A 60,948-nucleotide genomic window follows, 5' to 3' on the forward strand; every position below is an offset into this window, starting at 1 on the left:
TCTCCTGCGAATAGAGAGAGGACGTGGGCAGATTTCCCAGAAGAGAAAGTGGGGGATCTGGGGGGATGACATAAATAACAAAACTGAAAGAAAGTAAGAAAGAGGAGAAGAGGTGAGGACGAAGAGGAGGACACACACCCTTTGTAGTCACGCTTTCAGACATGGAGCTAATATTTCGCATAGCACCATCTGTGTGTGTGTGTGTGTGAGAGTGTGTGTGTGTGTGTGTGTGTGTGTGTGTGTGTGTGTGTGTGTGTGTGTGTGTGTGTGTTCAGAGCCCTCAAAGGAAAACAGGGCACCTCAGGCTGTCGTCTTCTCATATGTTGCAGTTTGTATTACAAACGTAAGTGCATGAGGGAGGTCCCCTTGTGTGTTACAGTAGTGTGTGGGTGCGTGTGTGTATGTGTGAGTGTGTGTGTGTGTGTGTGTGTGTGTGAGTGTGTGTGTGTGATGTGTTCTTCATCTGGGGGCTGATTCAGGCAGCTCTTTGTTCTGGTTGCCAGGGGAAACCAAGGCGGCGCTCTATATCATGGGATAATCAAGAAGAGTGGTGCCTTCTGGCCCTCGAGTCCCTCCAATCAGCTAATGGATCTCTCTTACTGTGCGTGTGTGTGTGTGTGTGTGTGTGTGTGTGTGTGTGTGTGTGTGTGTGTGTGTGTCTGCGTGGGTAAATTCTTGTGCACACCTGAGTGATGTGCATTTGAAGTGTGTTTGGAAATAAGCAGTAGAGGGAGTTGTCTACATGTTTGGATAAAAATAAAATGTGTGCTTGTGGCCTTATCTCCTCGTCTCTGTGTGTGTGTGTGTGTGTGTGTGTGTGTGTGTGTGTGTGTGTGTGTGTGTGTGTGTGTGTGTGTGTGTGTGTGTGTGCACTCTGCAGTCGCTCTAACATCATTGCATCAACCTGCAGCCAGTCACAGTCGTCCTCTCTAATAGCCGCTGCCATAAAAAGCTGATGTCATGCAGCCGTTAGAAAGGAAGGAAATCAAACCACTGCTGTGTATTGAGTGTGTGTGTGTGTGTGTGTGTGTGTGTGTGTGTGTGTGTGTGTGTGTGTGTGTGTGGTGCCTCTAGTGTCGTCTTCATGAACTGTTTGTGTTTTTCAAATATGCTCCAACATCAACTCATCAGGTTTCCCCATGTGATAATAGTTCATATGGTATTTTAAATATGTCCCCTTGCTCTTCCTCCTCCTCCTCCTCCTCCTCCTCCTCCTCCTTCGTCTTCACTTATATTTCTGGTGGCATAGTAAAAAGTATATATATTTAACATCAAAAATGAAATGAAATGAAATGATAAGAAACCTGAACCTTGTTTGGAGAGAGTTTGGCAGGAAATGGAGGACGGGTGTGGAGGAGCAGCCGGACACACAAACCGCTCAGCCATCGTTGTGGGATTAAGATTTGAACTTGAGGAGTTAACATCGTGTTGTTGTCCCTCATGTGGAAGCTTAATATAAACCAACTGAAGAAGCTCTGTGCTTGAATGTGTCTCTCTCTGTCTCTCTTCAGGGAAATGGTGGGACGGCTCCGACCTCCACAGAGGAAGGCGTTGAGGAATTTGTGGGAGGAACCTATGTGCGATTTGATGCCCCGAAAGCCAAGATAAGGACGAGCTGGCCTGGAGTCCGCGGTACTGTCTTGTTTTCAGCCCCCAGTTGCCAATAGTCCCCTTTCTGAACCACAGTTAAATTCACTAGAGATTCATTTCTAGGATAACTCAGAAATTCCAGTCCCCCAAATATGTCTTTTCATCAAGACCCATCAATTATTCACAGAGAAATCAAAGAAAATGTTGAAAAAAGTGGAAAAACTAAATCCCAACCCAGAGGTTGTCGTGAAGAGTTTCATGTTTTCCTGTGTTTGTGCGTCTCCTCCCTTCAGACATGATCGTGCACCGCTACGTGGTGTCCCGTGTGATCTGGGCCTACATGCTGTCGATCGCTGTGACCTACAGCATCACTCTGTGCCTGTTCCCCGGGCTGGAGTCCGAGATACGAAACCCCATGTTAGGGGAGTGGCTGCCCATCCTCATCATGGCCACCTTCAACATGTCCGACTTCGTTGGCAAGGTGACGGATTCAACTATCGCTGAATTCATTTTCATAAGTAGACGGCTGCTATGAAAGAAAAAACAATGATGGGCGTGGAGTTATATATGCAAACGAAATGTCTTTTACACTTATGAGCTCTATTTTAAGTTTATGCTAATGAGGTGTCAGTGTTTCTTAAAGCAGGATCGAAGGTGCATTGGTGTTTTCTAGAAATGGGCTCAATCTTCTCCTGCCTACACGGTGTCACATGCTGCACCACATAAAGCAGATACTAATTTTAGGAGATGAAGGTAGAATAGAATAATAGGACACACACACACAGAGGCAAGTTAAATGTGTCTAGTGCCCCCATGTGGCAAAAAAGGTTATTGAAGTTATTCCCAGTTTAAGCCAAAGTAAACTCAACCCAAACCAGTGTTATTTAGACGTTCATCACCACAGGTTTAAAATCACTTTGAAGTGAGTTGAGTTATTTTAGCTTTTGAATCCAGTGAGGTTTGTTTTATAAAGTTCATCATTTCTCTGGGAACCATTAAAAGTGATTTATGTCTGGTTATATTCATATATTCTCAAACAGTGTGGGAAAGATCCTTTTTCATTCCACACTTCCCAAGAGTCTGGGATTTAATTTGCACTACAGAGACAAAGACACTTTCACATTGTCTTTGTTGACACTGACAGCTTCACTGACGTCTCTCCTGCTCCTCAGATCTTGGCAGCGCTGCCGTACGACTGGTCTGGAGGCCGCCTGCTCTTCTTCTCCTGCCTCAGGGTGGTCTTCATCCCTCTCTTCGTCATGTGCGTGTACCCGGCCAGTGCGCCCATCCTGTCCCACCCGGCCTGGCCCTGTCTCTTCTCCCTCCTCATGGGAGTCACCAACGGATACTTTGGGTCTGTGCCCATGATCCAGGCTGCTGGCAAAGTGCCGCCCGAACAGAGGGAGCTGGCAGGTGAGTTGTTCACCTTGTTCAATCTTAGATGCACTGGAAAAACATCTTAGGAACACGTTTGACTCTTGGCTCTTTTACCCGAGGTCCTAAATTTCAAAACATGGAGTTTATCAGACTCACATCTAAACATTTCAGGTTCACTGTTTGTGATTTAGTGCAAAATTAACACACTATTGAGTTTGAGGCTGACGTTGAAGCTGAGAATGAGGTTAATGACAGTATCTGCTCCCCCCCGCTTCCCCCATCATGTTCTTTAAAAGCTATTCCTCTGTTCTCTCCCTGTATCCACCTCACTCTGCGTCTCTCTGCAGGAAACACCATGACAGTCTCTTACATGACCGGCCTGATGGTGGGCTCCGCGGTGGCGTACGCAGCTTACAGCTTCACCGCTCCGGGAGCAGGAACACACTTCTCCACGCTCAACGTGCACACGACTGCCAACGCTACAGGCTACTGAATGTCATAGTAACACATTAAGGCTGTAAACACACACATACATGTACACTCACTCACACACACACACACACACGCAGCCATTTACTCACATTAACCCTGGAGGGAGAAGCAGCACAGACTGACGGACCACGGACAGACGGATTCTCCTTTCATCCAAATCACGCTTGGATTCGGCTCATTGGCGAAATGAAGGCGGACGAAGGGACAAAGAGCGAAATGTAGCGTCGCAGGAAATGATGTTAACCAGTGAAATGTAGCAGATTAGTGAACTCGCTCACTCTCCAGCCCGGTGATCCAGTGACCTTACATGTCCCCCGGAGGTGAAGAACACGAGCTGTGCACATGTCAGCCCCTCGAAATGTCTCACAGCGTAATTATCATCTGCATGCGTCCGGTCAAGTGGTGTCTCCCAGCGAGGGGACGAGCGTCTCACAGGTTTCACGGGGACCTTGTGTCTTAGGTCACGTGTGTTTGCATTTTCATGAACTGAAGTCGTCAGATGAAAGTAAGACGGATGTTTTCTGATACTGTTTTCCATCCGTGGTGATTTGATTTGACTAATGGGATAAAAATCCTCGTACTTTACCATCTAAAAACAAACTTACTGCTCTGAGGTGGTTCGGCTCCACCAGCCAGACGGTTTCAGTCTCATATGAAATCACTGTGACCTTTGACCCCTGAAATCGAATCAGTTCATCTTTGAGTCCAAGTTGTAACTGGTTCAAATTCGAAGTCGTTCTCTAAAGGCAGAGACTTGATTTTATGTTCCAGAGGCCAAACAACAGGTTCTGTGAGCCCACTTCACCCTCGACCTTTGAAATCTGATCCCTAAGATAATAATAATGTTCACAAGGCAAAAATAGGTTTTTATGATGTCACAGTTACCTTGACCTTTGACCTTCGGCATTCTAGTCAGGTCATCTTAGAGTACAACTGAATGCGTGTCAAGGATGAAATGAAATTCCCTAAAGGTTAATCCTGATGTTTCACATTCACAAGAACATGAGGTCACTGTGACCCTGGGTGTACAGTTGACTCACACTGACGTATCACCACAAAACAGAAATGTGCTTAAATCCTCCATCTGCTTGTTTGTCTGATCTGAAATGAAAAAAGCTTCTGTTGTATTTATTTTCTTTCTCATTCTTTTCAGCCTTATGTTGTATATCTAAAAAAAAAAAAAAGAAAAGCTGTTAAAATGAATAACGGTAAAAGAAGAGGAAGCAGATTTCTGCCTCATCCTGAGTCGAGAACAAAACGTTGGTATAAATCTTTGTTTTTGTCTTTGTCCCTCTGAACTGTGTCTGTGTTTAACGTCCACGTGATGATTATTGGGGGGAAAAGACGATTAGTGCCAAAAAGGTTTGCCTGTTTCCTGATCAGTGTTCGTAGCCGAGTAAAGAGTGAATCTCAAGTTGTACATTTACAGAATAAAATGCACTGGAGGCAGCGGAGAGCTTTTATTTCACCCCCGTCTGTCTGTTTGTCAGTTTATTTGTTTGTTTTTTAACAGGATTCCTGAAAAAGTACTGAACAGATTGTCACGGAACTTGGTGGAAGGATGTCGTGTGGGTCTGGGAAGAAGCCATTAAAGTTTGGTGTGGATCCAGGATTTTTTATTCCACTTTCTTTAACATTTTCCTTGATTTCTCAGAAAATAATTTATGGATCTCGATAGAAAAAGGGTGACTGACATCCATGAGTGAGAAGCTTGAGGTATTCGCTTTACTGTCTTTCTAGAAATTATCCAAAAGCACCTAATTCCTTTTTTCCCTCCCGACACAGATGCAGGAACCTCCTCCACTTCTTAGTTCCTCCGTGTTTCCCGTTGGAGTCGATGAATCTTTCAGCGACAGGAGACTCGCTCTTTATGCATTATGAAGAAAACAGGCCTGTGTCTGTGGAACGCCACAAAGTGCACTACATTATGAAGGTGACGGCCTGAATGGAGCCGACAGCCTGCGCTGTTTGAAGAATGGTGAGGGTGGCGTCGGGGAGCTAACCTCATTCCTGGGTGTAGGCTCCCTGCTGTGCTGAGGGGGCCCCACTGCCCCGGGGCCCCTCCGCTCTCACTGAGCTGCTGGTTTCAAGGTGTTTTTTAGGTATTTTTGGTCCAGTGTCTCATTAAAGGACACGAAAAGTCTCCTCGCTCCCGTTTCTCCTCCGCCTGTGGAGAATTGAAGTGAACATAGATTTGCATCAACTGAAGTGACGGGTGTGGTTTTCTTTAGATTAGCGTAGTGGTTTGTGATAAAGACCAGTTTGACTTTGAACTGTTGAGTGGAAATAATGACACTTTGATTGTTTCACTTTAAAATCCTATTAATAACATCCTGTAACTGAACTGGGTGGATTTCCTTTTCATTGGTGATGAATAATTGATCATTTCAGGACATGTTTCTGACGTCAGTGACTTATCAAGAGTTTATCAACAAGCTTCAACCCCCCAAATAAAAACCAGAAGCCAACTGCACAGTGCAAAGGGCCGAGAGACGCCAAGTAGGTGATGCAGGTCTGGTTGTTTGAAAGATTAGGAAAACCAACTGAAGGGATTCACACGAAACTTGGGGGAAAGAGGTTGAATGGGTATAAAACAAAAACACATTAAATGTTGGTGCAGTTTCAGATCAGGGTCTGGATCCAGGAATATTTGAAATCTCTTTCTTTAACATTGTGACACAAGGCAGTGTTTTCTTAACCGTGGCAGAGGCGACTGGAGTCTGGAGGTTATTTCACTGCTGTGGGTGAACGACATTCACTCCACAGCTGCAGGTGACTGAGCTGTCTCATGCAAACACACGGGGGCCGGGTAGTCAAACTTATTATTCCGCTTTTTATCTCATCCCCAAGGTCGAATATTTGTCAGCTTGCCATGGCCGCCTATTTTTATCAGTGCGATAACGCCCAATGTTTCTCACCATTCACAGCAAAGAGTTTCTACAGTAACTGAGACACTGTGAAATATCAGTGTGGTGCAGCGAGAATGGTGTTGCATATCCAGAAGGTGCTATCACTGTAAATCAGATCATCAGATTATGTGATTATTCTTAGAGCTTCAGCTTCAGCTTCTCTGCCGGTGTCATTATTGCCTGGTGGTTGGGTGTTTGATTAGATTCTGATGAAAATCATATATATATAATTAAAGGATTGATTATTGCCCCGACTGGCTGCATTAAGTAGTGACAGGGAAATGATCCCATGAGGTGAACCAGGCCTGGATGTGGATTTAACTCTCAATATTTAAATCCAAACATTTCTGCCCTAAAAGAATATTTGTTTTGCTTAATCTTGAAACTTTCAGAGCAGGTGCAAAATTCTCCTTTAATTCTATTGTACATGAGCTTCATGAATTCACTTTAACACCCCAGAGTCTGTCTGTGCTCGACGTTTTACCATCAGCAGCTAAATAAACAGTTGTTAATATCTTTGTGTGCGTTGTTCCTTTTTCCTGCTGTTACGTATTTAGATGGAAGCAGAAGAGACCTTTTCACTCAGTGTGGTTCAGATCACAGCTTCTCTGTGTCTGTCAAAACAGGAAGCGACCGCATTTAGCCCGTGGGGATATTTTCCTCTTCTGTTTAAACAGCTGTGAGCAAAACAGGTCGTCACCACGAAACCACACAATATGTTTTTGTTATTTCAGAGAAGTGTCTGAGTTTGTGTGACAGGTTTCATCTGGACAAATTTGGTCTAAATTTGTCACCAGAGAGGGGAAACGCTGCTTGGTTGTCCTCAGATAAACATCTTACCTGCTGAAGTGCCCTTGAGCAAGACTCTGAGTTCTCCCTGGAGGGATCGATGGATGAAATGAAGCTGTAGGGCCTGAAAGAAATCTGTGTTTACTGCTTCTCTCCAGCAGGAAGCGCCGCTGTGCAGAGCATGGTCAGTGCAGTGCAGACAGATTCCAGAGGAGAGTTTGTTTCACAGATCAGAGGTTGTGTCTTTTTATTCGCATTTCATTCATATCTGTGTCGGAAGAATTCAAGAAAAAATCTTGCAAAGCGAAATTCTCCTATACTTTCTTGACCTTTGACCTTTTCGGTTGCAGAAGACACACAATCCGACTTGTGTTCATAGTGTTCAGAGGGCAAAGTGTTCTGGTTGACTCTTTAAAGTGTGTCTGACTTAGTGTGTGAACATGCATGCTCACATGAGTGTGTGTGTGTGTGTGTGTGTGTGTGTGTGTGTGTGTGTGCTAATTCTGGGTGTAGCTGCAGGGATAGAATGTCTCTGGCGTGAAACAGAGCAACTGATCATTAGTCATTCTGCTCCACATAGGAAGAGAGGAGCAGGAGCAGGAGCAGGAGGAGCAGGAGGAGAGGAACGATGGAGGAGAGAGAATAAGGTAGAAAGAGAGTTGAAGGGTAACGGAGGTCTGGTGCTCTGTTCTCCGCTCAGTGTTTTAAAGTTGTAACCGCCCTGCTCCCTCCCCCATGAGGATCATTACACACATCTTGTATCCGACCTGTTTCCTGCTCCTTGTTGTGCCGTTAATCAGCATCACTTTAGGCCATGAAATACAAAATGCAGAGTCAATCTTCTCTGCAATCAGCTTGTTTGTTTGAATGGATAATGGCAGTTTATTGATTTTGAGAAAGCTACAAGTGGAATTGCTGCTGTTTCTGTGGTTTGGATCGAACACAGTTAAAGTAAAGGAGACATTTCTGAAGAAAACATAATCACTTATGGGACATCCATCCATCCATCTGTCCAATCCCAGCTGATTTAGGGTGAGAGGTCGGTTTCACCAGGACGCCAGTGTTTCACTGGGCCAATCAGCCGCTCACATTCACATTCACACCTACGGACAATTTAGAGGACGAAGCAGAGAAATCCCACACAAACACAGGGAGAACATGCAAACTCCCACAGAAATACCCTGGTCAGGATGGGATTCGAACCTTCTTGCTGCGTTGCCACCACTGCTCCACCATGCCACCCTGCAGCTTGCACGGTTTTACACATTTAGAGATGCAGTGTTTTCTCATGTATTTTCTAGTTGCATTGAGAACGTGTGTTGTCTCGTATCCGTTTGTTCCAAATAAGAGTTAATTCTCAATCAGCTCCATATTGTAAATGTGTCACTTCTGTATATAACATCTGTGCACATCTGTCCCTCAGAGAAGAGGGGATTTTTTTCCTCCTGAGGTTTCTCGCTCTTCTTCTGTTTTCACGTTTCATAAATAAAACTTGACTCAACAGAGGAGCAAAGCCAAAAAGAACAAAGTGAGGGAGACAGAGGAAGATAAACACAGGTTATATTTGGAGTTCCAGAGGCGGAGGAGGGTGGAGATGGATGACAAGCAGCAGAGGAGCGACAGAGAGAGGAAACAAAGACAGAGAAAAAGGGGAATGTAACCAAGGTGAAGGAGGGCAGGAGAGAGAGGGAGGAGGATGAAGAAAAATGGCTGAAATATGAAGGGTTGGAGGGATGAGGGGAGAGAGGGAGCGAGCGGTGATGGATGAGAGAAGAGAGAGAGTCAGAGAAGAAGGGATTGGTTAGAAGGAGAGACAGAGGCGCCTTGATAAGTGACACGATGCACAGATACATCTCGTAAGTAGGACGGATAGAGGACAATAAAAACTCTGTGTCTGTGAAACAGGAAATAAAAATGAAAGACGACACTTAACTTCCTGGGCGGTGAGTGACGGCCTTCACCTACAGGGGGCAGCCTTGATCTCCCTCAGGTCATTTCATTCTCTGTCTTGTTAGATTTTATTTTAGATTTTACAACAATACAAATATTAGTAAATAATAATTATATATTTTTTATATAATTATTTTAATTTATCTATATAAATTATAATAAATTACACGGACCTCTGCAAAAAAGAGGGAATATGAGGAGTCAACAAATATTCTTTCAGCTCTCTTAACATTTATTAATAACATTAAAATTGATGAATGTGATGAATGAATTTACAATTTAAATCAAAAGGAATTCAAGCAAAACCACATCATGAATTTCCTCTTTAATCCAAAGCTAAGATGTAAGTTAGCATTTAGCTTCTACTCTGCTAAGCTAAGCTATTAGTGGATCTGTTTTATTTTCCATTACTGAATTTACCTGCCACACATTTATTTGGAATTAATGAATCTTAATTTATCTATCTATGAAGTTTATATATTTTCATAACAGAAAACATCCGTGGAGAAAAGTATATTGTTATAGTGATGCCTTTTAAATTATACATTTATAAAAACATGTCAAAATAGATATCAGCTTTGACTGAATATGTAATTACTGCATTTTCACAGTTTAATGCACCATAGATTTCTACAAAGCTGTGATCATTAAAGTGCTACTGCTCATACTCTGTAAATAAAGAAAATAACTACCTTAAAACCATTTTAGTGGTTTATTGGACTTGTACTGGACGTTTTAGTTTGTTCCACTTACATAGAGGAGGCTGGATTTATTACCTATGCCAGCCACCAGGGGGCAACCGAGACGGTTTTTGGCTTCACTTTTGAGTTTTTACAAATGAAGACAAACCGGATGAATCTCACATCAACTTTGTCATCAACTCTTCTCCTCTCTGGGTTTTTTGGCAGCTGGACAGTCGGAGGAAACAGTTTCCTTCCTCCTCAGAGCAAATGAAGTCCTTGCTCCTTCATTAGGACGAGATGCTGGATTCAGCCGTCAGGTATTCAGTGGGCATCGCCTCGTCTTCACAGTTACAATGAGATTTCATTCACACTGTCACTCCTGCCTGTGCCCACAACGGCAGCTGCCTCTCTCTGTGCGTGTGCGTGTGTGTGTGTGTGTGTGTGTGTGTGAGAGAGAGAGAGAAAGAGAGAGAGAAAGACAAGTAAACATGCCTGAAATACAAAGACTGTGATGTTTCATTCATTATGTTGTCAGCATGAATAATAGATAGCTAATTGATATGCAGTACATCACACATCATGCACACACACACACACACATCCATGTGGTATCGCGCTCTGAACTAATATTTGTGAGGCTCAGTTGTCATTTCACATTCAAATTGATCACAAGATGCAAAAGAACAAGAGACAGAGTGTAAAGAGATCAAAAGCCGCGGAAAACAAAGGACGCACACGCACACACACACACACACTGACACACTAACACATGCAATGCGTACATACAGTACATATACTAAAATGTAGAGGGTGCAAGATTATTCCTACGTCTGTAACCAAGAAGTTGTTTCTTATTGTAACTGTTTCTTCGACACTCAAAACATCAGCTCCAAAGATGAACTGCACAGGACCATTGTTTATGGTCCCAGTAGCACCAGAGCAATGTCACAATGTATGATGGGAAAAAGCCCTGTTCACAAAGGAGGCTTCAGGCGGTAAAGAGGGACGGAGCTGAGAAGGAAGGACAGACAGACAGAGGGAAGGAGGAGGAGGAAGAGTTTGAGTTGTAAATATAATAAAACTAAAAAAAACTTTCTTTCTTTGTGATAAAACAGACTTGAAGTTGTGAGTTAGTGAGCAGACTCTAGACTGAAATAACAATCCTTTCAAACTGTTCTGCGTTTTAACGCCTCCTCACTTAGAGACTTGTCTCCTGGGAAACTGGAAACTAACACACACAAACGTTTGTACAGCTATCTTAGTGAGGACACGCATCAGCAATATGCATTCCCTAGCCCCTTACCCTAACCCTCCAAACTAAATGCCTAACCCTTAACCTAACCTAAACCAACCCTAATCCTAACCCTAAAACCAAGTCTTAACCCCCAAACAGTCCATTAAAGGGGGGGTCACAAAGTGAGGACCGGCCAAAATGTCCTCACTCCGTAGGTTGAAGACTCAAACTGGTCCTCACAAAGACAGCTGTACAAGAGCACACACACACAAGCCTGATTCTAACCCTGCATACTAAAAACGGCCCTTTGATAAAGTGCAGGTTGGTTAAACCTCCTCACTCCGTAGGGTCTCTGCTCAAAAGGCTCCTCATCGAGATAAATGTACACATACACACGAAGGTGGGGGGGGATTCAACAGTAAAGAGGGCGCACACACACAGATAGGCTACCTATACACAACACACACACACACACACACACACACACACACACTTGGATCTTGGCTCCCTCTGCTCAAACTGTAATGAAAGCTCAGCCTATAGAAAACCTGTGTTCGTGTGGTGTCAGCCAATCAGAGCAGTGCATGCTCACACACCCACTGGAGGGTGTGTGAGCTGCTGAGGCAGGATGGAGTGTGTGTGAGTGTGTGAGTGTGTGTGTGTGTGTGTGTGTGTGTGTGTGAGTGTGTGTGTGTCGGAGGAAGCTCCCTGCAGCTTCTGATGTTGTGCTGATTTTGGTCCTTTGGGGGAAACGAGGCGGCCGAAGCTCAGACTGCTGCTCTCACCATGAAACAGGAACACGCTCAGTTCACGTCAGCAAAGATTTAATTACACGTGGACACACAGGAATCTAGAAAACACACACACACTTAGACACACACACACACACACACAGACAGACACACACCCTTGGCAGCTCTCAGAGTGCAGAGTCATGAACGGTCAGTGGTGGAAAATGTGTCTCCCGCGGTCAGCTCTGCAGAGGAAGCTGAACTTTCCTCCATTTTATTACAACCAGCAGCTTCATTACTGGGCTGCCAAAATGGAGGCCTGATGGAGTCCACTGTTGATTAAAGGGACAGACCTCGCAAACTGAAACAGGCACAAAAACATTAAAGTTCAGTGAGCCTAGCTTGGCATAAAGACAGGAAACAGGTGGAAACAGCTAGCCTAGCTCTGTCCAAAGCTGATGAAACCCCCCCCAATTAACATGTTCTGTCTTTTCTGTTTCATTCGTACATTACAATGCACAGTGGTTTAAGCTCCTGTAATATATCGTGTTCATTCATTAGCTTTGTCAGAGCCAGGCTAACCTCCGTTTCCTGACTTTATGCTAAGCTAAGCTAACTGGCAGCTGGTTGCAGCTTCATATTAGGCTTTATAAAGATGGACGACATGACAGCTCCGCAAAAATGAAGTAAAGGCATCTCGATCACCCCCTGGTGGCTGATTGCAGTATAGCTCATAAACTCCACCCCCTTTGTTAGTATCTCACGCCACCTTGTCACGATGTTGTGTCAGACAAAGTAAAAGTTAGGAGTTGAAAGTTCTTCGTGCAGTTTTATCACTGAGGGGAACAAGGCGAGTCAAAGAGGGGGATGAAAATGAAAAGTGCAGTTTAATAGGAACACAAACGTCTTTAAAAAGCATTGTTTTCCTGCCACAGACTCAGAGACACAGCCACAGTACAGTTCCATCTGTTTATTGATTAACTATAAAATACTGAGTTACTAAAACAATTTAAAAGAAACACTGATAAACATGGTTGCTGTCTGTAAAAAAAAAAAAAAGAAAAAAGAAATACATACACGTACAGTATAGAGCGACAGAATAGATCTGGTTTCAGATTCATCCCTAAAATGTTTTCTTTTTGCATTTTTACAAGATTCGACGTGTACAAAGTATATTCTGCTTTTTCTCCCCTCAACGCTGAAGAGTCATTTACAAAACTTAGATGATTTTTCTATTTTATTTTCAAAATAATCTTTATTTTTTTTTCTGTAACAGGACGATAACGATACCGAAGGAACAGCAGACGAAGAACCAGCCTCCAGTCCACCTCTCTCTCTCTCTCTCTCTCTCTCTCCCCCACTCTTCTTCTCTCTCTCTCTCTCTCTCTCTCTGTCTCTCTGTCTCTCTCTCTCTCTCCCATTCTTCTCTCCATCTCTCTCTCTCTCTCTAGCAGCTAGCTCCCGGTGCCTGTCAGCAGAATTTGCTGGAGCGGCCTGGACGATTGTTCAGAGAGGGGAAGCGAAAAAAAATGTTATAACCAAAAAGGAGATGAGAAAAATTAAATCAGACCAAGACCAAAAGTGAAACATATAAACGGTGATAGACAGAACATATACGACACCAAATGAAGGCTATGTGGGGAATATGTGTGTGTCTGTGTGTGTGTTGGACCCTGTTTGAAGGCCTAAGGCTGGACTTTGGATGGAGATCGTGGGTTTATAGACATCGGAAGGCAATAACTCACTTTAAGGGTTATAAAGACGTGTTGGGAGAATTTGGGTGATCGTTTGCACATTTTTACTTCTGCAACCTATTCCGATATTTAACTGAATTTGCTGATCTGGGATGTTTCACTTTCTAATCTGAGAAGTTGAAAAAGCCTGAATCTTAATACAGGCCAAAGTTCTGTATCAACACGTTTTAAAAAGCATCATGAAAGACTGATAAGGAAAGAATAGGAAAAAGGAAATTATTCATATAAACATGTAAGGAGTCATATGTTTTAATAAAGAACAAGCAGAGAACTTAAATAGTGATCCCACATTTTAAAATGTATATTTGATTAAATTGTTTATATACATTTTATAAAACGGGACAAAACACTTTTCCAACACTTTAATTCATTTACTTTGTTTATTTTTTATGTATTTTAAAGTGTCCTCGGGCAACTTGAAAGGTGACGTGAAATAAAATTCATTAATATTATTACTTGCTTGAATGGACGACGACACAATCTGATAACAAATAGGAACATTATCTTATTTATGACCGATTTTTAACTTTAAAATTACTTGTCACAGACGTCTGTGTCAAATCTGCAGTAAAACTGGTGTTGATTACATTTTGTTAGATCAGCACCCATTGTACCAGATCACCCAAATTCACCCTGTGAGTGTGAGTGAGTGATAATATAAGGGGATAAGAGTGTGATGTGTGTGTGTGTGTGTGTGTCTCTCTCACACACAGACAAAAAAAGTGCTTTAGCAGCTCCAGGGGTAAACAAAGATTCATAACTGGGCACTTTAACTCGTTCACTCTGCAAACACAGGTACGACGTGTCTACCGGGTTCACCCCCACAGCTGAGGAACCAGCCGGAGATCCACTGTCTGCAGGAACGTGGGTTTCAAACAGCCGACTCCTGTGTGCCCAACACGAGCAGCAGCTGGAGGAGCAGCTGGGGCTTTAGCGGATATGATTTTCTGGCATCGTGTAATGTCAGAAAACATAAAAAGCGACTCTGTACCTGCTCAACCACTTTCAGCTCTGAGAGTCAGCGGATCACCAACATTATTTTTACTGGGTCGCCATCGTGGCATGAAACGCTGGCGGACGTCATTTGTCATTTTATCTGCGAAAAATGTCCCATTAACGACATCAACATCTTGGGTCGTCCTCCAGACGTGTCAGCGTGAATAAAACTATGATATATCCTTAAAATAAAATCAGACAAATCCAGACAAAAACCAAAAAGATCTCGAGAGTAGAAAACATTAAACCTATTGAATATCAACAAGACAATCTTCAGTCTCTGCAGTGACGCAGAGAGACGGCAACGTGGTAAGAAACATACAAGAAAAATCAACATGATACCCACAGATATAAACCGTATATACAGCATTTACTGTATACTCATATATCTGATACACTCTATACACAATAGTGTAGCCAAGTGGGTTAAGAGTTCAGGAACGGAGGGTTGTTTCAACTCGAAATCATTCAGAACAACTGTGTTTCCCTACGTCAGCAGACTGGAGAAAATACCAGTCCGATTTCCCCCCCCCCCAGCTCCTCGAGGAGCCGAGGGTAACGGCGGGAGAACGGGGGGGGTGCCGAACCTACGAGGGGTTTGGTGACTCGTCATCACAAGGCCTGGGAGAGTGAAGGCCACCCAAACGCTCACAACCCTGAGCACAACATTCAACAGTCTCACCCTAAAAAACGGTTAAACTAGGCACGTAGAAAAAAATTCATAAGCAGCTGAGAGAGCCGAAAAAAGAACAAGGTGTAGGAAGGGATGTGGACGTGTGTGTGTGTGTCTGTCTGTGTGTGTGTGTGGAGGAAAAAGGGGAGATGTGGGGTTTTAGCAAATACTCTAGGAAGACGTATACAACACTCCTCTGCAGCAGAGCTAATTCAAAGTGCACTCATGTCAAATAGGAGCTTGGAGGGCGAAATGTGATCGTAAGAGGGTCGGATGGACGTCCATAAAACGGCAGAAGCAAAAGAAATATAAAACACATCCAACACGGGACACTTAGAGGTCGCAAACACCGCAGCCGCACTGAGCGCGTGAGGCCGAACTGCGAGAGGATGAGCGGTAAAAAAAATTTAATTGTGTTGATCAAATCAGTGCTGGCAGCTTTACACTGAACATCAGAGCCACGACCTTGATGCATCTTGGGAAAGGCTGCGAGTGTTTACGACCCTGAAAACACCTTAAAGAAAAAGGAAAAATCCACCTCGGGGACTCGTACACTGTTAATGCACCAGCTCGTCTCGTTCCGTACATTCGTGGAGTTACTTTGCAAGTGTTGAAGTTTACCCCATTTTTCTTCTTCCTCTAAATAATTTTTGTTCCTACGCCCCAGAAGCAGAAAACTGGCGCCTCCTCTAAAAGATCCACTTTTCCCTTTGTTGTTGTTCAACCTCGGTGCAAAAGAGGCGAGACAAGGAGTAAAAAATAGTGTTTAAATTATTCCCGGGTGGATTTTTCCTTTAACGTAAGGAACTCAAAAGATTAAAATGAGAAGTGCTTTTTCACGGCACAAGGTTCCTTCCTCTCTCTTCAGCCTGAGTCTCTGAGGGAGTCAGAAGTTCTAGTCTCGCCAGGACCGATTTTCCTGCTCGGGTTTCAGGATTGTCACGGGGGGGAATCGAAGGGGGTTAAATTAACGGAGGGTAGATTTTAAGTGTTTTTAATAAGGGCTCTCTTTTGGATTGCAACTCTACCTCTCTACCTCTCTCTCTTTCTGTGCATCTCTCTCCTTTTTTTTGCATCTGTCCGTCGCTCCTGCTGTTCTGTAGATACATTTATATGACTGTAACATGACTGTAACATCACCACGGCAACATCAGAATCACAACGTCACACCACCGGCATGTGTGTGCGTCCGTCCTCCCGTCTGTCTGTCCTGCCGGGACGGAGGAAGACAGTCGGGCGGACTGACGGACGGACACCTCTCTCCTGTATCACCATTCACAGTTCATTAAAGCTTCTCGACGGTTTACCTCTTATAGAAAAAAGTACTCTGACATAAATCTGTTACATGAAAATAAAACACTCATATTCTCCTCTATATAACTTTGTGTGTGTGTGTGTTACATGAGGTGAGTATTTACACGTGTCTGTGCATGTGGGCGTAAGTGTGTTTTATGCAGAGTATATTTACACGTAGAAGGTGACTGAAGTGCTCGCGCGTGTTCTGAAACGTTCCCGCGAACACGACAACGAGTGAAAACAGTTTGTGACGATGGAGTCTGTGTGTGCAAATGTTTCAGGAGACTTGTTCCTTTTTAATACTGTCTGTAGTGTCTCCCGTGTCTGTGGTGGTGGTGGTGGTGGCTGTTCGTGACAGTCAGGTTGAAGCGCGTCATGGTACATGGAGTGGTGGCGCTCGTCGAGTCACTGCAGCCAAAACCTCAATCGTGAGATCAGTGATTAGACCGTGGGTCGGGCTTGCGAGGTCCAAGGTCGGTAGGTCGGGTCACAATTAGTTTTTTTCAGCAGATGACCGGGACTCCGTCAGTGTTGAAGATCATGCCAGTGGTGGGTTCGTAGGTGCCGGCCAGGTAGTAGAGGTCCTCGCTGTCGGCGTAGCGGCGCGTGTGGGTCATCTGCTCGTACTCGTCCACACTCACCACCAGGCACTTGTGGCTGACCGTCTGCACGTCGTTCTCGTCGCTGTGAGACGACTGGTACAGGGCGCGCTGCGGAGGAGACACACGCTTTTATTCTATCGTGTATATAACACTCAACTGGACAATTTACTGCACTCTGTGGTTTACGGGGACAAAATGTATGAATAAAATGATCTTATCAGACAAGTCAGAAATATAACTGAAACCTGGAATCTAGAAAACGTTTTGGATCATGTGCCAGGTGAGAAATGTTGTGCCATGTTTGAGTCCGGTGACCACGGTGTGCAACCAGCGATGATTTACAGGGAATCTTGTATCTTCCAAATAAAACAAGGTTAAAGGAAAGTATAAAGCTTCATGTTTCCTTTTACAATTCAATCTAATCACTTAGGTATTCACTTGGTCAGAGTTTGTCTTTCACATATGAGGAACGCAGCAGGAGATTTTTCCGGGTCAATGGCAGTTTCCATATTAAGAACCATTCGTCTATTCCATGATTTGATGGGTTTTAAAAGCTGAGGAGTTGGTGCAATAACAATTTTTTTCCTCTCACCTCCATGAAGTCTTTCCTCTGGATAGAAGAGTGCAGCGCTGCCGGTAAAGACTGACCACACATATGATCCCAGTTCTGGAGAAGAAACAAGATTTATAGTCAGGAAAAAGCTTCAAACTAAAGAAACATATTCAGTCAGGTGAGTGTTTCTTTTATGAACCAAACTTAAAAAGTGTTATAATTCACTCTGCTAATAAATGTTTTTTTTAGTTTAGTCCGACTTTAAGAGGCGTTAAGAGGTCAAACTGATCCATGGTTCGGTTTGTTTGCAGAGTGAAAACACGTAGTATTCACAAATTGCTAAATAAAAGTGAAATTAAAACTCTACCTTCTTGTCGATGAGTTTCTTCCCAGGATTCGTCTCCTCTGGATGATAGAACCAGTTGACCCTGACCACCATGTTGCTGCCCCACGACTCCCACATGCTCTGGATGCGGCCGATGAAGGGCAGGTTGGGCCGGCCCGCCGACAGGAACACGGCGCAGTCGCCGATGCGGATCATCTCTCGACCGCGAACGATGGCCTTGTAGAAGAGCTTCTTCGCCTTGCCCTTCATGCCGCGTCTCTGCAGGAGATCGTGAGAGGACAAACCGGTCACAGAGGGAAAAATCTGAGGATGTTACTTTACAGTTACAATTAGCGATGCCTCTCCTCACCTGAGTTGGTTTCCCGAACCACTTCCACAGTTGTCTGGCTGGAAGAAAAGCAGAGATTTTGGGCCTGTTCTCCACACTGGGAAGCCTCTGACGTTTTGCCAGCTCCTTGGTGGTGGGGAGGTGGACCCCCTCTCTCCGCTTTGGTCTCCCCACTTTCCCCTCTCCTCCACTGGGCTTCGGTTTCGGAGGACGACCCCTTTGGCCGGAGCCCTTCCCGGTGGCTGGTTTACCAGGTTTAGAGGGAGCGTGGGCAGGAGTCGGAGAGGTTGACGGGGAGGGAGATTCTGAGGGAGGTGATAGTTCCTCCTCTTCCTCCATTTTTATCTCTGCCTCCTCCTTCACCTCCTCTTCCTCTTCTTTTTTAGTCTCCTCTTTTGACTTGTCCTGTGCCGGAGGTGTGGAGACGGGGCCTGGTGGAGGTGAAGCCGTCCTCTCTTCATCGGAGCTGCAGGACGTGTCATCAGTGGAGGAAGAGGACGATGAGGACGAAGACGATGAAGAAGATGAGGAGGAACCAGAGCAGGATGAAGATGAGGACGAGCAGCTTGAGGTGCATTTCTTCTTTTTCTTCATCTTCCTTTTGTCACCTTCTTCTTCTGACTCTGAGCTGCTGCTACTCTGAGACACCTCTTTCATCTTTCTCTCCTTTCTTTTCTCCACCTCCTTTCTTTCCTCTTTTTTAACTTTCTCCTCTCTGGTGTCTATCTCCTGTCCTCTTCCACCACCTCCCCGACTGTCCGTCTTCTCCTTCACCAGCATCGGTGCTTTGTAGCTGGAGTCTTTCTCTGGCAGACCCGTGTCTCTATCTGGAGCTCTTGGCTTTGCTTTTATCACTTTTGGATTGGCTGAGGCCGTTGGGATGGGGGCGTGATCTCGTCTGATGCCTCGACCCTCGAGCAACATCAGAGCCTTGGTCTTCTTGGTCTTGGGCGAGGTGACACCTTCGTGGTCCAGCTTCACAAGGGGCTCCACAGACAGGGACTTTCGCCTCACTGCCGAGCCTCCGCCGTCACTTTGCCCTGCGCTGGGCTTGGGCCTGGAGATGGAGCTGGGTCTGGAGCTGGAGGACAGCTGGTCTGACGGTATCTTTAGTTTGGGTCTTGGGATGGATGAAGAAGACAATGAGGATGATGAAGGTCTAGGGGCCAGAGAAGAGCCAGGTTTGGATGTTGATAGCCTGGAGATGGGGCTGGGAAGGAGTCCAGAGTTGAGGCTAGGTCTGGAGCCGCCGTGATGGTCCGAGGAGGGTTTGGTTTTGGCTGTGGAGGCAGAGGTGGGTCTGGCCGCGGATGAGGAACTGGGCTTGGTCCCAGTAGACGTGCCCATGGGTCTGGACATGGGTCTGTTGGTGGTGGGACTGACACTGCTGGTATTTTCTCTATCTCTGCGCTGGTTGTTGTAGGAGCTGAGGTTGGGCTCGCTGTACAGGTCCACAGTCAGCACTTTTCCGTAAGTGGACGGGTAGAGGGAGGGAGGAAGAGCCCGAGCTGGTTTAGAAGCAGGCGTCAAGCTGCTCTTCCTGGACACCGGGCTGGGGAGGGTCGGGCTACTTGTGGGGGACGTGGTGGAGCTTTTGCGGGCTGGTTTTGCCTGCGTCCCCATTGTCGGCCGGGATGCAGGGCGCGGCTTCTCTTGACCTGTCTTCTGAACCGAGGAGGTCCTGTCCTGGGCAGGTTTAGCTGGAGCCTGGGGTCTCTCTGCGGGCTGGGGTCTCTCTGCGGGCTGGGGTCTCTCTGCAGGTTGGGAGGAGGAAGGAGGAGGATCGGTTTTCTCTCGGCCGTCCGGGGTCATGGAGGTTTCTGAGGAAAAAAAAGAAAACACAAGGAAAAGTTCAAACAAATCTATTTTTTGGCCCAACTACACTGGATGTGCTGACGTTTGCATTGTGTGGCCTCATGATTTTTGTGGTCTGCAGCCTCGCATGCTGAGAACAATATCAGCAAGGAAACAATTCTGCAATGAAAACACTACATTTAAGAACTGCTTAGCCAGTCGAAACAGAGCCAGAGTCAGCAAATCAGACATGCAACATGCCGTGTGTTACAGCCAGAGCTAACACACTCGGAGCTCCACGGAACGACAAAGACGCTGTTTTGAGCAAATGTATTAAACCGATGCAGGAGATGACAGCCATGGTCAAATATGACATGTGTGATGAAAGACGTTTCTGAGCTTTGAGCTATTTTTGTTGCTTCTGCCGTTTTAAAAAAGACTCATCAAAAACACGAGCGTGACAAAAGTACTTTTGCTCTTTAATGGTCCCTACGATAAATACGTTGAAGTAAAGGACGGCAACAAACCACATGTAATAACAATAAAAGACAGATGAAGTAAATTTCAAACTGCCTTAAATGGATAAGTAAAGCACTTGGGAGAGAGGCACGATGAAATCTATCTTTTTATGACAGATGTGGCTGCAGACGTCCTTTACTGGTCCCATGGAATCACTCAGAGAAGAGAAAAAGGCAAATAAAAGGCAGAAGTGATGGCAGCACTTAACGCAGGGTGGATTAGTTTTACTTTAAGCACCACCTCCATTATTTTTACCTCCTGCGGGAAACATTAACATTTCTCAGCCAATAATTCTAAGGGAAATGACACTTCAGTCATTTCTGTGAAACTTGCTTCCTCTACCAACTCACTAAGTGCACCCAGTCTTTTTTTAAATGGCGGCTGTGAACTATTTCTGTTAGTTTTTCTAAATCTGTACATTAGCTTTTTAAAGTGAGATGCAAAAACGAAGATTTGCCTCGTTATTCTAGAAGCTATTTCGGCAACAATTCACAATTCCATGATCATCAAACTAGACTAAGAGCTAAGAATCCTCATCTGCTTTTGTATAAAACATCTCAAGGTCAGTTTTCTATTAAATATAAATAAATAAATATATATATACACATATGTATATATAGGCCTAGTTTTCTCTTTTATACTAGTATATAACCTGTATTAAAGATGAATGTTTGTATGTTCTGTATCTTTTTTCCCCCCCATATAAATCATTACTGGTTTCTACCACGCATGTATTTTTAATCTGCCTTTAAAGAGCCTAGATTCCCATCACTACTCAAACTAGACTAGTGGGCCCACTCCAACAACGTTAATTGACCCACATGGTGACATATCATTGACATGATGTACTAATGAGTAATAGAAAACTAGCAGGCTGCCTCCCTGGTCAGCTGCTGCCCACGTCGTCCATATCTAAATCTGTCTCCAGTTCTCAACTCACCTGGTTTGGGTTTGGGTTTGCGACCAGGTTTCCCTTTGATCTTTGGAGCCGTCTCCTCTGGCTTTGTTCCGGCTTCTTTTCCCTCTTTGCTGCACTTGCGGACTCTCCTCCTGGAGCAGCTGGACACGAGCAGCGCGGGGGACGGCTCAGCACCTGGACCGAGGCACAGAGCCGGCAGCTTTTATAGTTTAACTCGAGAATCTTACGTACACGTTTAGAGACTGAGGAATTTCAAGTTTGTTAACAAGGACAGCGAAAGGCGAGAGGTTACTGGCTGACACCGTTACGTCTGTTTGACTGTGCAGAGCTCGTTTCCTCTTAAAGATTCAACGTCTTCTGGAAGCACCTTCGTTCCATTTGAGGAAACTTTATCAACTTGTATTGTGCAGAAATCAACAACAGAAAGTAAAACTAGAGTAACACAGCGAGGCGTTTTGAACTCAATACATATTTTTACTGTAGTGAGTAAAGAGCTTCGTGTCGTTTCTCTACTTTTGGAAACGCTGTTTGCCTCAGTGTGTTGAAATGGACAATCGTGAAGTCTGAACGAGGTTCTAGTTCTGGTAAACATCTACACATCCACTTAGGAAGCAGTCTAGACAGACACACAAACACACCCACACACCAAGGTAATGCACAAGAATAGCTGCATGTTAGTAGCACTCTACTGGGAAATCACTTGTGCTAAAACCATCAATACACAGACACACACACACACGCTCACAGTGCACATGATTTAAAACCCAGCAGTGATGGTAAAATGAAATCTATAAAACGTATGATGGGGCGTGTGCTCACAGTGGATCTTGTAGTTGGGCGGCAGCAGTCTGATGTGGGAGAGCGGGATGCGGCCGGTGTCGCCATCGTCAAACTCCACCGTGATCAGATCGTCGTTCTCGTCAATATCTGAACTTCCTGTTTTTGGGTGGAAAAAGAAAATGAGCAGTCGAGCAGTGAACGTTTGATTTCGACACACTAGGCAAATGTGTTTAGACTTTTCACACCCGGTTCCTCCCTTTTCACTGCAGCAGAGCTCACTCAACTCAAAGTGTTCAATAAGAGCAGTTAGGTTTCCATTAGCATGTGACTCTTCAAAATAAGAGCCTCTGCTGCATCACACACAGATAAGATCTTATTCCTTTGTCTGGGCTGCCAGCTACAATCAAATTGTCCATGTAAGTGGATTATGAATCATATCATGAAAGTCGTGGGTGTGTTTGTTTTTGTGTGATGATGTTGTTGTACCATTGACAACGGTCCCCGGGTACAGGCAGCGGTATTGCTGGCTCCAGTACGCAGCGATGCGAGTGCCCTCAGGGAGATAGCGCACGGACGGAGGCTTCACATCGATGATCTGCACGCAAGGAATGAAGAGCTCGCTAATGTCAACAAAACACGGCATCGAACACTCGCGCGCACAACATTTTTCTATCTCCTCGAAGTGTTTGAGCAGAAACAAAGACAGATGAGGAGGATTGAGAAGAATGAAATGTGAGAGACGTGCAGTTTACTCACGGCTTCCTGCAGCAGTTGTTCCAAGCAGTAGATGTGTGGTCGGTTTCCTCTCTCTCCCTCCACCACCACGCTGTATCTGCAGGGGGGAAACATCCGAGAGGAGTAAGGGCCAAACGTCGGGGGTCAGTGTGAAAGGGCTCATGCTTCTTATGACAGAATCCAGAGTCACTTCTGGTTTCTGTGACGTCTAAGTGGTCTCAGCAGTTAGTTCTTATCTTGATTCTGACTGATTTGATGTGTGGCAGGATGGGGACTGTGTTGTCTTTTACACAAATAATGACTTTAGCAGCTTGGCTCCAGCTAGAAGGTTGTGTGGCAGAGCTACAGCAAACAGCCACGTCCCACTGGAATATGAATCCTCTGCAAACAGAGCTGTAATTTGTTTTTATTATTTTCACCTTTGTCCGTTTGTCTGTGGAGTTTTTCCTCTGACTGCATCTTTCCCATTAAATTCAATCAAGCTGGAACAAATTTCCCACGCTCAGATATAATTCCACTAAATGTGCCTGAATTCTTTCATCAAGATTCATGAATGTTTCCTGGGAAAATAATGAAAATGATGGAAAATCGTTCTGCTAAGCTAACCAACTGCTGGATGTAGCTTTATATTTTGCTTTGAGACATGAGATTGTTTCAATCTACTCATCTCATTTTCAAGAAAAAGAAGAACAAGACTATTACGCCAAATATCAAACTATCCCACAGAGTAACTATAGGTTCCCCACATGTACGACCTGTACAGTGACCAGTTGAAATCCTTATTGATGAGTACAAGTGAAAAACTGAACAGGACTTTGTAACAAACCAGTCTTTGTTTTTTTTATCTGCAAAAATGCACCTGGCTACTTCACAAATCGAGGACAGCAAACTTTGCAGGACGCAGAACTGGAGCAGGCTGATTGATTTGCAGCTTTTAATAGAGTAAACAGATGTGAGTTTCCTCTATTAAAGGCTGCAAATCAATCACCGTGCTCCGTTATAAGGATTCAGCGTCTGTACTCACATGTCAGGGGAGTGCACCGTGTTCACGTGTCCGGCGTACAGCAGCTGGTCGTCCATGGGGATCAGAACTCTGAGTCCGTCCACCAGAGAGTCCTTATCCAACACACACTGCACCGGAGCTGCACACAACAACACGTGTGTTAAGAACGCACAAAATAACTTCAGTGTGTGTGAGCACAGGCAGTGTGTGTCTGTGTGTGTGTGTACTGACCAGGTGTGGAGGACCTCTCTGATACACTGTGGCTGCGCGGAGGGACAAGTTCGTCTTCGCTGAAGCTGCTGTCCTGGTTGGGCTCGAAGTCCTCGTCTGCGGCCATGCTCTCCATCAGCCGGCTCACCGCTCCTCTGGAGGGCTGCAGAAAAACAAACAGGGGCTTGAATTTCACTCAACTACGACTCCATATAAAGGCAGGAAAAATAAATCTGATTTATATTAGTTTATCTTTAAAAAGCAAAAATGGCCCGTAAGTGAAATCTGTCACCCGCCTGAGGACTGAACCTGACTTTCTGCAAACTGATATCGCTACTTCGGTTTCATTTGTGGCAGCGCACCAAGCTGCCAGGTCGACACGCCGCGTATCGACTTCTCAAAGGGAAACAGCGACATATTACAACACTTACGCTGTCGCATTACACACGTTTTTTTTTCTCCTGCTGTTTCACCACCACAAAGAGCCGTGCACACACTTCAGCTGTTTTCAAAACAAACTGGAGTTCTGGCCGGTGGCAGATGGAGAGCAATACGACACTTTGGCAGAAATCACACAATACAAGAGGTTTGACAATAAAACAGAAGAGCGTCGATCACAGGAGTCAGTTCATCTCTCCAGACTATTTTATTTCTTCCTGTCTTTAGTGTGTGTGCACATTTTTTAGGTCTAGTAACTAAAATGCTCTGGTGTTTCGTCCTTCCCAGGATAATTAAGTTCACACCCGTAATGACTCTGCAGCTGATCCATCATCACACTGACCTCTCTGGCCTTGATCTTGGTTTTTGGTTGGCTCTTCCTCGTCGGGCTGAGGCTCAGCGTTACGGGGACGTCGGTGATTGGACTGCACAGGACGGACGGGCTCACAGGCAGAGGAGAGTCCTTCAGTTTCTTCTTCTGCTTTTCAAAAAGTCACAAAACGTGCATATTAATTAATGGGGACATTAAAGATGTGCAAGACAGATTTACATCCACACACGCACACACACACGCGCACACGCACACACACTGAGGGTGGGATGTTGCCAGGCTGCCTGCAGTTGTCCTTCCTTGTCAGCTACACGACACAGACAGCAGGGGAGTGCTGCAATGACTGAAGTACTGGGAAGCCCTGCTGGCACTTTGACACAAACACTTAAACATTCTCTATCTGTCTCTCTCTCTCACACACTCAGACACACACACGCTCAGACACACACACGCTCATACACACTTACACACACACACACGCTCATACACACTCACACACAGAGGAGAAAAAGGAAAACGATGGAACCAGAGTTTAAAGGAGAAGTGAGAGCACAGGGAGATTGGAAAGATTTGACTCACTTGCTGAACAACAATTAACGATTAATTAATTAATTATTGACATACCTTCACCAGGTCTTTCCCCTCTTTGCTGGGCGGAGGGGGTTTGGGTCTGGGGGCGGGGGCGGGGGCGGGCTTCGGGGTCAGAGGTGGGCCTGAGCTGGAGGACGAGGAGGAGGAGCTCTGACTGATGGAGCCAAGGCCTGACACAGACAACTGAGTCGCTGAGGTGGTGGCGTCATGGAGGAAAATCCTCTCGCTGCGTCGCCGGCTCCAGGCCTCGTCCTCGCTGAAGCCTCCGAACCCGTGGCTGCTGCCGAGGTCGAAGCTAAATCGTCGGGGCGATCTAGGCGAGGGGCGGGGTTTGGGCAGGGGCTTGCGTTTGACCGGCGCTTCATCTCGCTTGGTGGGGCTGGTCTGGTCGCTGCGCCGGGTTGCAGGGGGCAACAGGGGCAGCTCTGGGGCGGAGCGTTTTCCGTGGAGCAGAGAGGGGAACTTCCTCAGTCGCAAGTCTGAGCCTGAGTCTGACCACTCGCACTCTGATGAACCTGAGGAGAGAAGAGGAGGGTCACTGGAGTCCTGATTCCACAGGGTCTATAACACAAACTGGTCCTCACAAAGAGGGCACGCACACGCAGACGCACAAATGCACACATACAAACGCACACACACAAACGCACACACACAAACATGGGGAGATCCTAGAGATAAAACCCAGCTGCTCCCATAAACATGCAGCCAGTAATAAACTGAGGTGTTAGATTTTCTCAAATCAATAACACAGTAAATAGGACTATTGATCAAATTGAAACTAATACATAATTCAAGGCTGAATCATTACATGCACCCTGATGTGACAATTACAAATTAATGAATATTTAACCATGAATCAATAACATAATCTTGAACAAATGCTCAGATGGTGAACCCGCTGAACCAAAATGAAAAAATATTATATTGTGCAAACCCCGCACACAACTCATTTGTGTCCGTTGTGCTTTTACCCAGAGTGCTCAGCCTGCTGCGGTGTTTGCCCTCATGGAGGAGGCTCAAGGGGGTCGAGCTGACGGGGATGGCGTTAGCCGCAAACCTGGCCAGCATACCCAGCCCGCTCTCCTCGCAGCCGCCATCGTCTGAATCGAACTCCTCCTCGTCATCTTCGTCCTCGGAGGTTTCTGTTTCAAAGAGAAGATTCGGGTCAAAGGTCAAATCGTATCCCGTTGCTTCTACTGAGTGTTCGACCCAAAGAGGAGATACAGCAACGAAAGAATCACAGCCAAGATGAAACCTCTCCTCAGACAAAGACTGGGTTAATCCCTGTGTGGAAAGGGAACAGCCCTCTGGGTCTTACAGTCACACACACACACACACACACACACACACACACACACACACACACACACACACACACACACACACACACACACACACACACACACACACACACACACACACACACACACACACACACACACACACACACACACACACACACACACCTCGACGTGTCAGCTGATCAGAAATAACAGTGGAGTGAGAGAGAGGATAGACTGTCCAAACCACTGCAGCCGACCTTCAGTTACGCTGTGTAAGCAAGTTACAGCAGGAAAATGTGATTTATCACATGCATGCGAGCACGCACACACACACACACACACACGGAGAACCACGTGAGGAAACTGACTCAGATATAATTCATTATTAAAAAACCCTTGAGAGAAGGTGACAGAGTGAGAGGTGAAAAACTGAAAGATTCTTCCACTGACGGGCCAGTAGAGCACAAACACACACACACACACACACACGCACACACGGGTGAAAAATTAAAACCCTGAGTAAATGAATGGAGAGGTATCTGGACTGCAGATGCCTCAGCTGCTTCATTGCACGGTACAATGAAGCAGCTGACATCCAGTTACGCTCTGTGGCAGGTAGCAACACACCGATCAGGCCCAGTCGATCCTGATTTTATATAAAGACGACAGGAGGGAAAGATCTAAGTGACTTTGAAAGAGGGTCCAGTCAGAAACACTGCTCATCTGGCTGATGTTTCAATGGGAGCACTGAAATCTGCATCTATTGGAAAGTCGTCGGAGTGTCAGTGCATCAACAGTTGCACAGAGAGGGATATTATAAGTACAGAGGCAGTGTATAAACCCCTCATTACAAACGTTTGGGAGTGCAGACGGATGAGTCATCCTACACCATGGTCTCAACAAGTGGGAAAGTGCACGTGTGATGTGCACAAAGAGCTGGTCGTCGGCTCTGTGGGGACATTTCGATGCCACTTGTCCACTTGGGGGGTCACCGCTGATCAATAGAAAGTTGTTCTGAGTGATGCGAGGGGTCATTGATGCTTGGGTGAATATTAAAATGGATTTAATTTGGCTTCGCAATCACCAGACTTCAACCCAATTCAACACCTAAGGGACATTTAGGGCGGACGTGTTAAAACACTAAATGGGGGAATAAGTTCTGAGACACTTTGGAAACGTTCTGACTCGACACCTTTCTAAGTACTGGTTTTAATTTGTCACCCGTCGGTACAGACACACTAGCGTTCTGCTGGTTAGCTGTGTATCACGTTAGCAGTTAGGTCCACGGCAACAGATGAACAGGAGGAGCGTCTCCTCGGGGGTTAGAGTGTTAACATTGAGGCTGGATGCACAGTACAAGATGTTTGAAATCATAACAGACGACATACGTCTCATTGACATTAAAGTATGAAGTTATGAGACTAATAAAATAAGACATTACTGGTGTTTAACTTAACTAATAACTGTTTTTCTGGCTCAAAGTTTAACTTGATGAGTACACAACTGAAGTTAAACCCCTGGAAATCAGCAAAAACTAAGTTTTCTCGGGAGGTTAACTTGCTCTTTGATCAACACTTTGTTTGAATATTGAAAGTGGCTCATTTGAACATTTGCTGTGATTTCAGACGATTGAAATACATTTTAAAGAATCATTTTGAGCTGCAGTTAATTAGTTTTAAATCAAAATCTGGATGCATGTGTTGTACTGTGAATCCACCATGTGTTAACAGTAGCAGGCAGACACACAACAAGCAGGCACTGAGAGGACAGCCCTGTGAGGCCCCTTGGTATAATCGTCATATGAAGTTTGAGTAACCATGGTAACCTTTGCAAGCCGTCAAGTGGAGGTAACCATGGTACTCGTTAAAGAGCTTTAATTTGTGAGAACAAAAAAAAAAAAAAGGAAAAAGTTAATGTTCTGTATGTGGAGTTCAATTTCAGCATAGTCCATGTTAGCGGTGAACAAAAATGGAGGGGCACTTCCTACTTACAGAGCAGGTGACAGGGGTGTGGCCTCAGGCAGGGCAGCGCGGCGGTGGCGGCGAGAGCGCAGCCTCGCCGTAGCGTAGCCTGGCCTTAGCTAAGTCTAGCTCAAGCAAAGCTTTCGCCACAGTAGACTAGCCGCAGCGAGGGTAGCGTGGGCTCGGGGCTGCGCTAGTCCTCGCCCAAGCTTCTGTAATGTCGCAGTGGCAGCAGCACAAGCACATGGAACAGGCTGAGAGACACTCAAAGCATCATGGGTAGGACGGGGGAGAGGGGGTGAGAGGTGAGGAGGGAAAGGCGAGAGGACAGAGCAAGGTGTCTGAGAGAGCAACGTAAAGGGAGAAGGGTTATTTGAAGGTTTAGTAGACAGACAGGAGCTCTATTGTCCAAATATCCCCAACATCTAATTCAATCACCCTTTGGTGCATTAACTTCCCCCACAACATCAAACACCAGGCCACATCATCAATACAACATTTAGTCTGATAGAAATGGAGCTAACCTCTACACGAAACTACAAAAAAAACAAGCAACCCATCATTAAATTTCTCTTTATTTATGCTGACCAGGAAGAATAATCTCTGTCCAATCAGATTCAGCTCTGTGTGCGAGATAAACAGTGTTGTCTGACCCTGTCCGGGAAATCTAGAGGGATATTTGACGAAGAGAGCACTGGAGGATGTGTAAGGTTCAGTGGCAGCTGGACAGACGGACAGAGACGGACAGACAGACAGATGAAGCAGACACAAGGACCACAGCGCTTCGCTTTCTGTACCAATCAAATCAACACCTTTAATAGAGCTTATGCGTACCAAAACTGCAATACAACAAAATCTCACAAATTCACACAAGTTTTCAAATGTACAAATGCTACAAAAACGGTTTTGCAATCCAGGCAATAAAAAAAACACCATAGAAATAGTTTTAAACTCTTTTTTCAAAAAGGCAACTTTGCAGAGAAGCCAGCAGCGAGAGAGGTAGGGGGTTCGTCGAGCTAAAGCACAGTCTGAAAAACGGCCGTCTGAGCGACAAGCACACAAAGACTCGAGCTGCGACGGGATCAAAGACACAGTATCGCCTGACTCAACAGCAAGGGTGCGGGGGGGCTGTAAGATTTGGTCAGTAACCTTGGTCGAAGGAGTCGTCTGAGGAGCTGAGGCCCGCTTCCTCCAGCAGCAGGGATAAGTGCTTGTGTTTCTTCTTCTGAGACTTCTGACTGGACAGCAGGGACGTCGGCGACGATGCAGGCCGCCTCTTCCTGGTCAGGTTGCCATGGGAATGCGTCCCAGAGAGAGGGGGCCAGCCCCCTCGGGCAGAATTGTGCTCCTCTGAATCGGAGTCTGGTGCGGAGAGAGTGCGGTTAATGATTCATGAGGTCATGGAGGTCACAAGGACAAAAACAAGGAGTCAGAGATGATTTCTGTTTGACCTCAAATTTACTCAAACTAAACCTGAAATAATCGTGACTCGACTAAACGCAGCTGCATGAGCTGATGGGTTCGACCACGTTAAACAACCGACCTATGATAACGTTTCTACCACGACCATGCAACTGTTGAACAAGAGCAGGTGTCAAGAAGAAAGGGCGAATTGGAAAGGATTGACATGAGAAGAAATATCCTTGATCGATAAAATGAGCAAATGAAATGAGTTGGTTTTGAAATAATACGTCTGGTTGTTCAAATCCCATGAAAATGCTTCACCTGCAGAAACTACCCTCACACACACTCTGCTGTCTATAAAACTCACTGTTTTGATGATGGCATGTAAAAACATTACTTGGACTCTATCGGATCATGTGTCCGTCCTCAGGTACTCACTGTTGGAGCAGCTGCTGAGCTCTGATCTCATGGGAGAGAACAAAGACGTCTTCTTCTGACCTTTCACCTTCTGGACGCTCTCTGAAGTGGAAGCCTTGGCAGCCATCTTGTGTTTCCCTCCTTTGGCAGCGGAGTGGACGCCGTGCTCTTTCATCCGGCCGTCAGCGGACTTGCCCTTCGACTTGTCTAATTTCGCGGTGGAGGCGAGTTTGCGGGACGCGCCGAGCGAGCTGAGCTGCGAGAGCGAGAGCGCTCTGTCGAGGTCGGACGCCAGCTGCTCCTGCTCAAACTCATGGCTGCGCTTTGCCTTCAACACCTGAGAGCGACACACAAAAAGCCGCTACATTAATTGAACAGAACAATTGCATCAAGTTGTTGCTGAAATCAAAACATGCACTTCGGGTGCGTTACCTCCAGAGCGTGACTGGTGGATGGCTCCTGGTCCGTCCAGCTCTTCTTCTTTTTCTTCTTTTTCACCTTCACTCCTCCACTTCCTGCCTCCGTCTCTTCCTCTTCCCTGGACACTCGGAACCTCTTCCTCTGTCCATCCCCAGCTTCAGAGTCCTCAGAGTATTGCACTGTCCTTCCCACCCTGAGATGAGAGAAAGTTTGCTCAGTATGAAGCCAAAACCTGAACATACTAATTAAAAGAAAAGAATGATTTTGGCTGCAGATCATCTGTTGACTCACTTTCCAGGCCTGCTGTCCAGTTTGGGAGGTGTGGCCAAAAGTTTTCTCTTCCTGGGTCGCCCTCTGCCCCGTCTGGTGAGACTCCGCCTCTCATCCTCCTGCTGCAGCCGCTCTCTGAGGTAAACATAAAAAGAGTCATGCGTGTTCAGTGTGATTCAGTCATTTTCAACATGCTCCGACCCGTGTGACCCGTGTGCAACAGCACTCACTGCTTGTCTCTGCGTCTCTGCAGCTTGCTCATCTCTCGCTGCTGCTCCTTGTACGTCTTCTGCAGCTCAGCCAGGCGGACACGGTACTCCACTTCCACTGCGTCCATCATGTCCACAGACATCTTACTGTACAGCTGCGGGGAAGAGAGGAAAAAGATTAGTGAAGAAACTGATAAGACTTTCATCAGTGGGTGACCATGAAATGTTTTCATCATTTTACCGGCTCCTCCTTCCTCTGCCTCCAGCTGTACTTCTTGTTGGGGTCCAGAGTTCTGGGCAGATCGATGTGGGACTGTTTCTCTATGGCCTCCAACAGGATCTGTCTGCTGGCCTCAAGAAGACAATCCAGACCCTCTAATGTCAGACCTGGAGTGGATGTAAAGAGAGAGTATGAGACTCTATTTGTATCTTATTATCATTTACATCTTCCTTCACTTTCTTATACACTCACTTTGGCCCTGGTTGATTTGCTCCATCTCTCTCTGGGCCATTTGGCTGAGCAGGGCCATCCCCTCAAGGGCCACCATCTCCAGAGGCCCCGCGCCGCTGCAGTCAGCGCCCACAGGAAGGAGCTCTATCTGCGGTAGGAGTATTGGGGCGGGTGGAGTGTCGGGGCGGGTGTAGTTGGCCATCTCGCTGGCTGCCAGCAGGGCGAGCATCCCTGCCATGGGATCCTCAGGGCCGAACACCAGTGGGAGAGGAGAGTTAGAAGTGGAAGGTGGATAAACAGGGGTCTCTGGAACAAGTTCTTTCTGATTGGGAGTGTGGGAGTCAACTGGAGTGTCTGGTTGTTCTTGTTCACACACAGCGCTGGCGGTTTGCTCCAGAAGAACACTCTTCTGAGCCGATTCCTGACAGTCTGAATCTGCAGTGATGCACGGTGGGTATCGTGTTTGCTCTGGATCCTTGATGGCCTTGGGTTTGGGCTCAGCTTCTGTGAGTGGAGGGGGTGGAGGATACGCTGCCTGGCATGAGTAAGATAAAACCTCCATCTTGATTTGTTCCTTCTCTTCCTCCCTGACTTCTTCCAGCCTTTCACCTCGTTGTGGTGGAGGACTGGGGACGTACAGAGGTAGCGGCTGAGGCTTTGATACTTCCCCATCCGTCTCTCTGTCTTGGCTGGCTCGCACAGGGCCGCAGCGAAGGGGACCCAGAGGTTCTGGCGCCACGCCCAGCAGAGGCCGCTCCACACCGGGTTCCTGTTTGAGGAAAGACCCCGTCTTTGATGGATCTAGTTTCTGTGGCTTAATGTCTGTGTCCAGGAGCCTTGAATGGATGTGTGCTGAGGGCAAAGGGGCAGCTGACGGTGGAGAGCGGGAGCGGTGGGCTGGGACTAGCTCTGTGTTTGTCCCTGTAGGTGCTGGGATGTGATAAGCGGGGAAAGGGGAGCCAAATGGGGCAGTGACAGACTGGTACGGGTAACCTGGAGGGACATCTGGAAAGCAAAAGACAGGTTTTAATCAATATGAAACCTTCATCTTATCTACAGAGCTTTACATTAGTGCTGTGAAGCTGATGAAAAACTCACCAGGGTAGATGCCCTGAAAGGGGGCAGAGCCCGGTTTCTGTCTGTCCCTCTGCTCCCTCCGTCCCACCTCCTCCTCAGCCACCTCCTGTTTAGGCCGCCGTGGCGAAGACGGGGGCGGCGAGGCAGAGCGGGGGGAAGGTGGGTGCGGCAGGGGGGTCGGCGAGTGCACCAACACTCTCTGCCCCGCTTCCTCTGACTTGAGCGTGGTCACAGGCGAGCGGAGCGGAGGCAGCGGGGTGAGGGAGGAGGTGGAGGGTGTTGGCGAGCGAGAGGGGCGGGGAGGTTTGCGAGGATGCAGGACGGGTGAAGGCGATGGGGAGCATATTGAGGAGGGTCTGGGTTTGGGCTCTGTGTTCCGCTTGTCTGCCTTGTCTTCCATGTCTGACCGGTGCTCGCTGGCCTTTAAACGCTCCTGAAACACAAGAGAGGACAGAGTAGAGTGTGTGTGTGCAGTGCACGTATGATGCAAGACTGTGCTTCAGGGTAAAAATAGCAGTTTGCGTTTGCACTGTTCAGATCTCCATGACAGTTATTCTCCTGCTGCACCACAGCACTGAATATGTATTTTACCCACAACTGGAAATTGCATGTAATTCATGCTCCAATTACTCCTGTTAAATGCAGCTGTTGGAAGAGACTACCGACCTCTTTTTGAAAATAAAGACTTCCAGCTTTACTGTGGACCAATGGGCTCAGGACAGGGAGGGTAAAGAATTGACAGACGGCCAAACATGCCGTTTTGTTTTTGTTGAAGGCAACTGAAAACACAGAATCTGCCCTGTCCTTAATGTGACTCCGCATCACGTCACAGAGAATGTGGGTTTACGTTTGCATGTAATAATCTGTCTGGCTAACTTTTCCACTGGATCCTTCAGGAAAAGACAACCTGAGCTAGTGAAGAAGAGAAACTACGATCTTCATGGCTAACGCGGCGCCGGACGGCCACCAAGATGCCCTCATTATCGTCATGCTACATAAATGTGACCTAAGGACATTTTAAATCGGACACACTCACAACAGGGTGGTGTCTGTATTTGTTTTATTTGTTGACATATTCCATTAGGGGGTTAATTGATGTCCACTTACAACGAACTGCGCGCTCCTCTGCAGCTCCAGGACCTGAGCTGTGTGCTGCTGGATCATGAGCAGCTCCTGTTGCCGTAGCATCTGGTGCTGGGAGAGGAGCTGGAGCTGGGCCGCGTGCTGCAGCGAGCTGCCCGTACCGTACACCCCCGACCACACCGGGCCTCCACGCTCCATGACATCGCCTCCTGCTGAGCAGTGAAGGGAGGCGTGAGGAAGACGGCAAACTGAGGTGTCCGAAATCACTCACCGATCACTAACCCTATTTAGCATCAATATGTTGCACAGAGCTTTATATACCATCATGCATTGTGCTTCAAAAGTTAAAAAAATAAACACATACACGTGGTTCACAATACCATACGGACTCTGGCAATGTTCTTATTTGTTTGCTAATTACCAAAAAATACCAAATCTGTCTCAAAATGAACATTCATTTATTTTGCTAAAATGCAAACAATTTAAAAATCAGTGATTTGATTTGTAGCACTTGCATACAAACAAACAGAGAGCGGCCTTCATACCGTAGTGTTGCAGGTGCTCAGTAGGGATGACTATTAGCTGCCCAGACTGTGGGTCCCTGGCAAACTGGTAAGATGGAGGTAAGGAGCCTTGCAGAGAGGGTTGGTAACCTGGAGGGAGGGTCTGGTGGAGTGAGGAGGGACCGAGGCCTGAGGAGGGAAAAGAAAAGGATGAAGTGAATCGTTCTTCATCCAGTTTTAAAACCCACACAGATGGAGTTACATATGAGAGCATACAGTGAATTTAGCTGCTTTTGATTTGTGTCTACACAGAGCGGACACGTCGGGAGCTCTGTGTGCATGTGAGTGTGTGTGTCTCCATGTTTTCAGATGTAGAAGTACGTGTGTCCTGATGCTGTTATTTCTGGACAGGGAGCGACAAAGGACGAGGTGGAGGAGGAGGTCTGGAATGTCCTGCAAAGATCAGGAATGTATGTTGCGCTTGACCCTTGGAGGCTGTTGCTGGACGGCCACTCGACAGACACCTCCCTGTTCAGCTGCGCCAATCAGAAGAGGGCTCCGAGAGACGCAAGCATGTCATGTGCTGGTGTTGGGTTGATTTACACTCTGTCTTTAGCACGAGGACGATGACACTGACACCTTCTGAAGAGGCCATATTGAAACTTCTGTACTGCTAATGCTTTGCTTTGGTACCTGACCACATCAGACAGTTTACCTTCAAGAAGAGAAACCTCTGCATAATGTCAATCATGTGGAAAAGCACTTGTTTTATTCCCTGGTCCACGTTGATATCAATATTTTTGTGGGCCTCTCGTCCAAACGACATTTTAAGCAACTAAAACGGAGATTTTTACAAATGCCTTCCAAGGTGCTAATTTTGAGAACATCTACACACACGTGCTTGTAGCAGTTGGCAAGTGTCCTCAGTCACGTGCATGTCATATACATACTGTATGGGCTGCTGGAGAGCCAGACTGGGGGGCCTCCTGGCCGAGGCATCCACGGGTGGGAGGTCAGAGTGGCGTGCTCTGGAGGCCAACGCCCGGCCCCTCCTGTCACCATAAGGTTGGGGTTCATGAGGCTGGGGGTCATCATACTGGGCGTCAGGCCGCCAGACAGAGGAGGAGGGTGCATTTGAGTGAACTCCGCCAGCTCTTTGGACTCTCTGGAGGTAAACGTGACACATTATTATTAATGTGTTCAGAAGTAGATTTATGACAAGAGAAATAGTTTGATGACGTCATAAGTCACAGCCGCTCACCTGAGCACTTTCTCCTGCTCACGCTCCAGTCGGCCGACCAGCATTCGGTCTTCATGGTGGCGAGCGCGCTCCTCCCCTCGCTCCTCATCTACGACGGGTTCAGGCACAGGGGAAGCGAGACGGATTAGACAGGGTTGTTTAGTGCCTGTTTGAGAGATTCCTATATTAACTGTGTGACTTACACTTATTACACTGGGTGACTTTATGAACCTAAGTTTGCTGACGCTGCCAGTGGGGAAGGTTAGCTGCTGAGAATTTTCCTCCCCACATAAAACCCTGTTATTTGTTATTCTCCTTATTTGTTATCGGCACATAACACTCCTTATTTGTTATCTGTGGTGGCCAAGGCCAGACTGAGATGGACCATGGGAAGATTGTGTTTGAGTAACTCTTCAGTGTGTGAGAAGCTGGACTATAAATGGCTTCACTCTCTCACCTCAGCGTGTCACCTGACACAGATTGATATGCAAACGTAACGTAGAATAAATGTTGTGGGAGTGATTTAGACAAATATTGGCCCAGTTCAGACTGGGTACAAACATCCGTCCTGAATGTGTCTCCTGTGAGCGCTTGTGATCGGGCCTTACTTCCGCTCTATATGCAAATAATAATTTACATCAATTTCTTTTGTTTTTACACATTTTTTTCGAAACTATCACCTAGAATGGCAGGTGTGGCGATGACAAATTAAATTCTCCCGCCCTTGTTGTGGGTGTGTTAGCTTTATATCTTGGAGAATCCGGTACGGGTGGTTACTTTATCCAGGTTCATGCACTCCCTTCCTGTTGGGTGTGCTTGAAGAAAACGACAACACCGTCATGGCGCAAGAGTCTAAAAGATCCCATGTCAACATGGAGCACCAAATGAAGGATCACAAGTTATTAACGTTATGGTTTAATTCGCCATCACCACACCAGGCGTTTCATACATGCACAGGAGCCGCGGGAGGAGCAGAGCTAAAGCTGGGTTGCAAGAAATGTAAGCACAAGCAGGCTGTGTTTGAGTGCGAGTGCAGGGTTTTAAATGAGAGCATTAAAAAAAAATCTGAACACGAGATCAATAAGCTCTCAAGCTGAAAGACCAGGCTACTACTCAGCAACACTGAGATTCTCCACATGTATTATATTATACACATGCTGTGTCCGTAATGGTGAAACAACACGTAGAAAACAAGAGGTTAAAAATCAGATGTTGGGGCTGCAGCCTGGACACAAACACCATGTGCAATCTGCACACACACACACACACACACACACACACACACACACACACACACACACACACACACACACACACACACACACACACACACACACACACACACACACACACACACACACACACACACACACACACACACACACACACCACTCCGAGTGTCAGATCTCATCAGTTACTAGCCTCCTCTGCTGCCTTGATATACACACACAGTCTTAAACCCATGCTGCTTTACTACGAGGGGCCAGCGGCAGAAGGCTGAGACGGAGAGAGGAGAGAGAAAAGAGAAAGAAGGAAAGCAGCAGCAGCGGCGGCAGCACTCAACCAAGCCACCCAGAATAAACATGAGGATCTCCTCCTCGCACTTTCCATTTAACCCTCTTCCATCTCATCAATGCTGACTGAAGGTCCCTGAGCAGCAGAAAGGTTTTATACAAGTGAGCAGAATCCTTCAGTTCTGCTCTAGAAGTGTGTGTGTGTGTGTGTGTGTCTGTAGCCTGCAAAAGGGACAAGAGACTTTGACAATCCCTGACATGCTCCGCAGGAAAGGTTTCAAGACTGTTACCAAGGTTACGGGGAGCCTGTCCCACATGCTATCCTCCCTGCATCAGAAAACCAGCGATTAGCGCTGCACGCCCCCTCTTTCTCTCCACTCCTCCATCGCTGCTCCTCTCTTCATCTCACACTCTCTTAACTTCTTTACTTCCCGACATTCCTCTCTCTTCCCGTCCATCAACCTATCGACCACCGTCCGTCTGTTCACATCTTATCGTTAGCCTCTCCCTCCTCTGCCTTCTGCCTCCCTCCCTCCATCTGTCACTCATCCATCCATCCACCCTTCTATTTGGATTTTCACTGTAAATCCTTCAGCGTTTATTTAGAGCACTTCATTCTTAACACAGGGGAATGACGCTATTAAACCAATCACTCGGCTCAAGCAAGGAAATGAATAAACCCCCAACAGGGATGCATGTGCACGCACACGCGCAGATACATAAACATTTTCACTGTAATGCAAACAATTCCTCATGTACACTCTCACACTCACACACACACAGCCGTCACTCTCAAGACTAATCCATTGCTTAGCAACGCTATCATGGTCTTATTGTAATTCAAGACTTGTTTGTAGCTTTTAGCTTCACTCTGTAATGAAATGTTTAATGCAGAGAGGGTGGAGGTGGGGTTGAAGAAAAGAGGAAGAGAAAGGGGCCTGAGGTGGGACCAGGAGGGACGGCCCCTGCAAAGACCTTCTCAGAGAGAGAGAGAGAGAGAGAGGCTGAACTGTGGATGCATGGAGCTGAGAGAGAAACAGAAACCAGGGGAGATGGAGTGGGAGCACTGTCGCTGAATGACCTTGATGTCCAAGAATAGAGAGCACTATGGCAGGAATTGCTATGCAGCACGGAGAGCTGACTCGCCAAGAGGAGCCTTTCAACAAAATGCATCCCATGACACGATTAGCGAAAAGTTCTTTTGACTATTATGGTCACGTTACACGCATGAACACCTCAAAGTCAAACAGGGGCGGAGGAAATATGACTTTAATCTGAAAGAAAATGAATCCTCTATTATTCATGGGAAACCAAAATGAGGAATCACATGTTCTTGGTTCATTTAACTAAACGGATCCATGTTCCCTGCAGGCCCACAGTCCAGAGCAGAAGCAGGAGAGAGTACATTGGAAAATGTTTCAAATATATTAAATACACTTGGTTTAACTTGTCAGAAAGAAATATAAAGATCAGCCGAGTGACCCTCACCACTTGTTTGTGTCGAAGTGCTTTTAACTATTTAATTATTCAGGTGTATGCTTTTATTCACATGCAAAACACAGACAACAAAGTTTTTCTTGAGTTGTTAGCAGAATGTGCACCTGAGTCAAATCATCTTACCTTTAATAGCTGTTTGCAGAAGGGGTCTCTGTGTGTCTGAGGGTCCACTGGTTGGTTTGCTGCTGCTCCCACAGTCCCTCTGTCGGGCCACAGCGACAGCGATGCCGACCGGAGGGTGCCGCACCTCGCCCTCCCCCTCCCGGCCAAATGAGCGAGCGCTGTCCGGCCGCTCCTGCTCCCTCTTCAGCTGGGGAGGAACCCTCAACGCCCCTGAACAACCAGATCCGACTGATAGCCTTTCCCTCTCCCTTTCTCTTTCCCTCTCTCTCTCTTTTTCCCGGTCCCTCTCTCTTTCACCATCCATGCCAATGTTACCCAGACCCCCAAAGGGCCCTCGGCCGTCTGCGGCGAGTCTGGCCGACCCAGGACCTTCAGCAGCAAAGTTTCCACTGTATTTGATCAGACTCTGCATGGCTGAAACCTCCTGGGGGTCCGATTCGGCCCCCCCAGCTCGCTCGCCCCCACTGGACCCTGCCACCAGTGACCCCCCGGGTCGGTAGAGAGCTGATGGGTCCAGGTAGCGTCTCTGACTCCCCTCCTCACCTGAACGCCCATGTCCATGTTGGGAGGTGTGAGTCTGGGGAGAATGGCTGTGGGAGTGTGGGTTGTTGTTGGGCCGGTGACTTGTGTGTGGGGACAGTTGTGTTTGTGTAGGTTGGCTGTGGGGTGAGGAGAGTGTGTGTCCGTGTTGAGCTGCCAGAGCAGCCATGTGAGTCGTGGCATAATTAGCCAATGGGCTGATGTTATTCCACTTAGGCTCCCCCCCTGCACGCTCCATACCCAATCGGATTGAGTGTTTAGAGGTGTCCCTGGTTTCTGGGCTGAACCTTGATTGACTGGAGGAGTACGATGGGTCCTGTACCCGTTTACCAATGGAACCATTGGAACAAATGACTGAACCTTCCTCTCTTTGATTGCTTGAATCGCCAGACTGGGAGAGTCGAGGATGATCCATCAGGCTCCTCTCAGGAAGCCTGTAGCTCTCCCGTTCACGCTCCCGCTCCCTGTCTCTCTCCCGTTCACGCTCCCTTTCTCTCTCCCGCTCACGCTCTCTGTCTCTCTCCCGCTCACGCTCTCTGTGTTTGTCACGGGCCTGTGAGGCGATCTGGATCGGCCCAGCCCGCTCGTCGTAAACCTCCACAGAAGGCACATATGTCGGTGCAGTGACTCGCTGTTCTCTGTTAGGGTCTCTGGGCGTGGAGGGGTGGGGCAGACCAGCTAGCGCAGGCGGAAGGGCGTAGGAGATTTGGAGATTCGCAGCCGACGTGGCCGCAGAATCGCTCCGCCTCAGTCTGTCTGGTTGAGAGTTTGAGTTATTTGAGTTATGGTTGTGATGGGGTCGAGAGCCGCCCTCTTCATCCCGACTCCTCCTGTCCATTTCTGGTACCTGGAACCTGCCCGCACCCCCAGGTGAAGGGAAGGTGGGCTGTAGAGGAGAAGGCCTGGATCTGGCCTCCACTGTTGAGGGATGAGAGTGTGATTTCTGCTGGTGGAGGTGAGGATGAAAAGACCAACCATCTCTGTCTCTCTCCGTGTCCCGGTCCCTTTCTTTCTCGCGCTCCCGGTCCCCACTCCTCGCCCGGCGCTCCTCCTCGCTCCGCCCTTCTTGTGTCAGGTCCACCACACTGTGAGGCCGCTGCTCCTCTCTTGACCGCTGCTCCTCTCTTGACCGCAGCTCCTCTCTTGCCCGCTGCTCCTCTCTTGACCGCTGCTCCTCTCTTGACCGCAGCTCCTCTCTTGACCGCAGCTCCTCTCTTGACCGCTCCCTGTCCCTCTCTCTCTCCCTCTCCGCCCGGTAGAGCCGGTCCCTACCGCAGTCCCGGGACGTCCTCTGAGGGGGCGTGGAGCTGGACAGGGCGGCCGGGGGCGCAGCCGGAGGATGGAGAGGAGACTGGCTCAAGGAGGCCGGCAGGTAGAAACCCTCTGCAAGAAAAAAAAACATTAAAAACAAATGAGTCTAAAAACTAACAGATGATAAAGATTCATGCAGACTGCAGCACAGAGGTGAACTTAATCTGTCAACTTGCTTAGAAAAAGAAAAGAAAATAAATCCTGAGTTCCATCTGCCAGCCGAACGACTCTGGCTGCAGGTCTGCTCACTAAAAAGACTTAACCCTAATCCTGCTGCTACTGATGTATGGCAGGATATGAGAGGATATGAACTCTAAACTCAGCCGTTTGTCTCCACGAGGGTCTTTGGTGACAGTGACTGACCTTTATGTGAGTCGTAGAGAGGGTGCTGCGACAGCGAGGGAGGTTCAAGGTGCCCCAGGGACAGGTAGGGGCTGGAGTACAGGCTGCTGGGCAGCGGGGAGTAGCCTGAAGACACACACACACAGAACATGTCACACACTTAGTCACATTTCTGATATATCATTGATGTAATGTCTTGGCCTCCTTGAGGTTTTAAGCCTTTGGGAGGATTAGGACGACCCCTGGAGGATGTGGATAGAAGCATCTTCTGTTGTCAGCTAACAAATATAGATTAATAGTGCATTCATGTCATGTTGGACAAATGGGATGAATTTGTTCCTGACGGGGAAAACATGAACGCCTCCTCAAAGTCAGTACGACAGAGAATTATGGCAAATTAACGGGTAGAAAACTCATTTATTTTTAATTAAGTTTGGAAATTATGAGAATTAAGTCGGACTTTTAGGTAATGTGCCATTTTCCAGAAGCAATAGGAGAAGATAAGACCATTGCCTACGTTAAAATGAGGAACATGGAGTTTCTTGTTCAACTTTAGTATTTAGGTTTAACAAACACTTGATCTTCAGAGTATCGGGACTTGGGAAGATTGTGAGAGAAACTGAGTCTATTCCGAAGAAAGAACCACACAGACTTACAGGAAGTTCCCTCTTTTGTGGAGGAGGAAATGTTTGGTAGCGGGAGTTTCTCAGTTTCTCAAGAAACAATGAACTCGTTATGTGGAACTCCAGCGAAACAGGTTCTCCACGCTACTCATATCCTAAAAAATATTAGACATTAAATTATGACAAGCTATATCAAATTCTCCCCATATCTTTCTTCAATATGCCCGTGATTCTCCATCGTGAGTCAAAGCAGCTTGAACAGTCTCTTAAAAGACATAAAAATCAGTCTCCTTTCTGTTTTTGTTTGTTAACATTTGTTTTGTACTGTGGTGTTAGGTTGTGACCATTAGCCGCTGTCCACATAGTGACCTGCATTGGTAGGAAGGTTATTTATAACCAGTTAGTAACATCTAATCTAATCTAATATATCTTCTTTGTAAAGCATGTTTACACATCCAAACTTTAAAGCACAGGAATACAAAGTCAGAAGCATCTACTTTGATATTTTAGTCATAGTTTCAGTCTTTTTCTGAGAATTTGCTGCTTTTATACTGTAAACATCTGAAATTATCTCCTTGAATTCTGAGAAACAGTTTAGCCATTTTTCATTTCTGTTTGCCTATTTATACACAGTCATCACATTGGTAAGATTATTTTTCCGTTAACACTTTAATCATGTTAATCGTTCTACACTGACTCGGTAGTTTAACCTCTTGTCACCTACAACAATTCATTTTGTCCATGAGTGTTGGGCAAGAGTCTGCCCGTCAGCCAGCTGCTGCTCTCAGAGACCAGGTCTTAATATAGACAAAGCCTTGCACTCTGGTGTAATGCTCTGGATGTCAGGGCAGAGCTGGCTGCTACTCGGACGCTGGCTGATGACACCGAGTTAAGCCACAAGTAAAAAAAAAAAACGACCACCACCCAGAATGAGTGAGACATTCCCTGTTCCCACACTCCGGCCATTCCCAGAAGTATCAAAGCGCCGCTTAGTGTTCCAGCACTAAGTGTCGGGGAGCAAAGCTGAAGTATAAATCTGTCCGCTGTCCGTTTTGAGACGGGCAGAAATGGAGACGGCCCGGGGAGGCGGGTGGTTGGGGGCGTCAGCGGTGAGAGGAAGGCACACAGAGACAGAAATATAAGAGGAATGATGTGACGAGAGTAGAGGAATGCAGGATAGGTTTCTTGCAAAGCTCCCTTTAACCACAGTTAACAGCTAACCTTGATCTCTGACAGGTTAGATACAGGCGTTCCTGTGACGCTACGGTGCATCGCAGGCATATCCAAAGTAACTGCTGCCTGGAAAAAAAAACGTCTCCAGCTTTTAGAAACTTTAGCTGCTATTAAAGCCCCTCACCAGGTATTAAGAGTCTCTTTGAGCCAGTGAAGGATTCTATTCATATCAGAGCAAGTCAAGCCTGCACGGCTGCTTATGTCTGCAGGAGGTTTCAGCTTCTTTAGCTCTATATACTCAAGCTTCAGCTCAGGCTCAACTTTAAGTCAAGCGTCTAAAGTCCATCGCTCTTCATCCCTCCCTTCTCTGGCTTCATGGGAAGTCATGCAGGGTGCGTCTTGGCAGGAAACAAGTGGCTGACCTGAGCTTCATTAAAAGTCACCCTCCTCCTGTTTGCGGCCTACAGGAGAGTTTAGGTTAAGCCCCTTTTCCACTGGTCAAAAAAAACCACTAACACCCAATAACATTTCGTCTGCAATGGGAACAGATACAATCGGAATTCACTCCCAGGCCAAATGAGGGGATTCAATCGTCTCCGGTGATGGAAACATTACACCTGGGTGAACTTGCTAATTTGGCAAGACAGCAAGGTGAGAGAGCTCCTCCGTTTACAGTGTGGGATATCGAACATGATGCACCGGGGGGAAAACCAGTGAGGTAAACTCCTCCACTGGCAATGGGAAACGTGTCAATAACCTTTAAGCAGGTTTACTAACCGTTATAAAACAGTGTAAAATAGGAATAATATTTACTCCCGGGTCACGGTACTCTTCGTCTTCCTCTTCTTCAAGAAGCTGCAACATTATAACATGCATTGAACTGCCGGGCGTGCTTATTGGTTTTTAAACCTTGTGAACAACGTGTGACTTGTTCTGTGTATTGTGCAAGATGCAACACTGGCAAGACAGCGAGGTGAGAGAGCTTCTCAGTTTCTGTTGCATTTCTGACGTCAACCACACCACACTTTTTTAGGATTTTAGATTCAGGTTTACCCATGTATGAAAAAAAGTGCATATACCTGCTAATGTTGGTGTTAAAGAGGTGTTAGATTTGCCTGGTTCAGCACAAAGAAACAAAAAAGGGTTATGAATATTTCCTGGCTCTGAATTAACTTCAGTTGTAATCCCGTGCCTGCGCCGCCCCCTTGAAGTGACCCTGAATAGCAGAAAGTAAACTCAAGACAAAAATCTCAAGGAAAACAAAAAAACAAACTAATCACATATAATCTGATTTGCTGTGTTTGGAAAAGCACCGAACAAGATCTGTCGCGCAGGTGATGCAATCCGCTTTAAAAATGGAATCCATTCGTCCTTCTCGCTTTACCGTGCCAAAACGCACTGCGAAATGTGTCTCCTCCTATCTGACCTTCTACTCCAGAGAGATTTGATAAGGAGACACAGAAGGACATGAGGGAACGAGGAGGGAACAGAGATTCAATCGCACACTGAGCAGGCCAGAGGAGGAGCACGAGGAGAGAGGGGAAGGACTGAGAGGACAAAACACATGAAAGATACTCCCAGTCCTTCAGGGGTATATATGAACATCAGTGTCTAAAAGCGTGCTCATAAGCTAGGTCAGGAAAGACGTGTCGGAAAGTGGGGCAGGAGCGATAGAGACGGAGACAAAGTACTTACTGGACAGGAAGTTCAAAAAAAGAACAAGTGAGAGAAAGATAGATTACAGTAACGCATGACAGGCGAAAGTAAGAGACCAGTTGTGGACATGGGGAGCGAGACGCATTTAGGACAGAGCCAGGAGAAGAGCTACCAGCAGAGACAGAAATGGAACAGGATCCCACTGGAGTAAGCAATGAGGAGCAGAAGAGGAACAAGCCTCCTGGGCATTGGACGGAGCAGACTGTGATGTCATGTGTCTTCTAGCATTTCAATTATGTACGGAGACGGAAAGGAGGTCAACAGCAAAGAGAGGGAGAGACAGAGAGACATAAATGTTTGTGGAGGCGAATTTACCTTCATGAGGGTGTGATGCCCAGAGCTGAGCCATCTGCAGGCTGCTGGGATTGGCCGATCTGTACGCAGGGTCAGAGGTCAGGGGGGAGGGGCCTGGATAACCAGACAGGAAGTGACCGGAGCCTGTCGGGAAGGCATCGCCTAGGAAAAAGAGAGAGAAAACTGTCAGTCAGCCTCGTACCACAAGAACCAAACTAATAACAGACGAAGACGATCGATTGTTACTATACATTCTATCACTTTCCCCATTGTGTGTGTGTGTGCGCGCGCAATCAATACACGCTGATGTGTCTATGCCGAGGCAGTCTGTTGTAATCACATTATTACCGAGCCACCGCGCACTCCATTTCAACAAGAGAGACCACAGACAGACTGCAGTCCGAAGAAGACGACAGTTAATGTAACCACCGACTCAAACCACAGTCGTCACAACAGCACTGGACTCATCGTGTGGTGTTGAGGCTTCTTCAACTGGGAGGAAGCAGTGATGTGACGGGGGCATTAAGGGCATCACATCCGCCTTGTTGATCCCACACTCTCTTTCTCTGGAGTTTCTCTAACCAGCCCTCGGGTGTAAAGTCCACAGAAAGTCAGAAGGAGCTGATGTGTGAACACAGCAGGACGTTTTACGCAGGATCCACCGCGAGCGACTGGGCTTGTTGACACTAACTTTAATACGTTTTTTAAAAAACACATTACTTCTACAGCAAATATCAATCCGACAAAAAAAGACCTATTTAATGTGAACAAATGATCTACTCTGCTCAAAGTGAGGTGTGTGTACAAAACACATTGACGTCACACACCTCACCATTAAAACCAGATCCATCACTCTCACCCACAGAGTGAATTCTCATAAAACATTTCATATCTCAACATGATAACAGCTATCGATTGTTTTTATTACACTTGTTTTTATTAGAGCCCCCCCCCCAGCCCATGTGTGTGTGTGTGCGCACCATTGACTACTAGTAAACTTTGAACCTTTGAACCTTTACTGCCTCTTTCAATCACAACCTTCTCTGGAAACGGTTTCATGTTTAGCTGAGGTTTCCCCTCCACCCCGCCCATTACCGAACGCACCGCACAGCCATTACCCTGATAAAACTAACCATGTGTGTAGGGGAAAGGGTGCTGTCTGTACGAGGGGGAGGGGGCTGAGTGGGTGTGGGTGTGTGTGTGTGTGAGTGATTCTGTATTAGTCCTGTGGGAATCTGAGAGACATGCTGTGCTTGCTGAGTTTTCCCCTGCATCTAAATCAGTACATTAAAACCACAGTCCGTCAGCGCCTGTGCACTCACACACACACACACACACACACACACACACACACACACACCTTAAATCAATAGCAAATGCTGCTTTCCAATTAATCACAAACAGGCGTGTAGACCCAGATTTATTCAAGCTTCTTCATGTCTGCATGTATGTGCGTGTCTTTTTTTTGGGTGTGTGTACTCAGGGCCTCTGTGTGTGTGTTGTGGCTGCCCTGCATCTTGTTATGATCACTGACATGTGCAACAGTTCCTTGTGTGTTTGCAGTGAATGCCCTTCGAGTCAGAGACACTGCAGGACACACACACACACAGTGATTAATCTTCGGTTAGTCTCAGTACGTTAACTCAGCTGGAAAAACACCCCCCCTTGTCCTGTGCGGAGCGTTGAAGAGCAGCACAGCGACAAGGTTTCACTTCCACACAGACCCCACCTACTGGGTTACAACGTGTTATTCATTATAGCGTAGCCTTACTCATACACAGAAGTGATTAGAGCCCATCTGTCTCACTGCCATCATCCGTTATATCCTGTTCATCAACACAATTCAAATCGCTGACGTCCAAAAGAAAAGCATACGTCGCCAAAATTGTGAAATTGAGCAACTGTGACCTAGTTCCTTGCAACGCTGAATGCAAATAACTTCACACTTCATCTAACAGCACAGTGGCTGCACCTTATCGATCTCGTCCTCCTTGATAAAAGTTAAAATTGAACCGCTGTCAAAAATGTTGGATAAATAAACGCTGTTGCACTCAGGAGTTCACCGAGTCTTCCTGTGACTGCCTCTGCCAACAAATCATATCCTTCTTCTTCGGGTAGAATCACGATTAGCAAACCAAAATCAGGATTCATCCCACAGATTCAGACCTCATCCACACGAATACGTTTTAATTTGAAAACATATCAACCCTGCTACGGCTACACATGGCCTCCACACTAGTCCGGAGTTCTAGAGCAGCTGAAACGGTGAAGTTTGGAAACAGCGGCTTGCTACCATTTTAGTTTGGAAATGATGATGTATAAACCGCTTGCTGATTGGGTCTTTTCGGTCACAGCTAGGCCTTCGCCGATTCGTCAGGCTCCTATCACATGACCCTTCTGGAGGAGACCAGATCTTATTCAAGCAATCTGTGACAATTCCCATGTCCAGCACAACGCAGATGCCCAGTGTACGTGAGTGGTGGCGTGATATGCGTTTTCAGGCGTGTTGGTACAGACAGTGATTAAAAACTGAGTTGAAGTTTATTTTTTTTTAAATACAAAGAACCCTTTTTAAACCGCCACCTTTCCACCCTTCACTCCAGTGCGTGCATGTGTGTCAGGCTACGTGCCAGCGGTGTTGTTATAACAAATCATTCTCACCTAGAATCCATTTCCTAATTGTTACCTGGTGTGTGAGGAACAAAATGTAGACGTAGCCCCCTTGACACACACACACACACACACACAACACACAGAAGACATTCACACACACACACCACCTGTCAAGGATGTTGAAGTCCTGTAGGATGTCAGCAGTTTCCATTCCTTCAGGCCAAACACCAGGGTCTCACACGCACTCTCACACAGACACACACACAAAGATGCCCCAGTAGAGTGCAGATCAATCTCAGCATCACAGCCGCCTACAGGCCTTTTATTCATGTGCGCACACACACACACAAACCTTCATGCCAGTGTTCAGTGAAAAAAATAAAAACCTAAATTCCCATTCCCCCTTCCTGAACAGTGTAAAGGAGGAAGAGGAGGGAGGAGAAGAACGAGGGGAAACATTTGTGCTCTTCGTTCCAGAAACAACATCCAAATGGTAGCTGAGAGGGAAACATTTCTTTAAATGTTTTGAAATGACTCTTTCATTACCTCCCTCTCTTTTTTTCACTGTGCCCTTTCCTTCCTTCCTTCCTCTCTCTCTCTTTCCCTTTACAACTCCATCCCACTTTCCCACCATGGACACACACACACACACCAGTTGGCTCTCACTTCACAAGACAGTTAGTTTGCCATATTGGGATAAGAGAGTTGCCAAGAAACACGCTCTCTGACTCCCAACACGTTCTGAGCCTCCATTTTCAGATCCTCATAAGAAGCGTATCTCGGAATCAGAGAAGAGGAGGAGGAGGAGGAGGAAGAAGAGGTCTGCTGCAAATGAATTCTGATAGAGACGAAGCTGTACATCCGACACACACACACACACACAAAACAATACTGGAACACGTACAAAAACACAGAAGATACGAGAGAGAAAAACTCTAGTATAAATGTCTGACACACACACACACACACACACACACACACACACCACACCACACCACACACACACACTGTGAACCCATCTGTTACCCATCAGTGGTACTCAGAGCTGGGTTAGCTTGAGGGGAATCTCTATTGATCTCTGTTTTTCATTCCCGGCAAGAAAAACATTCAAACAGTAAAACTGTGCAGGGCTGTCCGGCTCTGCCACAGCTATAACTGGCACACTGACACTGGTAACCATTAATCCTGACTGTAAAGCAGAGGAAGCGCTCCCCACACAAACACGGGGGTGAAACGTGTGTCTGTCAACAGAGACTGCATCTCTCTTTGTGAGTGTGTGTGTGTGTGTGTGTGCGCGCACGCACACAACCAGGCTGCGAGCATGTGGCTTTAAGTGTGTTAATGATTTCAAAATGTACAAGTCTGGGTTTCCTGTTTTCTGGGCTGTTTAGAGGAAACTATTTTGTTTGTGTGTTTGTGAGCTCAAGCTGAACACAAGCGGTTTCGCAAGTTCACAAATACCTCGGCTTTTACGATGAGCTCAAGTTTCGACATGGTCAACTTTTAGTTTTGCATATCACGGTGCAACATGTTAATAAAGCCCCTCTTTCCACTGGTGAAAATGCCCACTAACATCTGGCTTTTGTCTGGAGTGGGAATGGATATAATCTGCATTAATTGCTGGGTATAATGACAATAGACACAGGTTTTTAAATCCGCTCCTAACGGCTGTTACAGAAACCAGACACCAAGGTGAACGTGCCAATTTTGGCAAGACAGTGAGTTGAGGGAGCGCTTCAGTTTTCGGTGAATTCGTGACATCGCCCCAGGGGTAAAAAAAAACAGAGAGGCAAACTTTTCTACTCGCAATGGGAAAGGAGCCAGTTGCCTTTTTAACTCATGTTCATAAACAGCTAATTTTGGTGTAAAGGAGGTTTCTCGAATGAGTCTCTTGCTTTGCTGTACAGTTTTGTTGATGAAGCGGTTTCGCAATTTTCAAAGGAAATGTACAGCGTACAGAGCAGAGTCGATCAAATAATTTTGTGTAACTCAGAAAATAACAGGTCTGGAATGTCTATGTATCAGACCATACCAGGATATGGAGTCACCTCGGAAATGTTTGGTATTTTACCTCTGTACTCTGATTAAGGAGGGTGTAAGAGATGGTGTCGTATTTGGTAAAAACACCTTAAATGGGAAGTTTAAAAAAGCCTGTGTCAAGAAAAGAGGGAAATAACTGAAAATGAGCAAAGGCTGTTAACTGCTGAGCTTTCGTATCTTCTAAGAAAAACAGAAACTAGACATAAGTCAAAATGGCAGAAATGTAATCATGCCAATGACAACAATTGTTTGTTTCCTCTCTTATATACATTTTGTCTGTCTAATGCGTCTTGTATGTTTATGTTTATGTAAAGCCCTTTGAGTTGCCGCTGGGTCTGAAATGTGTTGTATAAATAAACGTGCCATGCCAATAAAAATTGTAGAGGGAGAACATATGTTTTTCCATCGCACCTATAAATAAGATGCACATCATGGATGTAATGACGCAAGCGGTGCATGACGAAAATCTGTTTCTACATTAAATTATTGGAATAAAACGAATTTTGCCAAAACAAAACAAATGCTTAGGTTTCAAAAATCAATCAATCAGTCAAAGGTTTTAGAAACACCCAAATTTGTCCAGTTTATATTGAAATGTCAGCCGGTCACGGTGTTAAACAACGAGACGCGGTGCAAAGGGAAGTGGAAAACTACTCATCGAAAAGAAAAAACAGCTGAGAAGTAACTTCAGGGACAGCGACTGAACCCTGTTATTAAACTGGTCCTGCTGCTGAATTATTTAAGACCATATCATAAGCTCCAACTTTATCAGTTCTGCTCTCAGTAGTTAAAATAGATTTTCTATTTATTATAGAGACATAAACGTTATCTTGCAAATTTTCTCTCTCCACCTCTTCCGATTAAGACATTTGTCTATTCTGCATTTTACACTGTCTCCAATCTAGATCTTTCTCTCTCTGCACCGTGCGCACACACACACACACACACACACACACCTTGCTGGTTTTAGTGAGACTTAGTTGTCAAAGCGGACAATGCTTGTTGCTACAGGTGCAACAGGTCTTCTGCATGTGGGGGTGGAAACTCGAGACGTCTCTGGAAACATGTAGAATGTAAGTCCATCACATGCATGTGGAGAAACACACAGTTTAACTGCAAAGCTCTTAGTTCATCCGTCACTGTCCCGGCTCTGTTGTGTGTGTGCGAGCAGCCTGGAGACCACACACACAGGGAACCAAACTATACAAACACTGGTTACTGATTAAAAGTAAGGATTAGCCAAATGACTGTTGTGGGTGTTTTCATAACTTCAGTCTGAAATGGTTGGAGCAGGCAACATAAACATATGTAACTACATAACACGAGAAAGAGGGTGAGTGTTGCAGTGCCAGTAAAATCTTAACAATACCAACAACGTTGTGTTTTAACGTTTCAGCTGCTGAAACTCAGACTCATGTGTGTTTGAACCTCGTTGTGTCAGGCTGACAGTCAAATCTGCTGTGAAGACTGCAGTTGTTATTTTAAACACACACGCACACACACATACCCAATACCAGCAAATGTGAAGGACCCACACACAATCATGCAGTGTCACACACATACAGAATGGTATGCACAGTTGCACGTCACAGGTGCAGTGAAACACACACAGACACATATGTACTTAAAGACATGTGACGAGTACTAGTTAAACCTGTAGCACAGGATACTGCTGTGTGCTATAATGACAAATATCTATTGTTTCAATATCACGTTCTATCGTTGATTTTTTTTAATGCTGTAAAATCACTCTGTACGACAACGTTTTTTTATTATTATTGGGATGATACTGGGTTTTTCCACAACACACGCAGGGGAAGAAATGTATATGAAAGCAACACACACATGTTGGAGAGTGAAGGGGTCATTCCAAACAGGAATAGGACTCTGTTGGGTGTTTTCTGTCAGACTGAAGTGGTTTGGTTATGACACGGACTAGAAAATCCTACTTTACAAATTATACAACAGACACAACACACTCCCAACACAACTAACCTGGTTTACCAAATGTACCGTCTCACAAGAGTTTAAAACTTAACATCCGCAGAGACACGGCCAGAAGTAACGTGAGAAATAAGAGTAAGAACATGTATCGTTATCTGGTGACTTTCATAATCTGATTTAAGAAATGTGTGATGAACGCTATCAACTATTCACAGGAAAGAAAAGTGAAGAAATAAGTAATAACTGGTCGATTAAATGAGACCGTTCCTGGGGTGTTAGTGCCGAGAGGAAAAAAGCTCAGCAAGGACAATTAAGTGAGCAAATTATTCGGCCGAGTTAATCTCAGGATGATTTAAAACTAAATGGCAGATGTCAGTTAATGGTCAGAGGTGCAGGTCGCCCGGGCGGCTCAGCTGGCTCAAGCACATAATTAAGAAACAGTCGAATGTGGCTTCTCTCACACGTCAGACCTGCTCCCTGTGTGTCTTTCGTGTCACTGCGCATTCTGAAATGCGGGTCTCCGGGGAGGAATATTATAAACCTTATGTAACGGGACACGTAGCGAGCGCGACATGCCGCCAAACCGACAGACACAAGGCAGTGTGTGACCTTTGTGTGTCGGAGGGTGTTGTTTGAGTCAAAGGAAGGTTCTGGCAGAGGGAACGACTTAGCTAATGCTTTAGGTATTTCAACATGCCACAGCACGCTCTTCCACACACACATCTGTCACTCTTGTGTTTGACAGCTGCGCGTGTGTGTGTGCGCATTGTTTGTGTGCGTGCGTGTGAGTGACTGTGCGTGTCATTAGTCTGCCTCTGACAGGTTTATTGTAGCAGGGCAGTGGAGCCTTGTGCCTTCTCTTAAGGGAGCCTGTTTTCTCTCCTGAAAGATTCAATTAAACTGAGAGACGATGCGTCCGAGCCACATCACACACACACACACACACACACACACACACACACACACACACACACGTAAGAGTCTGTGTCTTGAAAACATATAAACACACACTAACCACATTAATGTTAACGTAAACAGACACATTAACCAAGTAGAGTGGAAGACAAATGGGCATCGGGCAAGACAACCCTGGCCTGCCACGCACACTGCATGAATTATACTTACACCCCTGTACCCATGAGTGAGTGTGTGTGTGTGTGTGTGTTTTTACATTTGAAGGGCCACCACATTCATCTAACCATGTTTGAATGTGTTGTGGTCAGGATAAATCTCCTCCTTTCTCTCTGCAGAGACTCCCAGGGGGAAACCCCGGCTCTAACTGCACTAAGCACAATCACATGCTTCTATTCCCATACACAAGAGCTCAATCCTCTCATCTACACTGATACTCACTCTCACACGCATGCACACACACACCTCAGCTCTTATCCTTGGAAAACAAAACCCTGCTTTCCACCTTAGGGACTGTGCCCATTTATTTCTCCTTTTCCATTTGTCTTGAGCGAGTTTCATCTCTATCTACTGATTCCTCTTCTCTGCCCTCCCCATGACCCCTACTTTTGACTCACCCGTCTCACTCCCATCCTCTGCTGCTGAACACTGACGATGCGTGTGCATGCTTGTGTGCACATGTGGGTGTGTAGGAGACAAAAGAGCAGAAAAGTTGCTTGTTCAGGTGCGTTTATCCCTTAAGCCACACAGATGAGGGGCGTCATCTTTGCCTCATTAAGCATCCATTTGTTCCAAACTGCACTCCCCAAACTTGTACGGTCATTATATATATTAAAAGCAATCATCTACAACAATGCCCTAATGGATATAACACAACTGGGATTCATCCTCCAACCAGTCTGTGCACGCTCCCACATGAATATCTGCTCTGAACACCCAGGAAAAAAAGCTGCAGAGGAAATTATGTGTTTTTACTTTTCCTGCAGCTGCGGCAACGTAACTTTGTTTGTTTAAAGAGATAAGAACTTAGTTAATTTGCCAAAATCCATTCAAAGAGATGTTGAACACAGTTTGATCGTCAAATGATAACTAAGTAACGCAATGCAATAGAGTATTTGGCAGCAAAAATGCCTTTCACAGGAAAACTCCCTGCTCATCCTTAGATTCCTGATACAGTTCAAAAAAATAAACTACAGCCACATCAACCTTTAACAGAAATAGTACAGTTTTGAAAATAAAAAAGCATCTGTGGCCTCGTCTCCTCGGTGCAGTCGCGTTTGAGACGGTTCTACCTCCGCGGCTCTTGGATGCGAGAGTGAGGGAAGAGGACAGATGGCCTCAATCCGGTGATGGAGTCACCGGCAGACCTCCAGTAGACAGAGGACCATTCATAGCCATTTTACATCCTTAAACTGCGACTCAGACCTTATTGTGTGTTAATATATAACCTATGCTAAACAAAGGGTAATAAAATGATGTCTTTACACAGGGTCCCCTTTAGGCTACAAGCAGCACAAACGTCCACAATCTATTTGCAGCTTCACAATGCATTTAAAACAAATGTTAATCACACACACACACACACACACACACACACACACACACACACACACACACACACACACACACACACACACACACACACACACACACACACACACACACACACACACACACACACACACACACACACAGAAATAAAAGAGAGACTTTACTTCATTAAATCAGGTGGAGATCCTATTAAAACTGAGCTAAAAAATAAATTATGGGAGACCGCTGGGAAATAGGTGTGTGCTGGCAGCTATTAATGGTGAACCCTGCTATCAAGAGCTCAGCCAAACACAACTGTGCAGAAGATGTGGAGATCTTTTCCAGCACATGTAAACAACAGCAGCAGCAGGGCGGTCTCGGCTCCTCTGATTGCACACTGGCTCCTTGAGCGCTGGAATCATGCTGCTCATTGCAATTAAATGGGAACATTATCAACATTTGCGGTTGCTGAGTAATTATCACGTAACAGGCCTGTATGGTGTTATTACAAGCATGGGACCGAGATCTCAGCCGGGTTTGATGAATGTAATGTGTGGGGATTTGATATTGAGGAGCGCCATAAAGCTAAATGACCTGTGTCGTACAGTGGTGTGTTTCAGTGGGTGGAGGCAGCGAGTGTGCGTAGGGGAGATGAGAGTCAGGGAGTGAGAAGGTCAGTGTGTGGGCAGAATAAAATGCATCCCGTTTTAAAAGGAGTGTTTAAACTGCCAATCTGGGCCGGAACAGTGGCCGGGTCAATTCCACTTCACCAACTGCCCCCCCCCGCACCACATAGACTTGTCCCACACATGCATGTCTGCACACACACACACACACAGCACAAGCAGTTTTCAGCTCATTTCAGAGCCACAGGAGGGAGAATGGAAGAACATCGTCCCAGCGAAACTGCTCCTGCTGCTGCTGCAAAGACGTTTTTACCAGCAAATGGTGTTTGCAGGGTGAAACCCAAACGCCTCATCGTTTCACCTAAAAAACCTCCCCATGTTATTCTGGAGGCACAGAAATCCGCTGTCCCCTCGCACGTCTCTTTCCCAGAACATCCGCCAGTCATCCTTACCCTCCCTGCTGCGAGCTGGTTTTCATCTCTGACAGCTTTTCATGTGCTTGTGTGCGTGGAGTGTGTGTGTGTAGGCTCCGCCGGTGTGTCAAATTAACGCTTCATCAGAGCCCTGCCCTGCATGCACCACCTCACTTTACTAGACCTTCTGTACCCCACGCTCCAAGCGACAAGCACAGCACTGAACCCACGCTCGACGGCGAGGACGGGGGGGAACACAGACTCAGCTCGATATTATCATCCTCGGGGTTTACCTCTGAAAAGAAACCAGTAACTAGAAACTGTAATTTGATCTGCGTCTGCAGCTTCACGGAGATGTAAGTAACTCGATGACGGTGTTTGTCAGACTTTCCATTTTCCAAAAGAGGCGGTCGACAAACAGCATATTTGAACCCTGACCAGTTCTGACTTCCCGCTCTGACGGACCACAAAACTGTATGCAAACACTCACTGTTATCTTTTTAACACCGTGTTATTTTAAGACTTCCATTACTAATAGCAGGAACAGAGCTCAGTGTGCAGGCAGCAAAGTGAAAGAAAAATCACCAGCAGCTCTGCGGGGAATAACATTTACTGGATGATCTACTGACTGAAGCCAGGTAACACACACACACACACACAGTGATGTAAACAAACACATGGGGGTTTTCCCTCTGCCTCTTTTATGTCACACATTTTCTTTAATGGCCAAACACATCAAGATCATCCGCCTTGCATCTAAGGCGCGCACACACACACACACACACACACACACACACACACACACACACACACACACACACACACACACACACGAGTGATGTAAACAAACACATGGGGGTTTTCTTAAGGGAGCCAGTGCCTGTTTTATGCCACACCTTTTATTTAATGGCCAAACATATCAAAGTCCTCCACCTTGCACCTGATCTGCTCATTTAAACACACAAACCAGTTTCCTCACACGGTCCCTGGATGCACCTGGAGCAGCAGTGAATGTCCAACACAATTTATACAAACGCAGGGGAAGGGGGGGAAAAACAGCATCGACCATTTGCCAAATGTTCCCGAGGAGCAGCTTCATCACTTCAGATACTAGAACCGGAGCCACAGCCATTCCTCACTCGTACGATCACTCCGGCAAATTACCCCAGCAGGGGAAGAAGTGGTCCGTCATCAAGGTCACAACATTACCACCCCCCCACTCTCCCAAACACGGTCACACACACACACAACCTGCACTGGCGGAGTGATGGTCCACATGCAATCCAAAACCACTGCACCCTGACCTGCCGCAACAACATCCACACAGCCCGGTGGTGTGTCCGACAACCAGGCGGCAAGTGTGTTGCTGGAAACCCGCCTGGTAATTTTCCGCCGGTGCCCCCTCGCCGAGGAGCTTTATCACGGTGCCGTACTTTCACATGTGAAACTTGTCCCCGCTCCACAGCACCGAGGCTCGGTTCCCACTACACCGACACGATGACCGCACACTGTGCCGCGAACCGTGCGCATTTTTGGCGCAGCGTTATTCCAAGTTAATCATTGATAAACGGAGGGTTGTGCTCCGGTGGCACCGGCGGTAAGGCGACCTGGTGTCAGGTGTTGTACTCACTGTGGTGTGGATGGAGGTTAATGGCCGATGGCAAGAATTTTCCAGAGTGGAGAGGCGGCGGGTGACTCGCGCCCAAGTGACCGGGCGAGGGAGGGATCCTCCCGGCTGCTGCTGCTGCTCCGAGTCGGTGAGACTCCATGGCGAGCCCCGCCAACAACGGAGGTGGTACGTGGACGGATCGGGGAGGTCCGAAATCTCTGCCATCCATTATCCACACAGGGGAAAGTTATAAAAAGAAATTGTCCCCGTATTCCGAAAAAAAAAAAGACAGCGTCGGCTATGATAATGTCTTTAGTTTCCCAGGCGACCCGGGCTCCCTCTCAGCCATCCCGCTGACCTGGAAAACACAAGAGCAAAGCGGCGTGACTGTCGGTGCGAGGCGCAGAAAACTGTTCCGAACACTTGGAGGATTTCTCGCGTTTGCAGCGAACAGGCGGCCCCGAACGCGCAATGACGCAGTTTGGAAAACCACTTCAAAAACTAAACCCCGGGTCTTATCTGCTCGATGTGAGGGAGAAGCGAGGTCCTGCTAATGCATCAAAACCGCGGGTCTCGATGCGGGTTTAACTTATATCCACGATATTGTGGTGTGTGTGTGTGTGTGTGTTTCAGCGGAGTCGCGCCGCTCCTCCTCCCCGGCTGCAGAGCGAGCGAGGCGGCCGCTCCGGGGCTCCGCTTCCCGGGGAAACACGCAGGAGAGAGGCGGCAAGCTGGCTGCTCTGCCCCGGCCGTGAGAACACCGAGCGACCCCGCAACGGAAAACGCGTTTAACGGGGGAAAAATTTAACAACCTATTCTCCCTTTTTTTTTTAAATTTCTAATCATGAAATTGTTTTTATTCTAAACCGTAAACCAGCAATGGAGGCTCTGGGCCGGGCTGTAAACCAATACACCATAAATACTGCAGGCGCATCGCATATAAATTTCAAACGGGTTAAAAATAAATAAGGTCGCAAAAACCTGCATCATTAATCAGCGGGGCTCGCGGTGTTCTGTTGCCCGCAGAGGCGAATTCAGTCCGGGTTAGTTCGCCAGTGGACATGGGTGCTGCCCGGGGAGAGGAACCAGCAACCAGCCCGGTGAACCACTCGAGTTTAAAAACAGAAAACCCCCTCGTTTTTAAAAAGATATCGACAAAAGATGTGAGCTGATATTTAAATTTAAAAACACATTTTACAGCATTAATCGACGGATTGTTCAGTTGATCGAATCGGTTTAAATTGTTGATTTTACTCGTTTTCTGATTAAAAATAAATACAAACCGTGGGAGACGAGTAACGTTCAAAAACACAAAAATGAAACTTTTTGTTAGAAAAACCTCGAGACTTTATCCGCAGAGATTCAGATTCTCTGTCTCTGGGAATCCAACGAGTGTTTGTTGTTGTGCTATTTTTACGCATTTGCACGAAATATAAAAACACAAGTGAGTCAAATTAATTAAAGTTAAAAACAAGAAAAAACGCGAGTTAACCTCCAAGCAAGAGGCTGCGAGCGAACACACAACAGCGGTGACTCGTGATAGCCAGGCGGGCGGGAGGTGGAGGAAGGCTCGGTCAGAAAAATCACAATAAACGCTTCTTTCCTTTTTTCCTCCATTACAAAAACACAGCGGTCGCTCGTGTCGCCTGTGGCCGCGGTGGAGGGCTCTCCGGAGGGGCAGTGATCCAGGCGGCCGGTCGGCGGAGCTCCATGCGGCGGTGGTGCTGCTGGGAGGCGGCTGGCGGAGGAAGAAGCTCCGCGTCTCAGCCACGTTTCAAACTTTTCCACGGTTCCTCTAACGACGCCGCAGAAACTTTCGCGGAGGAAACGTCTCGGAAGTGCGTGTTTTCTTCAAACAAAACCAGAAAACTACAAAGCGAAACCTTCCGCGCCCTTTTCACGCACATTCACAACCTGGATTCTGTGTGAAAACAACAAGTTAGGTGGGAGAAGAAAATGGCAACAAGAAAAACAAACAAACCCGCCGAAGTGCTTACTTTGAATGGAGAAACAAAACCAAAAAGGGGGGGAAGGAGGTTTTAAAAAAAAAAAAAAAACACGCAAACGCTTGTTAAAATGGGCGCAGGTTGCGTGGAGCAGCGGAGCGACCCATCACAGGCTGGTCCGGAGGTAAAGTGGGGGAGAAGTTGTGGGGGGGGAGAGAGAAAAGCTCGCGACGCGTCCGTGAAAACTCAGCGATGAAGCCCAGCATTGTTTCTCACGCCCGCCCCTCTCTCTCTCTCTCTCTCCCCCCCCACCCCACACACACACACACACACACACACACACACACGCACACACACACACCAACTCCACCACTACCGCCCAGCCCTGTGAGAGTCGCAGTGCTGCCCGCTGATTGGCCGCCTGCAGTGTCCATCAAGAGTCCCTAGTGGTTAGAGAAAAAACAACACTGGCCCCTCGCCAGAAGTATAAAACCAATTATGGAGCAAGAAGGTTGATCCGTTTCAAGGTCCCCTCGCTTCTCCCCTGCAGGACGGAGTGATCACAACGAGCCCGGGGGCCCCACCGCCCCCCCCAGCACCGCGATGATTAGCACAGACGCTCAGTAATTGGGGGAGCACAAAGTGTGGGCGAGTTGTTACCCCGCAGGAATGTTGCACTTGTTTTTTTTGTGTGGAGTTTAGAGCCTCCGGACGTGCACTGAACTCCGGAGAATCTCCTGACATTGTCCCCGTGGGGGGGCTGTCTGTGGGAGAGGTCCCGGACTTCCCCCTGCATAATGTCCGAATGAGCTCACCTGCAAATTGAGAGGATTCACCACAGAGTGGGTGGGTGAGTTATAATAACTTTTATTTTAATAAGAACCTTATTTGTATTATTAGCACTTCTCTAAACAAGGATACACAAAGTGCTACACAAAATCCATGGCAAGCAAATTTGTGAACTAAAATAAAAGGTATTCAAATTCAGTTCCATTCTAAGAGCCGAATCATAACATAACAAGGTCAAGACCTTAACAGCTCCCACAATGAGCAGCACTGTGATGACTGTGGAGAGAAACAACTCATCAACTGGAAGAAACCTCGAGAACCAGACTCAGTGTGGGCGTCTGCCTCAACAGGTCGGGGTGAGGGGAGGAAAAGGGGGAAGAGAGGAGAGGTGGGTGGCAAAAAGAGGGATGTTGATGACGCTTATGCCGCGTTCCATTACACCTCAGAGTTCAGAATGACGTCACAACCAAATTACCTGAGTGGGTATTGTCCCAGTCACACAGGAACAATGTTTACGTTAGCCAGCTAGCCCCTTGTTAGCAAAACCAGTTCATAATAACTCATTATGCATCAGGCGTAGGTCGGTAGTTCCGAGCTCTGAGATGTAATGGAACTATAATATGCAACAGACCGAAACTGAAGGACAAAAAAACAAGTCAATTATCTCAGGATGACGTCAACTAAAGATGTCAAGAGACCTTTGGTGATGACGGCCTTCACCAACACATGATCTCCACACCAGAGTTAATACGTGATGTTTTGCCTGCTGTCTGCTGCGCCTCACCTGACTGTCCCGGGGATTTCTGTGTTTATGTGAATGAATCTCCTGCTGTTTTCCTAATATGTGAAACTCCGGAGAAAGTCTTACATACAGTTCTATTTCTATTCTGTACTTGGGTTGTAATATTGAATTTCTTCCATCAATAAAGGCGTATCGCATGAGTCTATTTATAAGTATTTAGACAAAATGAAGAAGCCTGCTCTTTAGTCCATAAAATACAGTAAGGCCTAACCCTCGATGTTAAAGTGGACCCTCTCTCATATACCAGCCATGAACGTTACTGCGACTTGTCATTGTGGTCACCTTCAGTTTTGATTCGCCCACACTTTCTACCCGAGGAGTAGCAGCCGGGCCTTCGCTGTGCAAAATGTCCCCGAACAGTCCCTGTAGCAGAAACACTGGACGTGTCCCTGTGCACAATGTGGCCAAGGCCGAGCGAGGGAAACACGTGGATTTGCATCAGAAGAGGAGGGAAAGTGGGGTTTTCAGTTAGTGCCATTCTGTTGAGATCCAGGAGGAGGGTGGGGGGGGGTCAGACCCGGGGCTCTGACCCCCCCCATCACATGACCCCCCCCACACACACACACACACACACACACATGCTCCTGCTCCTGCACTTTTATCATCAGGATCCATGCGTTTCTTTTGATCTGACCCGCCCTGTGTTACAT

The 60,948-nt window shown here is 46.6% G+C and overlaps 2 protein-coding genes across 5 annotated transcripts in view; one reads left to right on the forward strand and one right to left on the reverse strand.

Moving 5' to 3' along the window:
* Positions 1-4,476, forward strand: part of slc29a4a (solute carrier family 29 member 4a) — a 12,137-nt gene extending 7,661 nt beyond the window's left edge. The window contains exons 8-11 of the mRNA XM_035179712.2: positions 1,512-1,632; positions 1,884-2,071; positions 2,763-3,003; positions 3,315-4,476. Coding sequence (XP_035035603.1) covers positions 1,512-1,632; positions 1,884-2,071; positions 2,763-3,003; positions 3,315-3,460 — 696 coding nt within the window. The 3' untranslated portion in view covers positions 3,461-4,476. The remainder of the gene's footprint in view (positions 1-1,511; positions 1,633-1,883; positions 2,072-2,762; positions 3,004-3,314) is intronic.
* An 8,234-nt stretch (positions 4,477-12,710) lies between these two features.
* On the reverse strand, positions 12,711-58,956 carry tnrc18 (trinucleotide repeat containing 18). 4 transcript variants are annotated; one of them, XM_035181738.2, is made up of 30 exons: positions 58,759-58,956; positions 56,783-57,119; positions 45,096-45,236; positions 41,290-41,394; positions 39,076-40,998; positions 35,963-36,050; positions 35,652-35,866; positions 34,744-34,890; positions 34,223-34,407; positions 33,137-33,548; positions 32,060-33,043; positions 31,829-31,974; positions 31,609-31,742; positions 31,400-31,513; positions 31,121-31,301; positions 30,710-31,025; positions 30,017-30,229; positions 26,595-26,765; positions 25,657-26,138; positions 25,045-25,182; positions 24,285-24,426; positions 24,075-24,192; positions 23,072-23,147; positions 22,802-22,910; positions 22,355-22,471; positions 21,557-21,709; positions 18,325-20,123; positions 17,997-18,233; positions 17,669-17,743; positions 12,711-17,184 (listed from the first exon to the last, which is right to left on the reverse strand). In XM_035181738.2, exons 2-30 carry the CDS (start codon positions 56,988-56,990, stop codon positions 16,978-16,980), a joined length of 9,336 nt encoding a protein of 3,111 aa, XP_035037629.2. In that variant the 5' UTR covers positions 56,991-57,119; positions 58,759-58,956; the 3' UTR covers positions 12,711-16,977. The 4 variants fall into 4 exon arrangements, with proteins under 4 accessions (XP_035037629.2, XP_035037628.2, XP_035037627.2 ...); XM_035181737.2 differs by having other exon boundaries at positions 25,045-25,179; positions 34,223-34,410; XM_035181736.2 differs by having other exon boundaries at positions 34,223-34,410.
* Positions 58,957-60,948: the final 1,992 nt, after the last annotated feature.

Source organism: Hippoglossus stenolepis, chromosome 16, assembly GCF_022539355.2.
Source record: "Hippoglossus stenolepis isolate QCI-W04-F060 chromosome 16, HSTE1.2, whole genome shotgun sequence".
Classification (NCBI taxonomy): Eukaryota; Metazoa; Chordata; class Actinopteri; order Pleuronectiformes; family Pleuronectidae; genus Hippoglossus; species Hippoglossus stenolepis.

Coding starts and splice junctions, on each gene's coding strand:
- tnrc18 (XM_035181736.2), bottom strand. CDS start 56,990: ATGGATGGCAGAGATTTCGGACCTCCCCGATCCGTCCACGTACCACCT. Junction 25,183..25,656: donor AGGGGAAAGACCTGGTGAAG/GTATGTCAATAA, acceptor CTTTTTGAAAAG/CAGAAGAAGAAACTGAAGGA. Junction 20,124..21,556: donor CAAACCCAAACCCAAACCAG/GTGAGTTGAGAA, acceptor TTTTTTCCTCAG/AAACCTCCATGACCCCGGAC.